At 40.9% G+C, this 72089-nt stretch overlaps 2 protein-coding genes across 32 annotated transcripts; one reads left to right on the forward strand and one right to left on the reverse strand.

Moving 5' to 3' along the window:
• Positions 1 to 316: 316 nt before the first annotated feature.
• Positions 317 to 41330, reverse strand: CEP63 (centrosomal protein 63). Of its 30 annotated transcripts, none has more exons than XM_081160087.1 (16): positions 40883 to 41010; positions 38440 to 38477; positions 32494 to 32562; positions 31450 to 31627; positions 23121 to 23216; positions 22195 to 22317; positions 19534 to 19647; positions 14775 to 15008; positions 14387 to 14526; positions 13416 to 13550; positions 10527 to 10641; positions 9449 to 9646; positions 7998 to 8084; positions 4047 to 4252; positions 2743 to 3022; positions 317 to 688 (listed from the first exon to the last, which is right to left on the reverse strand). In XM_081160087.1, the coding sequence occupies exons 2-16, from the start codon at positions 38466 to 38468 to the stop codon at positions 530 to 532; spliced, it is 2163 nt and encodes a 720-aa protein (XP_081016213.1). In that variant the 5' UTR covers positions 38469 to 38477; positions 40883 to 41010; the 3' UTR covers positions 317 to 529. The 30 variants fall into 30 exon arrangements, 24 of the variants coding, with proteins under 24 accessions (XP_081016213.1, XP_081016198.1, XP_081016194.1 ...); XM_081160072.1 differs by having other exon boundaries at positions 23121 to 23269; positions 40883 to 40939; XM_081160068.1 differs by lacking the exon at positions 40883 to 41010 and adding an exon at positions 40587 to 40847.
• On the forward strand, positions 41048 to 49571 carry ANAPC13 (anaphase promoting complex subunit 13). 2 transcript variants are annotated; one of them, XM_081160092.1, is made up of 3 exons: positions 41048 to 41114; positions 43845 to 43970; positions 48067 to 49571. In XM_081160092.1, the coding sequence occupies exons 2-3, from the start codon at positions 43872 to 43874 to the stop codon at positions 48190 to 48192; spliced, it is 225 nt and encodes a 74-aa protein (XP_081016218.1). In that variant the 5' UTR covers positions 41048 to 41114; positions 43845 to 43871; the 3' UTR covers positions 48193 to 49571. The 2 variants fall into 2 exon arrangements, with proteins under 2 accessions (XP_081016218.1, XP_081016219.1); XM_081160093.1 differs by lacking the exon at positions 41048 to 41114 and adding an exon at positions 41675 to 41711.
• The last annotated feature ends 22518 nt before the right edge of the window (positions 49572 to 72089 follow it).

The raw sequence follows: 72089 nt of genomic DNA on the forward strand, positions 1-72089 counted from the left end.
TCCCTCCACCTCTCTCTCATACCTGTGCTCTGAGCCAAGAGGCCTTCCTTCAAAGTTCTTTAACCCCTTTCTATACCTCCAGCCTGGCTCTGCCACATTACCAGCCCAATTGGCTAGTAAGCAACAAAACCAACACATCAATCAGAGCAGTGTGACTCTGAATCCAGACTCCTACATACCTCCCTTAAAGAGGGTCCTGTGGTTACTTCATTTTCAACATGTACCATAAAGTCTTTATGTTAGCCTACAGCTAGTCACATTGAAGTCAGCAAGAGAAAGTATCATCTTATGATAATAAATACCGATGAGAAAGAAGTCTAGCAAAGTGGTTTATTCTTACAAGTTATTGCTGGGAAAGGTCCTTCAAACAGACCAGTGCAGTAGAAATGCCTTGGAGAAGGATCAGCTTTTCAGATTTCTTCACAACAGCTCTATGATTTTTGTATCTCCGTGTCTTTAAAGGGCCACTACTTCAGATGACAGTAACTCTTTGGTGTTTATTTCCAAATTTGTGATTTTTCTGAAGAGGCTACTTTGGGGCTGTGAATTGTTTCACTGTCTTTTCACTCTCTCTTTTCAGTTCCTCAATATGGGCATCCAGGCGTTCTAGAATATGATGAGACCTCAGTTCCTCCTCTTCCAAAAATCGTGTAGCTATTGAACCAAGGGGAGATACAGGCGAGGGACTCTAGAACAGAAACAGATTGGCATATGTAAGTTGAATATTCTGTTTCTAACACATGTTATGCATGATATTTTCTATCTAGTACTATTGAAAGGTGATTTTTAAAAATACCTTTTCCTCTGAAGGGATTGTTTTTGTTTTTATCCTAATGACAAGAATAGTTCATTTAAAAAGTTCTGCAAAAATTAACACAGATCTCCTTCTTTCTGACCCAAGTTGTGTAAGTGTAAAGCGTCATATAAGACATTAATTACTGGTCTGAAAAATGTCTCATTTTAGACTTGTATATCCTTCTATACCCCAGAAGAAAATAACACTTAATGCCTGTTATTCAAACATGGTTTTAAACTCTAAATATGTTACTTTTACTTTAAAACACAGAATATCTACCTATAACATATTAGACACCAGTTAAAATCAATTACTCTTTCCTTCTCCAAAATTTCCATCTGAAGTCCCCTATTTGACACCCTTGGGCTCAGTGGTAGTTCAGAGCTCAGACTTTAGAAAAGTGACACAAGACACATATCACATGTAGTCGAGCCTCATCCGCAGCAGTTGTTTTCTATCAAGTCACCTCAAACACTGAATTAGTGAATACAGAATCACTGCCCCTAGGGAAATACACATACATATCTCATACAGATTATCATGCTAAAAACAACTCATCCTAGTAGATTAAGAGAAAATGAGGGCAGGCTGGTGTTGCTAAGTGGTTGAGCGTTGTCATATGAACCAGGAGGTCATGGTTCGATTCCCAGTCAGGGCACATGCTGATGTTGGGGCTTGATCCCCAGTAGGGGTCATGCAGGAGGCAGCCAATTAATGACTCTCTCATCATTGATGTTTCTATCTCTCTCCCTCTCCCTAACCCTTTCTCTCTCTGAAATCAATAAAAACACATTTTTTTTAAAAAAAGAGGGACCAAGGTTCAGAAGTGGTTAGTGACTTGCCTAAGGCTGGCCCACTAAGGATGCCAGAGCTGGGATTGAAACCCTGTTCAAGGTGCCCAGAGTCTGAGCTTCTTGCTAAACTGCGCTGCCCATCCCACTCCAGCCTCTGGTCCTCCAGGTACGAGAGCTGAAACAGGAGGGCAGGGCCATGTGGCCACCTCAGCTGGGACTGTGCAAGACTGGTCGCTCAGATTTTTCACAGCTCTGCCCCTGTCCACAAATGATGTGGCAGAGCTGCAAGTACTGACTGGGGGTTACAAATACTTTTAGCAAGGAGGCAAATTCACAAACACCGAATCCTTGATTAATGAGGTTACATTCTGTAATCAAACACACTAATATTTCTGAAGTCAAATGCTGAGTGGGATAAAGTCTACACATATTATCACATTAGTTCAGGGCAGGGCAGGTTTCAGTGCCAAATAAGTGCTGCTGCCAAACTTGGGAAGAAAGTTAGATTTCGGGACTTTTTTGGACTTCAGAATTATGCATAAGTGGGGACTTATTTTAAAACTGATGATGGAAATGAGTGGCCCAAGACAAGTGCTTCAGTACAGAAAGCAAAAATGATGGTGGAGTTTGCACAAGAACAAGGGGCCAGCACAGTGTCAAAGAGCAGCCTCTGCCGTCAGGGCCAACATTGCACGACTTCGAGTCCGTGTTGTGGACACGTGGAATGCAATCCTTCCTCCACCTCCGCCCACCCCTTTCCCTTTTCCAACAGTTCCTTTTTTCCTTCTTCACTGTCTATGTCTCAGGACTATCCTGCCAGCCAGAGATATTCCTTGAACCAACCTTTCCAATACAAAATGGACCCTCTCTAAAAAACAAAGGAAGGGTGTTTCCAATTAGGGATAAAAACAAAGGAATATCTTATGCTATATTTCAGAACTAAGATGTATTCAGAAAAGTAATCATGGCTGAATGTGTCTTCATAAGCAAAACCATAAGACAGAAACACATGAGAATAATAATAAAGGGTACTTAAGATAGGAACCAGTGAGAAACAAAATAGAACAAAAACATATCACACCCCTCACCCTTAAAAGTTAAAATCAAACTAAATAAACTTAATAAACTAGGAAGATCAGAAAGTTTCCATACCGAAGACATTAACTCTTCTTGGTCATTTATACTCTCAGAGATAGTATCAGAAAAAATGGCTTCATTTGGATCTAGCACTGAAGGCAAAGAGTGGGCTTTATACAGAAAGTTGGGAGGCAGAGAGATGCAGGAGCTGGAAGGGCTGAAATGAGAACTCAGGGGGCTGAGGACCGTGGCTACGGGCCCCACCCTCTCCGGCGCCTGTCCTCGTGGAGGACAGAGACCTGCTTGGCGGCGCTCCGTCTTTACTCCATCGCGTCTGTGCTGGCCAAGGGATGGCCTGGAGAGTGGGTGAGGGAACAAAAACAAGAATTGTAGTAATTTTTCCCCTTCAAAACAGAAATGTTGTAGGAAGATCACTTAATAAATGAAAAGGCTAACTAGCTAAAGCTGTAATTTATAAAATAAGCAGTCCACTCAGACCAGGTGTTCTCGTTCACTCAGGCTCCAGATGTGCCATCCCCGCTGCCAGGCCACCCTCACGCACTTACAGTACGGCAAGGAAGGCAGACAAGCTGCCAGAGAACTAGCGTGGTTAGTGCCTGGATAAGGGGAAGTGCTGCGCTCACAAGGGCATCTAGCCCTGGCCGGGCAGCTCAGCTGGTTGAAGCATCACCCTGTACAACAAAAGGTTGTGGGTTTGATTCCCAGTCAGGGCACATACCTAAGCTGCAGGTTCGATCCCCAGTCAGGGTATATGTAAAAGGCTACCAATTGATGTTTCTCTCCCCACCCCCTTTATCTCCCTTCCTCTCTCTAAAAAAAAAATCAATAAACATATCCTTGGGTGAAGACTGAAAAAAAAAAAGAAGGGCACCTACCCTTATCTCAGGGTTGAGAAAGGTTAGAGCAGTGAGAGTGTCAGCAAAGGCTTTTGGGAGGAAAACATGTAAATCACATAGAAAGACCTGAAGCCAGGTGGTTTTTCACTTAATGCTGATTTATGGTAACAGCCTATAATTAACTAACCAAAAATACAAAGCAAGCTTTTTCTAAAAAGCCAACTTCTTACGGGGCAAGTGGGGTTGGGGTGGTGGCAGGCAGCAGGAAAAGGCTCAGGGGAATAAGGACATTGTTTATACGGACATCCAGAGTGTCTAAAACCAAAGCTTGAATGAAAGTGCTCTACAACCCCCTCCGTGTTTTAACCTGACAGGAGCCTTACTTGTGCACATTGTACTTCAGAATTAAACATACAGCCCTTTGATGAAGATTTAATATCTAAACATCAGAAATAATTCTCAAAGAAATGAGAATTATATTACAAAGATACATATTTTAAATAAACTGTGAAGAAATGTTACTTGAACTCTGTATTCTTGAACTCAGGTGCTCTGCTGTATGTCGGTTTTAAGAGCATGTCATGGTTTTTTTTGCACATCTGAGTAGAAATCTCCAGCTTAGATTGGGTGTCCATCAAATCTTTCTGTAGTTGTTGATTTTCAGACACTAATTTATTTAATGCCTCAATATAATTCTCCTGGAGGTCTGCTAGTGAAATCTCTTTTGCCTAATAAAAAAGAATACTAGAGTCACTTAATCTGTATAAAATACTTGCTATCTGTGATATCGCGGCTCGTGGAAAAGTACTTTCTTTTTAGTTGTAACTAGTTCATCTATAGCTTTACTTTGGAAAAAGTGAAGATTTGCTTTTGGCTAAGACTAAGAGAGAAAAGGGGTTCTGTCTCTTGCAGTAAGCGGGGTGAAAAGTTAGAGCACAATGGGCTTTAACATGCACCTGGCAGGAGGAAGGCTCAGAACTAGCAGGGAAGAGAGCTCCAAGTGAGAATCAGAAACAGAAAAAGCAAGAGAGCAGCCATGGGTTCTTCAAGAAACAGAAGGTTCAATAGCCTGGAATACCTGTGGAAGAAAATCGAGAGACCAAAAAGAAAGAAATTGAACACAAGTTTCCAAAAAGGAATTCTGGCTAGCAGGGGCAACTTTTAAATACTCTGGCCTTAGACAGTTTTCCATAACGTTGGCACCTATTTGTGTGTGTGAAATACATTTGGACATGATAAAGCAGCACTCAACTATAAAGTGGGACTGACTGCTCTGATATGGTCTGAATTTTGTGATCATAAACTTTACTGCTCTTCAATTCTAGGTGTTGCCTGGTAATATAGTACCTGGGGGGGTGGAAAGTGGTCTGTACCATTTTTTTCTAATGACAAAATACTTTCATTAGCGGTCTAAAAATTATGGTAATCTTTGGAGTTTAATACAATGTTTACCTTGGTCTTTTCTGTAAATAATTTTCTGAAAATAAACCGATCAAGAGTGGTTTGACATACAGAATTTACCTAACAAAAACATAAACTTTAAAATACAACCTTTTAACTATCTGCGTACACTAGTGACAGTAAGTTACAAAATCTTTCAATAAGTCACCAATGCCAATTAAAATCCACCCCACCCCAAAAGAATTTGCAGAACATAGGATTTAAACTGCAAACTAATGTCAATTTTTAAATGTGGTAAATAATTTATTTTACCAGAGCTATTGTTTTCATTAAGATAACATTTATTAAAATAGTTATTTAACCCTGGCCAGTGTGGCTCAGTTGTTTCCATTCCCAATCAAGGCACATGCCCAGGTTTTGGGTTTGATCCCAAGAAGGGTTTATATGGTAGGCAACCAATGGATGTTTCTTTCTCACATCGATGTTTCTCTCTCACCCTTCCCCTCTCTCTAAAATCAATAAAAACATATCCTAGGGTAAGGATTTGGAAAAAATAGTTATTTAACCCAAACATTCATTTGTAAAAGCAATTCTACCTTCGTAGGTGGTAAAATACAAAAAGAAACTTTGTAATAACTATTCTTAATATGTACAACATATTCGCACTGAGTGTAGCTTCAAAACCAGAGAGAGTTTAAACTGCTGACAGGATTTTCACCAGCCAGAGTTTAATGTCTGGTGTCATTAAATATACTTTTTTTAAAAAGATAATGCTTGCCTTTGCCAGGCATCTTTTAAGTTTTCTCAAGTGTTATTTTATTAACAATTGCAGATAAATGAGTGTAAAAAGGTAATATAAAAACTCAGCAAGCACACACCTGGCTGTATAAAGAAAGGACAGCACTACCACTGTTTGATGAGGTTTCAGGAGAAACAGAGCTGAATAGAATCTCTGGTCATGGTCAGGCTTAAGTGCCCCTGAGAGTTCCCAACTCATATGTGAACAGGTCCTCACTGCATAAGAGAAGATTCTATCAATCAGTTATTGCCAAATCCAGGGTCTTCTGAAGATTCTGTTATAAACCGGTTATTCTTGGCTTTCTCCACTGCTAGCTTGGTACTGGCTTTATCTGGACATATAAAGTCATTTCCACCCCTCCCTCCATCTCCCCCCCTCACAAGATGTTTAGCTGTTGTCTCCTTTCCTATTTTTATCATCCTTGTAAGTTTGTGCTTTAAAAAAATTCCTTTCATTATAGTTTTAGAGGTCCAGGGGGAGGGAGCAAGATTAGAGGCATATTTTCATCTGCCACCTTAAGTGACGGCGTAATATTTCATAGAATAGAGAGCCACAAATTAGCCATCCCTCTATAGATTAACATTTAGTTTATTTCACATTTTTGGATATTGCAAACAATACTGAAATGCCCATTTCTGCATATTTGCTCCTCTAGGATGGGTTCTTTGGGAATGCAGACTGATACGACCTTTCTGGAGAATTATTCAGCAATGACTATCAAATTCAGAAATGCACGAGACTCAGTTTATAGGTTATATATATTTCAAGTTTGATGAATGTTACTAAATTCCCGCTAGAAAGGCTCTATCAATTCACTTTCTCATTTACAGAGCATGAGAGGGCCTATTTCCCTATATTTTTGCCAGCACTGGCTATATTAGTTTTTAAATATCAGTGTCAATCCAATGAGCAATAAAATATTTATTTTGTTTTGATTATTAGGGAGGTTGAGCAGCTCTTCTTGTTTACTGGATTCTTGTATTACATCTATGAATTATCTATTTATGTCCTTTGACCATTTTTCTACTGAATGGTCTTTTATCATCTTTGTAAGAAATCCTTACATATTAATATTTTATGTTAACCTTCGGTCTGTTTATAGATTGTCTCCCCCAGTCCATTAGTCTTTTTTTACAGGATCTTTTGCTGCCCAGAAATTTTACATGTTTAAGTTGTAAAATTCCTTACATTGTACATTCTTCATGGTTTCATGATGTTAGTGCTGACTGTCACAAGTATACACGTGTTTCTGTGTCCGACCATTGCTGACTATTCACGAGATAACTCGTGGCTGCACTTACATTAATTTAAGTAATTTTAAACACCTTGCTGACCGGTCATGACAGAAAAGTTGCCAGGCACACGGGCAAGTTCTGGCTCGAAACAGCCGGTCAGCAAGGTGAGAATCTTACCTTCCCCAAAGATTATAAAAATAGTTCCCCATATTTTCTTTTAGCTGAAATAAAGTGGTCATCTAGTGTTTTGCACTTCCTCCAACCCAGCTTCCATAATCCCTAACTGTGAAATTAGAACTACATGGGAGCAAATAGGGGCACTGAGTAAACTATGCATCTTTGGAGGCCCATGTTCTCTTGGAAGTACAGAAAAGAAGAATTCTACAGTCCTTGAGCATTTGCCCTATATCAAAAAAAGATGGGTTAGAATAGATGGGTCATTCTGCAAGTTATAAGAACTTATAGCAAAACAGCATCACCACTTTATAACTCACTGTTAGCTAATCAAGTTCTCTGATTTCACAGGAGCTGGTACACACTTCTTATCCTCCCTACTAGACTATTCTCATCTCTTAAAGGGAAGAACCCTCTCATTCATCCTTGTGCCATCACCTACTAAAATGCTCCAAACATAAAGACTTCAGAATATTTGAGGGAGTTAATTCAACCTTATAGAAATATAATTAAAACTAAATTATTTAAAAGGTGATATACTTTATAATGAAAAGATATTGTGAACATCATAACTGTAACAATAACAGCACCTAACACTTTTTGTGTGCTTACTAAATGACAAGCATTATGCTAATTCCTTTATATACATACATGTATTTTATCACATACATAATATAAAAGATATCTTCCAGTTGCTAGAGTGGAGAGTCATGTTTTGCTCGCTTCCATCACTATATTTGAGAAAGTTTCTGCAGAAGGATCATTCCATATTTGACCTTAAGTCTCTCTTTACGGTATCAATATTCACAAAGTGATCTTTTTAAGGCTTAGGTAGCAGAAAAACTTAAGTTTCTATTTATGTACCTCATGTAAACCCACTTCCAGTTTCATCACGATTTCAGAAAGATGACGATTTTCTAACTTGAGTGACTCCAACTGATCCAAAATCTCCTGAGAAGGGAAAAGCAGGAAAAACAAATACACAGAAATAACAAATAAATCAAATATATCCTACACAATGTTTTCACATGTAATTTTCATTAGGCAAAGTTACATTCTTCATTGATAGACATAAATATTTTCTAAAAAGATTTTTTTTAAAAAGTGTTTCAAAGTGAATTAACATACATGTAATTAAAATGTTATTCTAAGAAGATGAATCAGTTCATTGGCAAATCCCTAACCACTCTCCTGTGTTAGCCTCCTGATTGGGCTTCTACCTTCAACATCATCACATGGACTGCACAAAATAATACCTTATTTTCACAAAACAACACCTTATTTTCAGTCCTCATTCTACTCAGCTTTTCTTGACCAAAAAGTCCTGCCTTCCTGCTTCCTTAGTGAAAACTGTTTCCTTCCTTAGTGCTACCATTTTTATTTTTTTTTAGCTCCATGCCAACTCCTTTTTTACCCTAAATGAGTAATGTCCTCAGTTTGGTCCAAGTCTCTGCCCTTCATACTCTACGCTTTCTCATTATAATCTCCAAATCTCTCAGGATGTTTCAAATGCCAACTTCATGCAAAGACTTCCACAGCTAAATGTCTCATCCTGATTTTAATCTTGAACTCCAGGCCCTCTGTGGAACTGACTATTAGATATTTCCATATGAAAGTTCAGCCTTCACCAGAAGCCAAACCAATGTCCCCTCTCTCGGTTCCCCTGTTTTGTACCTTTCATGCAAATTCATTACCCTCCACAAAACTGCTCCCTATCTTTTTCTCTTTTTCACTAAAGAGCATCACTTTCCACTCAGCTGCCCAGGCTGGAATCGAGTGATATCTTTCTTTAACTCTGTCTAACTCACCTGCCTTGTCCAATCAAATACAAAGCCCCATTGATTTTACCAGCCAAGTATCTCCAGAATTCATCCATTTCCCTCAGCACCTGGGTGGTCTCTTTGCTCCTTGCTCCTTCCATATGATAACCACAGAGATCTTTCATCCTGCTTAAAGCCATTCTCCACTGACAACACTCAAGGTAACACTCAAACTCTTAAGCATGACTGATAGGACCCTTCAGGAGCTAGCCCCTGCTTTCCAGTCTCCTCCACTATCACCTGCCCCACTTTTACTCTAGCTTGTCACACTCTCACCACACACCACAGCAACAGTCTCTTTCCTTGTATGTGTCTACTCGCACCTCCCCACCAATCCTCACTAGAATGCTTGTTATCAGCATACTCTCTGCTCAAAGCAGGTGTCTAACAAAAACTTACTGAATTAAATGCTATTATTATTTTATTATTTATCTTTAATAAATTCAATCTTCAAAAATAAACTTCAAGTAAAAAGAGGTTTTATTCTAGTGTTACCTTGTGCTCTACGGCTTTTTCTTCTGCCTTTTGTATCTCTGCTTTGAGTCGCTTTTCCATGTCAGAGGAAGAACTTTTGGCAGAAGCAATAGTGACATCTCGCTGATGTAACTCCCGAGTCAACTGGGAAATTTCCATCTTCATTCCTTCTAGTGCAGAACTGTAACTCTGGTCAGTCTGTAAAATCTGTTCTTTCAACTACAAAGAAACAGAAAGGAAAGGATGAAAAATTAAGAGAAAGTATGTAGATAGAAAAATATATTAATAGTTAAAATAATATGGTAATTTTTACCGTACCTTCAAGACATGAATTGTTTCCTAGATTCAATTGGCAGAAAATTAGCAATTTACCAAATTGTATTTCTGTACTGAAGGTCATATAGTTATACCCACAATCACTACTAAATAGCAAAACGGGACAGAGGTGATTCAAACATTGAGAACCAGTATCAAAGCCCATGCACACATTATTTAGAGGACAGCACCTGGGACCTTCACTTTTTTTTTAGCTACAAATCTAAAAATTTTGTTTACATGGTTTCCTGGTCCACAGAAGATAACAGAAAGACAAGAAGAAGAAAGGGGCTAGAAGTCATCTCAAAGAAGTAATAAAAAATATGAGTCAACAAACAGGCCAGAGCCCATTAGTGCAGAGACAAACAGCTCTGTATACCTCAGCAGCCAGCAAGAAAATTAACTACACCACAGCACAGAGAGAAGACATATCCATAACCACCTTTAGTCGGTAAGACAATATTAAGTGCTAGCTCATATAATATCTCTTTGCAAGCAGGAAAGTGTGTACCTTTTACAAATATTTTCATAAAAATGGATTTAAAAGTTTTAGAGTACAAAGAGGGAAGGCCTCAATTCCCTTGAAAATATTTGTGTGGCATCCCTGAGGATGACAAAAAAGATACTTTTCCTAAGCACATTCCAAGTGCTCATCTACTCCTGAATATCAAGTGGCCCTTTGGACTACATTTTCTTCCATTAAAAATAATTCCTGCGACCTTCCAACCTATAGTTCCATTCATAAGCACAAACAATTTTGCGAGCCCAGCATGCAGATGTTTACCTTCTTAACCTCTGCCCTGTACTCATTGTTATGTCCTTCCATCTTCTTCAGTTCTTCATACTTTTCCATTAGTTCCTGGCTCAACTGTTTACATGTTGTACTTACAGATTCCAAGCTGTATGAAAAAAATAGGATCACATGTTTAAAATAGAACCCTAAAACCCACAAACTGAATTATCTAACTTACCTTTTTGATGTCCAAGACATCAAAAACATCACCTCAAATTAAAACTCATTTCCAATTTCCTTATCACCAGAGGCAGCTAAATCCAACTCAAACTCTTAGAGATACTTTTGATTTCTGTGTTTACCTATAGTCTTTCCTTCTGCTTAAAATTTAACTGGTTACAAAATGCTAAAGATTACAGCTAATTTTCCCTCTCTAGTTGTACAGGATTTGCTATCATAATCTAAATCCTCACTGCACTTAATTGCAATCCCAGCCTACACACAGCTGCCAGAAAACTCTTCTCTAAAGAGTTCCCAACTTGTCGCCCTTACTTAAGAATCAATCCCTTATCAGATATAGGAACCTCAGGGGCACCATACCTCTCTTATCTCACTGCACATTTCTACTAATAAAATCATTTGCTTCTAAGTCAACAGGCTTTACTGTTTGTCGTGTGCCATTTGTCACACCTGACTTTCTGTCTCTGCACACATCGTCTCCTTGACCACAAAGTACCTTCCTCTCCCACCTGCAATGGATGGTGAGCATCCTTTCAAGAATCAGATCAGCATTTACCTGATAGAGCTGCCCCAACCCTCATTCCCCTAATCATCTTAAATACAATTTATTTTCCATTTTTTATAGCTTGAATGTACAAATTTTCTAGAATTTTCTATCTTAAATCTCTACTTTAAATTGCTCAGGTCCAAAACATGTATATTTTGTCTACCGAACTACAAATTCTATAATTAAAATAATGTCTTTTACTTCTTGTTTCCCTCCGGCTTTGCCCACCATCCCCCCTCAGCCCCTGGATCATTTGTTCTAAACTGTTCAATAAATGCTTAATAGCTACCTAGAGTATTTCAGCAACACAGTCAACTTACCAGATAAGCTATCATTCAAAAATACCATCTTTACAATACAGCAACACACTAACAATTATTTAAATCCCTCCAGTTAAAGAATATTTTATTCAAACTGAACATCACAAATAAATTATCTAAAAGGGTTCCTCTTCCAGTTGCCTTTCGATACAAAAAAAGAATTTTTTAAAGCCACTGTTTTAGTACTGAACACTGATGTTTGTATTCGTTCATTCCAATTTTACCTATCTCTAAAAATCCCAGAGTGCTCTTTTGTTTGGTACTTGGTATGTCAAACACTGAGTTAGAAAGATGAGAGATAACCTTGTCCTATCTACAGTGGAAAAATTGGGGCCTACAGAGGCTAAGTGCCCAAGGTCACACTGCAGGTCAGAGCAAGAGGCAAGTCTCCAGGCCTGAGGAGAGCCCAGTAAAATACCGATACATGTTACAGATTACTCAGAAGCCAATCAATGGAAAATCTATGGCAAAAATGTTAAATCAGTACTACTGTCAAAAAGAATAATGAGATTTTATCTTATTTTATTCAGTCTAAAGTGTGCACATATACCTCAACGATGATAACCAGGAATATCTTAAGTATTCCAAGGTGAAAAAGAAATAAAGCAAGAACTATATGCATGTGTGTAGGCATGTATATTTAACATGTAAAGAAAATACTTGGTGGTTTCCAAAAACAAAAATTAAAAACAAAAAAGGTATTACTTAAAGATAAACTTAAAAGGGTAAAAACAGCAATTTTATTTTTTTTAAAAAAAACATATTTATTGATTTCAGAAAGAGGAAAGGGGGGTGAGAGAGAGAGATAGAAACATCAACAATGGGAGAGTCACTGATCGGCTGCCTAGCCCGCAACCCGAGCATGTGCCCTGACCGGGAATCGAACCCCGATCTCCTGGATCCTAGGTCGATGCTCAACCGCTGAACCATGCCAGCCAGGTAAAAAACAGCAATTTTTTGTTGTTTGTTTGCCTAAAGGCTAATAGTTTATATTTTTTATCTTTTAGATACAGAAACTGTTAGTGTATCAACAGTCATGATTCGTGTTTAAATAAAATATCAAACTCTCCCCAGTCAAAAAATTTAGAGGTATGACAAACAAAGTTCACAAGTATGACAACAATACAAGTGAGCTCGGCGTGGTATAGCACAAATCAGGATTAAATTAATACCAGGGAAATACCGAAAGCATTTCAGAACAGAGGGAGGGAGCGCCTCATATCCAGTGTGACTTGCCAAGGGCGGGTCCAGCGAGGTGGCTGGTGGAAAGGAAAGCATAACTGAAAGGAAAGCGTACTGAAGGGGTAGCACACAGGTGGAAGGTGAAGAGAAACTGACAGCACAGACAACTCTTTTGAATAATTTGGTTTTGAGGGAGAGCAGAAAAATATGGAAGTAACTTGATGGGGATATAGGATTAAAGAAAGGTTTAAGTATCTTCCCCAAGATGGGAAACATTAAAGCATATTTTATACAACTGGAAAAGTTATTTATCAGAAAGGAAGAACTTTATGATGCAAAAGAGAAGAGAAAAAACTGTGGGAACAGTACACAAGTGGAGTTTTAGGAGCACGGACATGTCACCCATCAATTAATCCACTGTAACAGATTATGGGCACAGATGTAGGCAGACTGATAGATTTGGTGGCAGAAAGATGAGGAAGTTTTCCTTTAATTGCTCCTGTTTTCTCAAAGAAATAAGAAGTTAGGCCATTTGTGGATGCTAGAAGAAAAAAAACTTTGTTTTTTCACTATTAGTTTATCAATATAATGATCAACATCATTTTTAACAACTTGACCACTTTTGAAATGTGTATATGAGTATCTATCTACCTGCTTTCCAGATGAGTCACCTCTGCCTGCAGAAGTTCCTCACTCGTGTGGGTAAAATCCAGCTGGGAGAGCACGCTGTCTAAGTCCTGCTCTTGTGAGGTGTACCGCCTTTCTGTCTGAGACTCCTCTAGTGACCTGTGAGAGGATACAGGGAACTACTAAAGGCCCTTTATCTTTGCATACAAAAACAACATGCAACACGTTCAAATTTCCCAACCGTTTTTTTGTTAACGAAACTCTCTGGGACTCTTCAGTTTGTCTCCTGCTCTAGGAAAAGAACACTGGGGTAGTAAAGAGGAAAGAGATGATGCTTCTAAAAAATGTCAGCAGCAGTGTACCCTTTCCCAACTTGAACTTGGCCTCATTTTCAACGGGAAAAAACAAAATGATGAAAATCACTTTGTTGTCACTTTATACCCTGAGTCAGAGAAACTGGAAAATTATCAGAGTTCTGGCAACAATAGAAATGCACACCAGAGTTTAATCAAGCAAAAAGAGCACAGCTCCTTCTATTTCTTTCCACTACAAACCTCACAGCAGCAACTCATATCAGAAATAAAGTCAGTTTTAGAAACTTTTTTAAAAGGGCCATCTCAAAGCTGGCCTATCTATGATATTGATGATAAACAGCTGATAATCATGGCCTAATCTACCAAGGAAGGGAGGCCTTCCAGGAGATGTGAGCTATAATTCCTTTCACATTTGGAGTTTGGCCAAGGGTACAGATTGACCAAGTGGTTCCTAACTTTCTAAACATCAGTCTCTAGGCTAGGGACCCAAATTGGAGGCAAAAAAACAACAACAAACCACACAAAATTTTATATCACTATAAAAATTTAACTCAGAAATTAAAACTGAATAAGAAAACCCATAATATGGTCAAACACAAAATTAAAAATATGAAACATTAAAACTGGTGCTTGATGTCAAAACACCAAGTGGCTAAGATTAATATTTAAGATGAAATATACCTTATGGCCTCTGTTGTGTGTTGAGTGTCAGATGCCTTTAATTTTGCTCGTAGTTTCTCCTTTCGCACTTTTGCCTCATGGATGAAATTTTCTTGAGACTGAAGAGTTGCCTTTAATTGTCTCTTTTCTTCCTGCAAGACCTAAAAATTACTCAAAAAAAAGTCAGATATTATTACAATTTTCCTATTTCAAAAGAAAAGTAAACCAGGGAATCAGACTGTAAGTTATATAATAGGCACTACATTAATAAGACTACAAGTATCTGACCCACCAGATACATAATAGGAAAGAAACCATAGATTTTGGAAATGGTTCCAGATTAATTACTCTCTCTTGAAACATACATACATACATACATTTCCCCAATTATAGTAATTTTAAAACACACCTCTAACAGTTTTTCAGATTCCCTCAATTTTTCTTCTTTTTGCCGCTGCTCTTGCATAACAGTCATATTGGTTCCAACCAAGTCATTGACCCTCATGTTGAGGCGCTCTATTTCCAACTCATTGGCACAGATAGTGTCATTGGCCCGCTCCAGCTTACCACTCAGGTGCTGAATTTCTGACTGGCGGGACAGCTCTACAGACTCTAATTTCTGTTTCCGGTTGGCAAGCTGAGCCTAGAAAAACACAGATTACCAATAGGTAAAAGTGAAATGATAAAAGAATAATCAATGAATAAGGAAAACTAAAATGAAACTGAGCTTTACTTCCGTAAAAAACATAAAACATTAGCTCATTAAAAATATAACCCATTCATGGTAAAAAAAAAAAAAAGAAAACTCTCATGATAAAAACTAGGCATAGAAGGGAACCTTCTCAACTTGATAAAGACTATCTATAAAAACCATACAGCTACAGCATAGGGAATAACGTCAATAACACTGTAATAACTATGTATGGTATCAGGTGGGTACTAGACTTATCAGGGGGGTTACTTCATAAATTATATAAATGTCTAACCATTATGATATACATCTGAAACTAATATAAAATTGTTATTATATTTTATATGTGTTATATTTTATTTTTCAGCTGTAATTGAAAAATAAAAAAAGAATTTAAAAACAAACAAAGAAAAACCATACAGCTAACATTATACTTAATGGAGAAACATGAAGCTTTCTCACTAAGGTCAGGTATACAGCAAAGTTGTTCCCTCTCACCACTCATTTTCAACATCACACTGGATGTCCTTGCTAATGCAATAAGGCAAAAAAGGAAAGCAAAAGGTATGGGAGACATACAATTGTCTTTGTTCACAGATAACATGATCATCTATGTAGAAAATCTGAAAGAATCAACAAAAAGAACTCCTAAAATTAATAAGCAATTATAGCAAGATTGCAGATACAGGTTAACATACAAAAGTCAATCACTTTCCTATATACCAACAACGAACATGTGAAATTTAAATTAAAAATAATTAAATACTAAGTATAAATATAACAAAATATGTACAAGGTCTGTATGAGGGAAACTACAAAACTCTGATGAATGAAATCAAAGAACTAAATAAATGGGGATATATTCCATGTTCACGGGCAGGAAGACTCAATATTATATGGATGTCAGTTCTTCTCAATGTGAACTATGAATTCAACACAAAAGCAATCAAATCCCTTCAACTAACTTTATGAATATCAACAAACTGATTCTAAAGTTTACATAAAGAGATAAAAGACTAAGACAATAGAAATACCCTAAAAGAAAAATGAGCAAAGGACACAAACAATTTACAAAAGAATGGAAATGGTCATAAGTAGATGAAATAATGCTCAACCTCATTCATAACTGAAATACAAATTAAAAGGAATAATCAGATGCCACTTTTTTCACCCACCAGATTAGCGAACACAAGCCTAAAAGTAGGGAAAATTAAAAGAAGTAATAGTGTCCAATACTGGAAAACTGTGAGAAAATGGACATTCCCAAATATTGCTAGTAAGTCTGTATCAACACATCTTTGGAGAGCACTTAAACAATATACGTTAAAATCTTAAAGCATGTACAGCTACTCTGATGCAACAATTGCACTTCTAGGGCCATATCCTAAGAAAATAAATAAACATATATTCCTAAATGTTCATATAAGGGTGTTCTCCCAAGCACTCACTATTTATAAGAGTGAAAAAGTAAAAAACTAAATGTTCTACCATAAAGGACTGGTTACATAAATTATGGTGCATTTAATGGTAGACTGAACTTCTATGCAATCATTATGACCACATATTTGTTGACATGTCATATTTAAAAAAGAAAACTTTTCAACTTGTGAAAATTAAATATTGTATTGTAAAGTGCTTAGCATAGAGCCTGTCACAGAGTAAGCACTCTATGTTTTAAAGTTATGTTTTATAGAAAATTTCAAATATACACAAATATAGAGAGAATAAGACGATGAACCCCTATATATTTTCATCACCTAGCTCCAACAATTAACAACTTGCCATTCTTGGTAATTTTTAAAGTTTGCAACTATCCCTCCCTTATGATGTGTTTTTCTACCAAATGTATATGAATGCAATGTACACTGCATATAAGCACAGAAAAGGGTGGGAGAAATTTACTCCAAAATATTAATCATGGTAAATCTCTAAAGGATAGGATTATAGGTAACTTCATTTAATTCTCACTTCATCTACATTTTCTCCTATTTCTAAAATGGGCATGTGTTATGTCATTTCAATGGCTGACTGAAAGAAAAGAACTCAAGCAAATACATAACTCAAAGGGTTAGAAGTTATTCTGAGCCTCATTTTTGAATGTTAAGAAATATGTAAGAAAAACATTTACATCAAGAATTTTTTAAAATTGGGGGAAAGCATCAATGTTGATATCCACTTATCCAATCTCCCCGTCTTCTACCTTTATTGTTCAAAGTGACTCATATATGAACAAAATGCAATGTACTTTTATTGGATTCAATTTGAGCATCAAACTGTAAAATGACATTATTTCAGACAACTGGGGAAATTTGAACACACTGGATATTAAATTACGTAAGAAGTTATCTATTCTGCTAACGTGACACTGGTATACTAAAAGTATGTTTTTTAAGTTCTTATTGCTGGGAAAGAGACAATGTGTGTCACATGCTTTGTAATACTCCAGCCCAATAAGAAGCAAGGAAGGCTGAAACAAGATTAGCAGATGAGTTTTCAATGGGCACAGTCTTAGATTTTGCACTTTGAAAGGTACTCAACAATCTGCATACAGTTAACATTACTGTGCTATATATACTCTTCAAAGTGGTTAAGATGGCAAATTACAGTTTTAAAAAACGATTGGCAAAATGATAACTATTAATGCTGGGTAACGGTACAGAAAAGTTTATTAAAAAGTTTTTGTGGTTTTTAATGAGGCCCATGCAACTCAGCTACAGAGTGAATCACAGAAAGACTTTCTTTGGTTAGTTTGCTGAGGGAGAGAGAGAAATGTGAGTAACGTTTTCTTTAGCTAAACAGCAGCTTTAACTAAAACAAAACCACCAGAAGAATAATTCAAACGCCCTAGAAGGGAAACAAACATTAGCTTTCTAAAGGCTTTTCACTCCAGCCCGAGCTGAAGTGTGGTAAATAAAACCTCACTTTACAGCCAAGTTTCAATTATGCAGCGTAATCACAGTAGTAAGTTGAAAATAAAGGATCTGCAATCAACAGTAAGTACTCGCCATAGATGAATAATTGAAAACTATTAAAAGCTCAATTTTCTTTTTTTGCCAACCTGAAGGCTACGATTAGAATATAATGATACCTTATGGGTATTTATGTTTACTTAGTGCTTAGTTCAGGTAAAAAATCTCAAGTCTAGACATTCAGAATTTTATTGGCCCATTCTGGTTATGTAGCTTACTGTAGCTTTGAAAATAAGTTTACTCCCTGAGGCCGCTGTGAGTCCTCCTGCCATTCTCAGTGGAGTCACTCACAGCAGAGCCATTAGTGGTGTTTATCAGCCAGCTGATATTTCAGGGGCATGGTCAAAAGCCAATACATTGCCCTCGCTGGTGTGGCTCAGTTGGTTACACGTCCTCCCAGGCACCAGCAGGTTGCTAGTTGATTCCTAGTCAGGGAACATGTCTGGGTTGTGGGCTAGATCCCCAGTAGGGGGCATGCAGGAGGCAGCAGACTGATGTTGCACTCTCACATTGATGTTTCTCTCTCTCTCTCCCTCTCCCTTCCTCTCTTTCTAAAAGTCAATAAACTACTCTTTAAAAAAAAAAGCCAATACATTACAGAGACTTGAAGCAAAAAATAAGCAGATTATTTTCTTTTTTAAATAAAAAGCTTCCCTCCAGCTCTCTTAACTTATTCAGTCTATTCCTTCCTTCTATAAAACTGGTAACTACCAATCTCAACAGATTATCATATAAAACAGATAACATATAACTATATATTCTAGAGAATTGTATCTAGAAGCAGCATTGATTGAGACAGTGTCTAGCACATAATAGATAGTCACAAATATTCATTTCCCTCCATGTTTCCCATTATTTTCTTGGTTCTTAATTGAAAAAGCAAACAAACTGAATGTGTCACAAAAAGAAATATTCCTAAATTGGTGGCTATATTTTGGTTTTGCTTAAGCCATTAGTTCTTCATTAAAAAACAGTTTGTACTAGTGTTCTAAAAAGTGTTTCTGTTGCCACAAAGATACTGCTTTTAATTAGTGTGCACACTAATGCAGTGTGAATCTCTCAGCATTTGTGTCCAAACAGGGAGACTTGCTGAAGCTCCCGCTGAAGCACCTCAGCCAGTGTATGCCAGATACCACAGTCAGAGCAAGACACAGCCAGAAACAGCCAGAACAGGTAAGCCAGAGACACAAAGAAAGGGAAAAGACAGAGAGAACAGGGGTAGAAAAACAGAAGTGGAGGGAGAGGGGGAGAGAACAAGATTGGGAGAATGAACATGAATGTGAGCGTAGGGCGAGCACCAGAATTAGAGACACCGACAGAGTAAGAGCAAGAGAGCAAGCATGAGTGAGGGAGAAAGGAAACCAGGGAGGAAAGCAAGCAAGCAAAGGAACAAGTGGGCATGAGGACACACGTGGATATGAGTAAGCACATGTCCACTGCATCAAGCTAGTTCAAATTTAATCAAAACCTCTCTGCCTTGAATTCTTTTAAAACGTCTTAAGTCCTACCTGAATGATCTCTGATTGTTCAGCCAGAGCTTTCCTTTGGGCCTCCAGAGAGGATACCTGTTGCTGATAAATCAAACGTTGCTTCTCCCAGTCCAGTGATTTCTGACGAAATTCCTGAAGAGGCAATTAAGGCACTTAACTTCTAAGTACTTCCCTTGCTGTCATACTCCCAGATTCACTTTTACTTTAATTTTCCCCATGTCCCTGGGTACACACACACCATTCTCCACAGCAGGAGCCCCATTACTCACTTAGCTGATAGACTGTAGAGTAATACTGAATTCCTTACATACTGTGTATCTGGGTATCTGTCTTTCTAAATTTAACGCCCTAATGGTGAAGAGTAGGAAACAGAGGGGCTAATACTGGGTTCATGACCATTTTCACTGATTTGCTGCCACCTAAGGGTTATTGTAATTTTAGTTATTTTAGTAATTTTTCAGAAAACTGATGCTAAGATAGTTAACTAAAATTTCAAAATATGATTACAGATATCCCTCGCTAGCCAAATTCTTTTTTTTTTTTTTCAATCCTCTCCCAAGGATATGTTTTCATTGATTTTTAGAGACAGAGGAAGGGAAAGAGAGAGAGAAACATCGATGTGAGAGAGAAGGGGGAGAGCATGGACAGTTCCTCCAGCAGGAAGTCAGAGCACATGGGCACAGCTGCAAATAGGTGGATAGAAAGTATTGGAAGTTTGTGAGAATTCTCTTCTCATTGCTTCTACTTTCTCAGTGAAACAGAAAGTGAGATCATCACCCAAAGGTGAGGATGTGGGGAAAAGTGTTGAAAGTTTGAGAAAAGAGAAAAGTATGAAACAGTCACGGAAAGCAGGAGAGTGGAAATACAGTATGATTCTGGGTAGCATTGGTACCCAATTGAGGTGAGCAACCACAAACTTAAAATGAGGTCAGCCAGCATGATTACGTTCTCCAGCCATGTTCTGCCACTCACAGCAAGTACGGAGTGGGCAGAAAGCAGGACTTAACCAGAGTTATGGTTTTGCCAAGCAAATATAATGAAGCAAAAGGAACACAGGCACTGAAGGGGGGTGTAAGTAATGTAACCATGGAATTTACACTGAGTAAGGACTGGTAAGTGAGGACACGAGGTAGATATGGAACAGTGAAGAGAGGTGGCCGAATTCATTCACTTTAAGGGAGGGGGTCAAGTATTACTGAAAGGCCAGGGACTAGAGGGAGAGTGAGCTGAAAAGACAGGGATGGTAGTCAGAGAATGAGATGCTTCAAATGTGATTCTAGGAGGGCTGCAAGTATTGGTAATGACAACACCTAAGGAATGGTGATGGGAATAGATGGATGAGTCAGGGAGGAGATCAGAATATCTAAGGAGAAAAGAACACCAAGGAATTTGAAGACCAAGGGTACTATAAAACTGAACACTAAAACCCTCAAGAATTATGATAAGAGAGTGGCAATGAACTAGGAGCTGAAATCTTTGAACCAGGGGAATAATCCAGGGATCAGAAAGTGACTACTTTGGTTGTATGTACATTGGTTGGTGATATAGGCTGATGACATGAAAATCAAAGATGGGGTTTCTGAGGTAGAAAGAAAAGAGATTGGTCAGGAAATAGTAATGAGGAATTTGCGGGGGAAAGTCCAGGTATCACTGAAGAGGGTGAGAGAGGAAGCAGTATCTCTGCAGTCCTCAGTTTCTAAGCTCTTCAAATGTATAAAAATATTGAGATGCACAAGAATATTCAACAGAAATTGCAATTCTAGGTAGTAATAATATATTGGCATTTAACAGATTGCTCTGAGTAGAAACATTGTAAGTAATCATAAAAGGATGTTGAACGATGTTTCTCAAATTAGAATCAGCTACGGGAGTTGGATAAAATGCAGATTCCTGGGTCCCATGCCATACTACTGGATCAGCATCTCTGGGAACCTGAAGAGGACTCTGGGTGGTTCCTAGGTGCACTGGAGAACCAACGGCAGAGACAGAGGAGGGGAGCGGCAGATTCCTGGAGAAAAGTGTCAGCCCTGTGCTGCTGCTCCATCTACTCTTGGCAATGTTAACTCAACGCTCCCTCAAGGTCTTCAGGGACTCCATATAGTACACAATAATCAAAGTCAGCAAAGAGGGAGGTAAATGGCTCACTATATCTGAATGGGCACTGAGGACAAACAATCTGATATGCAGAGTGCTCTGTACAGAAGAGCCCTGTGCTTTCAATATTTACTAGGCCCCTACTCTGATAAGTAAGACAAGGACACTGCCACCAAAGATTGCTAGTAACTGGTGGTCAATGTTTCTCAATATTAGCATTCTGGGTACAATAATCCTTTCTGTGTGGATCAGTCCCCAGCATGTTTAGTGTCCCAGGTCCCTGTCCCCTAAATACCAGTTTCACTCCCAGTCATTTTGACAACCAAAACAATGTCTCCATATAGTCTCAAATGCCCTTGAAAGGTGGTACTGCTCTGTTGAGAATTACTGATAACTAGTAACCCCGTCAACGAAAGGGAATCATAAGATGATAGGATGTATAGATCACCCTTGACCTTTGAAATAGCTTGGTGGCAGTCCTCGAGATGGGAGAAAATTGATTTCAGAAACGAACACTACCAGAAACAGCACTGTCCTCTAAGAAGGCTGACAATCACTATGAAGAAATTATTACTATGAACGTACCTCTATTTTTCCGGTTAACCTCTCAATTTCAGACCGATCTTCCCTGTGGTTTTTGGAGTTTCCTCTGAAGTCCCTTATTTGCTTTTTCTGTAGTTTTTCATAGCTTCTCTTCAGTCTGCCTAACTGTAGACACAGTTATTTCTAGACTTAAAATTTAAGAATATGTAAACAGTGGTGGTGGAGCAAATTGGTATTGTGAAAGCAAGAGCAGTGCGAAATAGTACTACCAAAAATAGATTAAGAGCATCTTTGATTTGCAAATTAAAATACAAAACAACTCAAACTATATATAAAACATAAACACTAGAGAAGAAATACATTGAGTCAAAGATAGTATAAAGGGAAAATATTTTTAACAAAACTTTGTTATTACAAAAGCCCTGGGCTTAGGATCCCCGCAGTTCCTCCCACCCCCATAAAAGCAGCAAGGCTGTGGTTCTGAGCCATTCTCCTGCGGAACCCTGAGAGTCAGGGGAGAAGTATTTTGGAATGAAATTAAAAGTAATTTTCCCAATCTTAACAACAAAATTGAGTTGACAAATTGTCTTACTTATTTATCCCAAAATGCTTCTGAAACCTTTGGATCCTCCATTACTTAAAATCTAGTAACTGACTTAACTCAAAAATAATATTTAATATAAGTTTTTGGTATCAATAGGTCACAGTATTATACAAAAATAGCTTTATTTCTTTCAGGTACTCAACCAAGAAACACATTTTAGAACCTCTGTTCTAGGTAGCATCAAATGTATAATTAGGTCAAGATTCTTTGCCTGGACTTAAGAACAGAGAAATCAGTTCCCACCCCTGTTCCTCCCAGGGAACATGTACTTCCCACTTTACAAAGCAGAAACTGGCCCATTAACAAAATTCTCAAGGATTAAAGAGACAAAATAATACAACACATAACAGAATTAAAATCTCACTTCTTCATGTAGTTTCTTTAACTCCTGCTTATATTCCATGGCTATCTCCTGCTTGGCTTTTTCATGTTCTTCCACCTGCTGACGCAACATTCCAACCTACAAGTAGACAGGTGGTAGCAGTGTTCATTATTAGCATTGAAACAATATCCCTGAAACATAAAAACAGAAAATAACCTTTGTACTTATCTGTAAACACAAGTTCTCAATTGTATATGGTATTACCCCACTTCTCATTTAAGTCAAATATCTAATTATTTAATGGTCTACAGCATTGCCATAAATGAGAAACAAACAACTGTTCTATTTCTACGTTTAGATGAAAACTTGTTCTCACTCTCTGATTTAGTCTCCATAACCCTTTCTATAAAAAAAAATTTTTTTAATACAACACATGAAAAAATTAAGAGATATACAGTTATAAGAACCTTGGAAACTAAGAATATTGAACAAAACTCTGAGATGGCAAGAATAAGTTCTATAAATCAAAATGCAAAATAGTAATGTCAGACAGAAAAGACAGTGGGAGACTTACACCTGCCTTACCATTTATCCCAATTCAGAGAAATCAGTTCCACCAACCAGAGCAAGGACATTATCCTAACCCATTTCACAATGGTTTGATACTAGCCACAGGCAGTTCAGGCCCAGCCCTCACCTCCATCAATATCCATCAGTATTTCTCGGCCTCTCTCCCAGTTAGAACTGCATCTGTTAGTAAGTGAGGAGGGAGCGGGGTGAGGAGGATCAGGAGGTACAATACAATATAGAATACAATATAGAATGGTAATTTTAAAAATAAAGCAAAAAATAGATCTTAAAAGTTCTCATCACAGGAAAAAAATTTGTAACTATGTATGACGATGATATTAAGCAGACTTATTGCAATAGTCATTTTGCAATTTATAAAAATATTGAATCATTATACTGTACACATGAAACTAATATAATGTTATAGCTCAATTATACTTCAGTGTAAAAAACAGGAAAAAATTCTTATAAGAACAAAGAGTTAACACAATTCCAATGAAAAATTCTAGTAGGATTTTTTTTTTTGAACTTGAAAAAGTGATTCTGAAGTTTAAACTGGAAGAATGATTAAATGTAGCTAATAAAATGGAAAAGAGAAAAACTACTCTTTAAAAAAGATTTAGTGAATATTTACTGGATTTCTGGGTAGGAGGAAACTTTCTAAGCTTAAAACTGAGTCATTTCAAAATAATAAGATTTGACTGAGAAAACCATTTATAAAAATGTTTTAAAGAATTTTTAATTTTTAGGTATCTTCTCACTTGTTTCCACTATGTTCAGAGATCATTCTCTATGATTTCAAGCCTTTGAATTGTGTTGAGATTTACCTTCTGGCCCAGCAAATGGTCAATTTTGGAAAGAGTTCTGTTTGTGTTAGAAAAGAACGTGTACTCCAACTCCCCTTGTGCAGAGTTCTGTATGTATAACTTAGGTCAAGTGTTGATCACGATGCTCAAATCTATATCCTTACTGATATTTGTCTCTTGTTCCATCAGTTACTAAGAAAAGCAGGTTACAGGTTGTGGGCTCAATCCCCAGCAGGGGGCCTGCAGGAGGCAGCTGATCAATGACTGTCATCATTGGTGTTTCTATCTCTCTCTGAAATCAATAAAGATACATTTTTTTAAAAAGGGGGGGGTTAAAATTCCCCTATACTATTATGACTTATTCTATTTCTCTTTGTAGTTCTGCCTCTTTTTGCACACAGATAAGGGAGAACGGGAGAGAAATTTCTTTTTAAACTATTTTATTAGATATTTACAAATTTCAATTTTTTGGGGGTTTGTTTTAGTTTGAGTTCTCCCAAAAGTGTAGCCTGAGGCATGGACTTCAGAGCACATAATTGGAAGTGATCCCAGGTAGCACAGTGAGGAAATGGGAAGGGAGACCCAAACAAGGAAGAAAAGCCAATAAAAGGGTGTGTGATTATTTCTTCAGTTAAGCAGCTGGGGCTAAATGACACTGGGAACTCACCAAGGAACCAGACAGAATGTGTTTCAGAATTGTCCCTCCAGGATGAGAAGCTGCAGAATATGCACCAGTTCCAGTTCCCCCACTGCTTAAGGCCTGCCTGCCCCATGAGTGTTAACATCCCCACACTTCTAGGTTTCACCTGAGCAGCCTTCTAAGACTCCAGGAAGAGAAGCATAGGTAGTGAGATGCTGGCAGTGCACAGGAGCCGTTGCACAGCCAAGATGAAATCAGGAGGCACAGGCCACAAAAAATGTCTGCTACAGTTACGTGCACTGAAATTTCATATTTTATCATTATGAAGTGTTTCTCTTCACCTGAGTAATGTTCATTGCTTCTGCCTCAAGTTCACTTTTTCTAATATGAATATACCTATACAATATTTCTACTCAAAGTGTTTTACATGATACACAGTTTTAGTTTTATTTCAACTTTGCTGTACTTCACAAACACCAAATAATTGAGTTTAATTACTTTTACCCAGCTGGAAAATTTTTGTCTTTTAATTGAGCCACTTAGTGTATTTACATTGAATGGACTTCTTTGGATTTAAATCTATCATCTTATTGAGTGCTATTTGTACTTAATAAGCTTTATGTTCCTTTTTCTCTCCTTTTTTGCCTTCTTTGGAACTGGTAACTTATCATTTCATTTCTTTCCTATTAGCTTGGGAGATATATACTCTATTAATATGTTAATATATACTTCTAATGGTTCTCTCAAGATTAAAACATGGGTCTGTGATTGAACAAATCTAATGTTAATTAGTTGTTTTACCAATTCCCAGGCAACCCAAGGACTATAGAAATACTTTGATTCCATTTACACCCCCAAATCTGACTTAAATGAGATCATAATCCTACACATGTGTTAAACTGAAAGGTTATTGTTGTTACTGACAGTCAATCTTCATTTAAATTTACCCACATATTTACTATTTCATTTCTTCCTTAATCTCTTAAGCTTCCATCTGGGATAACTTTCCTTCTTCTTCTATTTTATTTCATTTCATTTCATTTCACTATTATTTCATCATTATTTCATTTCATTTCATTAATTTTTTCCATCATCATCACTTTCCTTCTTCCTGAAGAAAATTCCTTAGTATTTCCTTGGTGCAGGTCTGTCAATGACAAGTTCTCTCAAGTTTTGTTGATTTGATCTTTATTCTGGGTATAGATTTCTGGTTTGGCAGGGGAAAAAGTCATTTCTTTGTAGATATTCTAGTCTTCTGGCTTTCACTGTTTTAGCTATCAAGTCAACTGTTAAGAACTGTTTGTAGATAATCTGTCTTTTATCTTGGTAGATAATCTTTCTGGTTTTGTTTGTTTCTTTGACTGTTTTTCAGATTTCTATTTTGTCTATAGTTTTCAACCTAGGTAAATATTTCTTTTTATTCATCTTGCTTGAGATTCTTGGATTTCTTAAACGCATTGTCTTTCTTGCTTTGGGCAAAAACCTCAGCCAATTTACCTCCCAATACTGCTTCGCCCATTCTCTCTTTTCTCTTTCAGGGATCCCAAAGTGCTCCCTGTGTCCTCTTTCTCTTCTGTATTTGCTTTCATTTTGTCTATGCTTTATTCTAAACATTTTCTTTTGTGCCATCTTCCAGTTTACTAATTACCTCAATCTTTAAGACCTTGATTTCAATTATTCTATTTCTCAATACTCTAATGTCCACTCATTTTGGAGTTTTTTTATAGTTTCCAATTCTTTCTTGAATTGCACAATCTTATCTTTAGTCTCTCTGAACACAGTAAATGTAACTACTGGAAAGTCTAAGCATGATAATACCACCATCTAGATTTGCCTTGGGTCTGCTTCTATCGTCTATTGCCTCTGTTTTTTATAATTTTTTTGTCTTGCTCCTTATGTGTCTGATGTTGCCTCCTCAGTGGTTATCAAGCATTATATTTGCAAACTTATTTGAAGAAATAATTTGAGAGCCAGAATGGTGATTTTTTTCCCCTTTGGAGAGAAAATGTAAGTTTGCTTTTTTCTAGGTTCCTGGAAGCCCTAGCACTCTGGAGCTGCCTAGCACTCTGGAGCTACTCTAGATCACCTTAAACTAATTCAGAGATTTAAATGTCTGCAGCTTAATAGCAGTTTGAAGAGGGCCTACTCTACATCTGGCCCATCCTTACTCCTTTCAGGTTCCCAACCCAAAACGAGGAGGGATTCAGGCCCACGTTGGACATCAAATCCTTTATTCTCTTAACCCCTTGAAGTTATCAAAAGCCCTATTCAGTCTCTACCTGCTCTCAGCTGCCATCTCTAGTTTCAGCTAATAATTGCCCCAAACCCTGAGCTCACTTCTGTGGACCTAGATAGCTCAGTGCAGACCCTGGCCTGGTAATTCTTCACTGTCCTGTTAGCACTCTACTTCAAGCGGACTTTTTTTTTTTAAGTCTAACTTATCTACTTGTCCTCAGTAGGTGAACTGGCGCAAATTACCTAGTCTGCCATTACCAAATGTTAAAGTCTGAAAGATCACATTTAACTAAAAACATCCTGAGTGAAATTTACTTCTAAAGCAGGATTCCACAGCCAATCAAACTTTCAATCAGATGCGAAGAGAGAATAAAGGTATTTTTTGATGCATAAAATTATGTTCTACCAAAATGAAGAAGTAAATGTATAAAAGCTCCAGAATAATGGTGAAATGAGTTCCCAAGATGAAACTCTCCTGCATGCCTATATACTGTATCCATATTTGAGAATGGCAAGCTCCAAAAAAAAAAAGAAGAAAATAGGTACAGTACCTGGCATGTCTGAAAACAGTAAGAAAACTTACATTTGTGTCAGAGTTTGGGAAGTATCACTGGTAGGTATGCTTTTAAAAAGCAAATGAAAACAAGACAATTATTCAATCCCAAGAAAATAAAAATTACACAAGAAATAAGTTTGATTATCATTATACTATCTGACTAAGCTGTGAATAATATTTAACATCTTAATGATGTAAATACTAAAAACCTAGCTAACCAAAAATTAAGATATGTAATCCTGGCAGGATGAGGGAATGGAAATAGTATGGAAGAGAGCAAAATCCTTAATTTCCATAGTAGAAAATCATTAGATATATAGCTAAACCTGAAAAGTAGGATATGTAAGTATAAAATGTTACTTAGAAACATGGGGAAAATACCAAAAGAAAGAGAAAGGCATCGAAATGAGTGCTTCAGAGAAGCAGGAATCCTAGGTTCAGGGGGGTGGGACAGACAATCACTGTTTTTCTTTATGAGCCTGTAGGACCATTTTTCTTTGTGCTTATTATATATGGCAAACATAAATATTAAATGTGAAGGAAAGATTGTTTCATTTTATGTACCAGGATCTGGCTCATAATGGGCACTCAAAATATTTAACTGTCTTAAACAAAAGGAGGGGAAAAAAGAGGTTAAACCTGAGAGTGAGCGATGGCAGGAGGCAGAGAGACGGGGGCCAAGGTTTGAAACAGTTAGTGTGGGTGACAGAAGGGCTGAAATCACTGATTCTAAATGCAATTTATAGTTTTCAAAGTGCTTTCTTAAACAGTAACTCAATCTTCACAACAACACTGTGACTTAGGGTTTTTAATCCTAATTTTACACATGATGAAACAGCCTCAGAGAAGTTAAATTATTTGTTCAAGGCCAGTCAGTTGAGAAGAGGCAGAGCCAGGACTCCAAATTCCTTACTCGTTTCATTAAGTCTACCTGCTCTGTAGGGTGTGACAAGGTAACAGCAGCAGAAATGTCCATTAAAACCAACCCAGTCCCAACAGTGTAATCAGAAAACATATAAAGCATTCGCTTAAAAAATGGGCTGTTTATACGTACAACCTATGAATGGGCAGGCGCTGGCCACAACAGCAGGTATGAGGAGCTTGAGGCAGGATGTAAATCAACTGTGTCACGAAACACACTGTTCAGTGTAGCTGACATTTTTATACAGCAAAACCTTCTATGAAGTGAAGGACACAATGCACTGATTTACATTCTGCTGTAAGATTTTTAACTCATTGTGGGCCCATCACCTGAGCAGCTCTGGTTTATACCACAGGACTAACTGCTTCTAGGCTGACAAATAAGAATGAAAAAAATTTACAGCCCTATTTTCTAGTTCTCATGTCATTTACTGTTCAAAGTAGAATATAAACATAGTATTACCAATACAATTTCTTTTCTTTCTTTTTTTTAATCCTCACCCAAGGCTATGTTTCTAGAGATTTTTAGAGAGGGAGGGAGGGAGGGAGATAAACATCAATGTGAGAAAAACATCAATCGGTTGCCTCCCATACACGCCCCGACTAGGGATCGAACCAGCAACCTAGGTATGTGCCCTGACCAGGAATCAAACCTGCCACCTTTTGGTGTATGGGACGATGCTCCAACTAACTGAACCACCAGCCAGGACCCAACACAATTTCACAGACAATCTCTACGGAACAGATTCCATTACTAGTGTTTGGTAAAAGTGCTTTAGTTCTAAAAAGTTAATCAACTTTCAGCAGCCCATTCAATGAAGCAGCAAATTGGCCAGACAGCTACAATTCTAAATTTCTTTTATGTGCCAGTTCAACCCTGTAATCTTCAAATCCTTAACATGGAACCTATAATTTCTCTTTAAGGTATTAAGTAATAGCAATAACGCTCTTGACATCCAAACTAAGCTACAAAAATAAGTTCAAACAGCCTCAAAGTGACTAAATACTCTCATAATCACACACACAAGAATTACTCTAACAGGTTTATACCAAAATACATGACTTGGAGACATATATATAATGTTTTCCTTAACTGGAAAATCACTATCACTTTAACTTACTAAACTGAACTACTTTTGTTTTGCCTTAAGAGAAATAAAGAAGTGGTAGTGAAAGCAGCTTACCAGATAAGGAGCACTGACTCTACCTAAGTCACAAGTTTTAAAATTAAATATGATTCCATGCACTTCACCACCTATCTTTGCATGAGTTGTAATTTTAAAATAAATTCTCAAGTTCTATCCAAATTTTGAAATAAATTCCAGTTTAGCAAGGGGCACTCACAGAAACTGAATTTGGCATGGCCAATATTACTATGTACTGTTTTGACCCAAAGTGCCAATGGCCAACCAATGAGAGCCACTTGACAAACATAATACACTTTCATCAAGCCTCGCTCCTTCCTTGCTAAATGAAATAGTCTAAAATAGTCTTGATAAGTCATCAATAGAATCACAATTTCAGTGTGCCACTCACAGAAGTGTACCTGAATAAAGTGAACAGCAGCACTAATGAGTGGGGATCCTATGGAAGGAAGTCCATCAGAGTAGGACTTGGGACCAGTGTTTCCCTACGACTCTTCTAATACTTCTGAGATTGACATTCATGCCAGAAATTTAGAGGCAATTCTTGCACTTACAAATGCTTTCTGCTTCCCTTCCAATATTCCAGGTACTTCTACTGTACCAGCTAAGTTATAAGAAATCAATCAGCAAATATTAAACTTTTCCCCCAAATCACCAAAATCTGTGAGTGGCAGGATTGCAGGTAATTTTTATTTTCCTCTTTTTTCTTTTCCCCTAATTTTGAACAACAGCAATTATAAATTTTTTAAAAGGGATTTTTGGAATTTTGTTTTAAATCTAACCAGAAGAGGTAAATTATTGAATTCTGGGCTTAACTTTTTCATACTAGGCATACAGTGAGGCCAAAAACAATGCTGACTAACCTCAGTGAATGTTAATATGGATATATAGGACAGAGGTTATACAAAGATCATGTGACAAAATTCACATTTTTATAAAGAAGTTATGTATGTATTATATGTGACCAAAGCAACATGCTCATTGAAATAAATATTTATATTCTTAGGCATTTTCACAATAGATTTTTCTTCTAAAAGAAACCATGGATGGACCTGGAGAACATTATGGTAAGTGAAGGAAGCCAGTCAGAGAAAGACAAATAGCATATGATTTCACTCATATGTGGAACTTAATGAACAAACTGAACTACCAAGCAAAATAGAGACAGACTCATAGATAGAGAGCTGGCAGACACCTTGGTGGAGGGGTGGGGATTGTTGGAAGGAGAGAGGGATGGAGCAAAAAAAGAGAGAGAGAGAGGGAGGGAACTCATGGACATGGAAAACAGTGTGGTAATGACTGGGTGGGAGCAGAGGTGGAAGAGGGCAGAGGGAATAAACAGTGTTGGAAAAAAATAAAATAATAAAAGAAACCATTAGAATTAAAAGACAACATAGAAACTAAAGACACAAAAATACTTTGTTCAACAAATATTTAAGAAATATATTTAATATAAAAGGTCGAAATATCAAAAAGAGGAATAAACCAACTGCTTTACCTCTCTGTGTTTCATATCCAACTGACTCCTAAGAGACTTAAGTTCCTGTTCACGGATGTCCAAGCAAGCCTCTAAAGCATGTGTCTGCCCTTCCCATTCAGATTTTTTATGAGCCACCATTATGTCGATCTGTTTCATGAGCTCCTGCAGTTCTGCTTCACAGGATGTCAAAAATCCCCTATAAATAAGAACACAGAACATGTCAAAGTGGGTTTTCATCTTTCAGATGCAAAAATACAGCAGATATAAACCTACCTGAGGGGGCAAAATGTCAATAAATAAATTATCAGAAGCAAAGAACTGGACTCCAGAGCTTTTCCTTTTGATGTTCATATTAGGGTGATGACTTTTCCCAAAAATATTTTGTCTCCCTCTAACAGCCAACCTAAAGCCTAAGTCATTTGGTCAAACACAAAATTGATGTTTTAAGTCTGGCCTGTGAGTGAGACTTCGACAGCCAACAACTAGTGCTTTTCTAATATTCTAGGGAAGCTTTCAGGAAGAATCCAGGATGGCTTATTTCACAATCTCAGTCAAAATAAAAAGCCTTGGAAACAAGTAGGCTATTGGGAAAATACAATTTTAAGAGCTGTTTCAAGAAATTCATCCTTGAGTCAGATTTATTTCAACTATTCTTTCCCATCTTATTAGCAGAAACTTACTGCAACCTATCTGATTATTGTAAACTTACTGGTGTCCTTCAAAGTTCTGGGAGATGCTAGATATGCCAGAGTGGGAAACAGCAAAGAACGCTCACAGACAGCTATAACTACTGAGGCTTAAACACTTTCTTAAGACATTGTTCTCAGTGTCACAGAAGCTCTTTACTTCTATGCTTGCTTGTTAAGAGTAGAAAATTTAAAGAGGGATGAAGGGAAGCTGAGATGAGGCCAACAACAGAGAGAGATGCTATCCACAACATGAATCAGCTTAGCTTTGGCTCAACACTTTTGCTTCTATACCCAAAGCACAAAATGGTCAGAGGCATAGCTCACATACACTGTTTAAACTGAGGGAGAAGCTTAAGGTCAAAAGCAAACTTACCCATCACGTCCCCGATTTTGTATTCCTTCCAACAAAGCCTCCATCGCCAAATCCCCTTTGCTTTGGCAACTGGAAAAGCAAAAATATCAGTCAGGAGAAAATCCATTTTTTAAGTTCTAACATTCCAACTGACAAACTTAAGAATGTGAACGAAAGTATACAAGTAATAACGAGAAAATGCTGCGCTTCTCAGGATGACTGAAGGAGCAGTCAAGGAATATCACTTCCAAAAATATTAGGGCCAAATACATTTCAGACTAAAACAAAATGACTTAAAGGGATCTGAGCTGCTGTTGACTCTCTCCTAGCATGACTGAAATCAATACCTCATTGTTGTATCCCTACTCCCTAATATAAGGGTGGAGGGACACTGACATAGACCCCCATACAGAAGAAATTAGGGGTCACACACATCAGAGAAAAAGTGTAGCTTTTTTTTTTTTTTAAGAGATACTATAAACAGATTCAATGCCCTGAGCTTGCCCTCCTTGGTCCATCACAGGAGATCCTACTCACCCTCAATGTGACAAACCCTTGAAGCTTCCTAGAACACCCTCCCTCCTCTCAAAGGAGCTATGTGGGCCCTCCCTCCTCTACACTTCATCCTTCCTAGTCCTTAGGTTCTTTCACAGGAGTTACACCCAGTGGAACATTCTTTCTCCTTACTGTCCATCCCTCCAGGGCAAAAAACCAATGTTATTCATCCCTGCAGCTCCAGAGCTTAGTGTAGCATTTCAACAGGGCATGTGCTGGATGCTTTCGGCTGAGCTTAATGTCAATTCCTCTCCCTTTTACCTATCCCCCTATGCAAGCTGGTCACAGCTGGAGAAACACAGGAAGGGTCTGGCAGAGAAAGAGAAGAGAAGGGACACAGAAGAGACTGTTGTAGAAAGGGAAAGACACCATAAAGAAAGGAAGGTGAGCCCAGCCAGTGTGGCTCAGTGGTTAAGCGTCGAACTATGAACCTGAGGATCATGGTTCGATTCCTGGCCAGGGCCCAGGCCCAGGTTGCAGGCTCCATCCCCAGTAGGGGGCGTGCAGGAGGCGGCCTATGGATGGGATGATTCGATGATTCTCTCTCATCATTGATGTTTCTATCTCTCTCTCCCTTCCTCTCTCTGAAATAAAAAAAAAAATGTTATAAAAAAAAAAAGACGAATAAGAAAGGAAGGTGAGGAGGAAAGGCCACCCTTATATTCAGAAGTACCAATGAGTAATAATAGCTACTGTTTCTCACCTATTATTGCAAATCTTCAAAACCTGAGTCAATGTCAAACCACTTCTCACTCCTGAGAGAACGCTTTTTTCCTAAAACCTTCAAAGGCTCAATCCTAAGTTAGTCTCTTAGGTGATTCCCAAATACCATGTTGTGGAGGTTCTGCCCCTCTGTCCTAACGTCTTGTCTAAAAATTGTATTTCTCTGAGGATTCTTTCATTCAACAAAGAATTCAGTGTTGTACTCACCACTAGATATATAGTGATGAAAGACATTGCCCTTTCCAAGGAGTTAATAGTCCGGTATGGGAAAGAAAAAAAATAACCCAAACAGTTCTCCCAGAGGGAAACTGTAGAGACAGGCAGTCTCCTGGAAACAGGGGAGAGTGAGAAAGCTGGAGAATACAGCTGCTGAGAGTTATCTGTACCTATCTCCAAAGTTCTAACAGGAGTAACAGACTACTCAAGCATAAATATGGCAGAGAGGGTTCTTTCCAGTCAGTTTGTCCTTCATTAGACAAAATAAAAACCTAAAGAAAAAGGTTTTTATGTCCTACTCCACTTTCTTTCAAAGCATGATACGGTCAATTATAACACAGCCCAGACTCCAAGTTTGGTCCACTCTAGAGAACTCAGAGGCAGTACAGGGTTCACCCAGTTCCATGCAGGTGGAGACCCAGGATACAGCTCTGCTCTGCAACTAACTAGCTTTGTATCCCCGGACTTCAGTTTTTGCATCTGTAAAATAAGGAGTATGTACTATAATCTCCAAGATTTCTTCCAGCTTTTTCATGGGATTCTAGTAGCCAGTTAAATATCCACTGTAACCAGCATGCTCCTGACAACTATACATGGATATTTATTAAATATGTAGGAAAGTGCAATTATTCAAAATTATCATTAGCAAAATTATATTTTTTAGGCCATGTTATTCTTAAATATTAACATACTTAGTATTATATATTATTAATACACACTTAGTAATATATAATACATTGATACATTTTCTGGATGGCATTATTTAATAATTAGCAATATTTATAATAGAAGCTAAAAATCATTGAGTGCTCAACTGCTCTGCCATGTATATATTAACTAATTCATTCTTCATGACACTCACAAAAGATCAATGCTATTACTCTGAGGAAACAGACCTAAATAACTTGACTGTGATAAACTACAAATTATTATCCTAGGATTCAAATGTAGGCAGTGTGACTTACAAGTTATAGCCAATGTACAATCTTATATATTTTACAGTATTCCATATCTTAAAATATGTCTTCTTCAACAGAGTCTTCTTGGCAATAAAATCAAACCAAATCAAAAGTGGGAATACAGGAAAAAATAAAAACTAAAGTATAACATCACTACCATAGCCACCAGGTGGCAGTAGCACAATAGTGAAATAGTCCACATGAGGAAAATTACCATTTCAGAAATCAAAATAATTGTCTAAAACAAAGATATCCCTGTTTTTAAAGAGGGGCTGGGGGGAGCAGCAGCATTCTCTGTGTAAAATGAAGTAAGCTTATTAATGTGTAATGTGTTTCTTTAATAATACCCTCACCATCTGCTTGAGTAGCTGTCAAACACCATCAATTCTCGTTCCTTAGGATCAGGTAAATAGCAAGGACTCAGATTTTCTGTGGACTTTTCTCATTTCAGTTTCTCATAGCCATATCATTAATTCCTTTCCTAACCAGCCTGACCCTCACTCAACTCTATGCACTATGTCACTTTGCTTTCTTCTTTGCCTGTGCCATGTGATAATTATGAAAAGTTAAGTATCTTTGTTCATAAGATTAAATACAAGGTTTAAGTAATTACTCTTTGGTAATCTGCCACTCCTGGCCACTAACACTTTTATAAAACGCTGATGTGGTTCAATGGAAACTGTGTAGCTCTACAATTGTTAGAGGGCAACCTTAGTCATTTCTGCATTTAGACCAAGACATCAACAAACAAAAGTTATTAATTAAAACTCTCCTTTGAAATGAAAGCTGTTTTAAATCAGTGAAATCTGGAATAAGATGATTAAAGGAAATACAAGCTTTTTCATCAAGTCTGGGAAGCAGGGAAACACACTTTATTGTGTGTTCTGTTTGTTTTTAATCCTCACCCAAGGATAGTTTTTCCACTGCTTTTCAGAGAGAGTGGGAGAGAAACATCAATGATGTGAGAGAGACACATCAACTGGTTGCCTCCCTCATGGGCCCCCGCCCCAAATGGGCCAGGGATGGAGCCTACAATCGATGTGCATGCCCTTGGCCTGAATTGAACCTGGGACCCTTCAGTCTGCAGGCCAACGCTCCAACCACTGAGCCAAACCGGCCAAAACAGAAACACACTTTAAATCTTAGGGGAAAAAATAATCCAAAAAGGACATCTGATAATGGGCAAATGCTTGAAATTCATTAGCATATTTCTAGGAATTTAAGAGCTAGAAAGAACACGAAGACCTCCAAGTTAATCTCTTCGTTTCACAGATCAGGAAAAATATCTAAAGTATGCGGCCAAGATAAAATTACTCACAAAATGGGACACAGGAAGAAAAAACTCTGGATAGAATTACAAATAAATGTGTACTAATAGAAGAGATGGATATGCCTACCCATCAAATCTCATTTAAAGGATACAATGCTCTGTCCCTTACTTGCCTTGGCATTACTATGATTACAAAGATCGACGGCTCTGTCAGATATACTAGGGCTGCTCCAATAAACAATCAATATAATTTACCATTGCCCAGAAAGGTCCCTACTTAAACTTAAGGGGGAAAAATCAGCAGATAAAGTATCAAAGAAATTTTCCAAAATAAAAATAAAATTGTAAAACACTGTCTAAACTGTGATTCAAAATCCAGAAAGAATAAGGGGAAAGACTAAGAAATCTGAGTAAATAAAAATACATTTTTACATGGGAAAAATGTCATAAGCCAAGTTAAAAGACAACTGACAACAGTACTTGAAAGTTTTATCACAAAGGCTTAATTCTCCAAATATACAGAGAACCTAAAAATTGAGGGGGAGGGAATCTATAGAACAAGGAGCAGAAGACATGAACAAGTAGCTCATAGAAAAAGAAATGCGCCCGGCCGGGCGTGGCTCAGTGGTTGAGAGTCAACCTGGGATCCAGGAGATCAGGGTTTGATTCCCCGTCAGGGCACATGCCCGGGTTGTGGGTTGCAGCTTATCAATGACTCTCTCATCATTGATGTTTCTATCTCTCTCTCTCCCTCTCCTTTCCTCTCTCTGAAACCAATAAAGATAAGTTTTTAAAAAAAAAGAAAAAGAAATGCAAATAACCTTAAACATATGAAAAGATGTTCAAACCTTGCTCATCAAATTTAAACTACACTGAGTTACCCTTCCTGCTGTATTAGTTTAACCAAAAATTAAAACTCAGATTAACCAAAAATTAAATATATACTCATGAAGCATGGGAAGCAGGTACCCATATACATTGCACAAGGAATACTAAATGGCACAACTACTATAGAGGAGATTTCAGCAATACCTAACAACTGATATATATGCATTTATTACCTTTTAATCCAAAAATGTCACTTCTAGGAAACTATCCCAAAGATACAATGGCAAAAATATGAAATCACATATGCACAAGGATATACACTGTACAACTATTTGCAATAATAGAAAAAACACAAATGCTTGTCAATAGGGAACTATTTGAATATTCATCCACCAATGAAATACTATGAAGCTGTAAAAAGGGATAACAATCCGTACATACTTCTGTGGAGGGATCTACAAGGGCATATATTATCAGGTAAGAAAAGCAAGCTACAGAATAGTATATGGGAATACTACCTTTTATCTAAGGGGAAAGTGTGTGTGTGTATGTATGATGCATCTGTTTTTGGGAACAAACCCCAACCCCAAACTAGTAAATATAATACCTACAAGAGAGGGAATAGGGTGGAGAAAACAGGGATGAAAGCTCAACTTATCTGGATGTACTTTGCTTTACAGGTACTTGTTTTATGGAATCTATGCTAATGTTTTATAGATAATAAAACAAATCCAAATTGTTTCATGTCTTTAAAATGCAATAATTGTACTATACATATCCAAGTGGAATATATATTAAGAATAAAAAAGAACTGCAAAGAAATCCTGTACACTATTCAGGAATCATATTGTTGATAATAAAATAAGTATTGTTAATTTGAAATAGTTACATACAATATAGGATAAGAAAAAAGTAATTATGTTAATAACATTAACTACCAATATTTTCAGAAAGAGAAAAAGATACAAATATAAAATCAAATACGCAAAGAACCCTATAAAATTAAATTATAAACATCAGTGTGAATTCTGTATATTTCTCTTTAAAAAAATGTATTTCCTAACCCTGGCTACTGTAAATCCTAGAACTAATGACCAACCTAGCAACAAGAGTACCTCTAGTACCCAGAATGTGGTCTCTAAATACCATCTTCCACTCAAAGGAACCAGGCTTCTTGGTGGCCAGAAATGTATAAGTGGGCCAGGAACATGTTTTACCAGAAAATGAGGAAATTATCAAAGACTACTGGTCTTATCAAAGTGGACAGGAGCTAACTTAAAGGGGCCACCACTGGCCAATGACAGGACAATCTGAGTATCCAAAAATAATGACTGCAATAGGTTGAAACAACTTAAATATATTTAAGTCAGTAAGTTCATGATGTTTTTTTAAAAAGGTAAAAACCCTCATGGTTACCTTTGGAGGTTGTTAGGCCACCAACTCATTACTGTAGTCTGAAAATAGAGGGAAAGAATTAAGCATTTTTCTTGCCTTTCTTGTACAAATTCTATCTCAAACAACTGATGGTAGTCAAATAACTGGTGGGAAAAAGTTCTTCATGAAAGACTTCCAGTTAATAAATACTGAAGGAATAACAGAATTAGAAAATCACCATATTGCAACTCCTAATGCAATAATAGATACAGGCAATTTAAACCCATGAAAAGACTGCACCATTAAGTGAAAGGCTCCTGGGGAATTTCTTAATGGATGGATGGGGCTGAAAACACCTGAACCCACTATGCTGCTCAATCTTAACATCACAAAAAGAGGTACAATTCATTGTGTGAGTCTCTGATAATTAATGCAACAGGAAGTGTATTGCACCACCTAGGAAATCTTGCCTCTACCCCAACCAAAAAAAATAAAATCAAGGTTGAATCTGATCAAGCTTCTATATCAGTGCTGTTCAACAGAACTTTCTGCAATTGTGGAAATATTTTATATCTATACCAAACGGTAGCCACGAGGCACCTGTGACTACTGGGCACTTGAAATGTGGCTAATGTGACTAGGGAACTTAATTTTTAGTTTTATTTCACTTTAATTCATTTAAATAGTCACAGCTGGCAAGTGATTACTATAGTAAACAGTGTAATCCTAATTCTAACTACTGGTTTAAAGAAAATATAAGAAATAAATGTACATGTTAAAGGATATGGAAGCAAAGGCAATTAGCTAAATCTAGAATATTAAGGGGGAAAGGGAGGCAAGGGAACTACTATATTTAAAAGATTTAAAAGATGTATCAACCAAATGCAACATGTGGATCTCTACAGGATTTTGATCCAAACAAGTTAATCATAAAAAGACATTTAAGGGACAATGGGGAAATCTGAACTCAGACTACTGAATGCTGAGATCAAGGAATTTTTGTTGATTTTCATAGGTGAATGATAGTACTCTGGTTTTGTAAAACTAACAACATAAAAATAAAAAAATTCAGTTCCTGAAACCTATGTCAATGCTGCCTTCAGCTGATTTCAAATCAAGTTGACCTTTTTTTAAAAGTTGGAGGCTCTGAGAGTGGACTACTGATGCTGTCACTATCCGCCACCTCTACTACAGAAAACAGGAGGGACCAAGCAAAGGTCTTCCTTTTAATGGGAGAAAACTGAATCAGTACAATTGACACACACAATTACTACAAATAATTTTTAAAACCTGAATCTACACACATTTAAAGGGCAGTGTGACAATGTTTATAAATCTTTAACACATTTTACATTGTCCTTTTTACTTGGTTATATTGATCACTGGTAATACACAATCAAAGGGCAAGAAGGTCAGGATAAAAATCAATCCAATGAAGGTACTACATTTCAAATAAGGCAATTATAATACACTTCATTATATAATTAAGCTACAGCTATAAATCTAAACATAAGTATCTGAAGGTGACTTGCACCTGCTAATCCTTATGATTTCCTTTTCATATCTATAAAGTTAAGTGCAAGCATGTTGGGGTACCTATAGGGTACCTACCCTACAACATGATTTATTAAAGGAATAAAATAACACTTAAGGTTTCAGGAATCGGATGTAAGGTTCCAGAAACAGTACTTTGCGCAAACAGGTGTACTGTAACTACAAATGAAGACTAGTCATTGACATCAGACTCATCTTCACTCTATTCTGTTGTAAGGGACCGAAGAAAAACCTCATGAGCCTAGATTTACCGTCTCAGTATCTTCATTATTAAAGTGTCCCTAGGGAACCATCCCTTTCATACCCTCGCTCTGTCATTTACTTCCCATCCGTGAGTTGCATGGAGCAACCCCTAGTCCACGGTTCCCCAACTTCAGTCCCTAACGATTTCCACATTTCCGTCCCTCCTGTACTAACAGTAACATTTTTTAATGAAGTCACTTTTTTCAAATGGCTAAACTTCCCACCATGAATGACCCGGCATCGCCTGCCGTCGATTACCTAAATCGCAACGACTAGCAAGCTAACCAGACAGGGCAGGCTGGGCAGGAAGGCTAAGAGCGGGGGACCCGGGGCGCCGAGGGCTCGGGAGCAGCTCGCCCCCGCCGGCCCGGCCTCCGGGAAGGGCTGACCACCTGGCTGGCCCGGACGGCGCGGCCCGCAGGGCCATGTCCTCCTTCGCGGGTCCGCAGGGCGTACGCGGCGAGTCCGAGGGGCGGGGCGCCAGGGCGAGCCCGGGGCGGTGGCGGGGGGCCTGGCGGCCGGCGGGCTGCAGCGGAGGCCAGCCCCGGGCCATACAGCCGCGCGGTCGGCCGCACCGCCGCGGTGTGCGCCGCCTCCGGACTGGGACACGCCCGCCCCTCGCCTGTCCTCCGTGCGCACATGCGGTTAGGGCGCCGCCGCGCGCGCGCCCGAGCCTTCCCGCCGTTACCTCCGGCCGGGGGCGCGCGTGCGTCACCGCCAACCTGACGTCCAGCCTCCGCCATCGGCACGTTTGTTCCGCCCCCTACCCCCTCAATTTTAATGGGAACAACCTCCTCCTGACCTCCCCTCCGCGCGGGCGAGTGGGCTCGTCCACATCCGGGAATCGGAGGAAGAGGCGTGCCCACGGTCACGTGGTGCGGAGGGCGGGCTCCGGCGGCGGCGGGCGCGTCCCTGAGTCGGTAAGGGTTTCCCGCGCCCCGAGCCTAGGCTTTGGAGGGCGGGAAAGAGTTCGTTCCTCAGCGTGACGCTTTCCCCGTCCTTGCTAGGCCGAGGCGGAGGCCTTCACTGCATCCTCGTCGCTGCCCTTACCGCACGCCAGGTCGTGTAGAAAGGGACTTGCGTCGCGGGCCTGCCCCGGTACCTCCCGGCTCTTGCACGTTTGGTATATCAACCGGAAGTCGGTGCTGTGGGCGGCCTCGCCCACCTGTGCAGATGGTGGTGGCCTGCGAGGGTCATTTCTAGAAAGGGCAAAGGCCTCCTTGCTTTGATCTTGTAACTAAGTACTTACGAAACTCTAAAACAGAGGTGTGGATAAAACGTGCCCCTGCTCCGGGGGACGCACGCCCGCGTGTCTGGAAAAAGCATGAAACGAGCAGTGTGACAAGCGCCCAGTCGGGGTCACTCAGTGCGCCCGGGGGGTTGGGACCCGCGGAGGGGCGGGTGCCGCCCTCTGCCTGGGGCTTGAAGAAGAAACCTAGTTTTTTATACCTGCTGGGGTGTTAGCTGGGGAGAAAAGGAAGAGGAAAGGGCATTCCAGGATCGGGACTATCACACGTGTAAGGAGAGCTTGTTCGGGAAACTGGTAATGGTTGATTCTGTCGAGTGTAGCAAGTGCTTGGGACGGTGGCTGCGTCCTGGGCTGTGACTCTCTCGATGCTTTCCAGCCCCTTCAGAGTGAAAACGCCTTAGCGCCTAACTCTGGAAATGGGATGTTGACCCTGATGCTCTAACGCGCACCTTTAGTTTGAAAGGAAAAGTACAGGTTAGTGATGGGCAGAAGAGGCTTTCTAGTGCAAAGGGCGGAAAGTGTGATAGGGTTAGAGGTGTTTGAAAGAGTGACAGGTGAAAAAAGATCGAGGCCAAATTGGGGAAAGATGTGTTGAGTCACTGATACAGAATTTACACGTAACAATTAGAGATGATAATACCTGAGCAATCAGTCACACAGCCGACCAGATATGTTTAGTGGGTCATAAGAACAGGAAGGAAGTATTCAAGGGCAGAATGCTGCTGAAGCTGGAGTGATTTGAGAAAACTTGACCAAAAAAGGTGGAATCTCTGTGGGCCTGGGAAAATCAGCAGTTTTTGATCAGCAGAGAAAAGGGAGGAGGGTATCCCAGAGGACAGGGCATCAAGAACAAAGGAGTGACAGCAGGAAAAAGGAGGGCTCTTGTAGGACAGGGACTCCAGAAGTATAACTGGAACTGAGGGTAAGGAACCTCCTGTGAGTAAATTTCTTAAAGACAGGCTCCTTGTGCGTTATTTACGGGGTAGTACTGGATTAATTCTTGTGTGAAACATTAAGACCTCATCTGGTTCACTGATTGCAGAAGTAGCTGGGCACCTTTTGCTTCAGTTTTACCTAGATCCTTATCTTGGGTAAAAACTCTCCCCCATTCCAACCTGTATAATTATTACCCAAGTATTAAGGCAATCTTGCAATCATACTATTGGGGGCAAACACAGGCCTGTGTGGAGTTGGATTCCACTCCCAAAGATTGTTTCTTGTATGAGTCTTCATACTCTTAGAAGTGGGAATGACAGTATCTTTGGTGCCACAGACTTCCAGGATGGCTTTTTTGTAACAGGGATCACAGTAGGGTGATACCTGTGATGAAGAAGAGCCCACACTTGGAAAGAAGGAACCCAGAGGTACCTTCCAAGCTGGCTACAGCTGTTTAGGGGGGGATAAAAGAGGGTGGGGAATCAGTGTTGATAAGTAAGCATCTTGACCAGGCATTTCATTAAAGGGTATCCAGCATTAAGAATCAGAGGAACCCCAAAGACAAGAAGAAACAAGTAGCATGAGGTCCTACCACTATTGCCCACTTGAAGATACTGCCTTCAGGGCCCAGAGTGGGTGTCATCTTAAAGGAGGCCATGGCCCGGCTGGGCATGGCTCAGTGCTTGAGCATCGACCTAGGATCCAGGAGATCTCGGTTTGATTCCCGGTCAGGGCACATGCCCAAGTTTCGGGCTCAATCTCCAGTCAGGGGCATTCAGGAGGCAGCCAATCAATGACAACTCTTTCATCATTGATGTTTCTATCTCTCCCTCTCTCTGAAATCAATAAAGATATATTTAGAAAAAAAGAAAGGAGGCCATGTCCTTTACAGACTCAGCTGAGGATTTCTGTCAGGTCTGTGGTTGGTCACTTTGTATAACCCAGTTCAGTGTTATCTCCGTATGTTCATTTGGCTTCTTAGCCTAAGAATGCCAATATTTGAGCCAAGGCAGGTGGTGACTCTTGTAAAATGGTGCAGGGAAGGCTAGAGGGACCAGAGAGGAGACTTCGTTATGAGTCAAGGACTCATCAAAGGAATCCTGAACAGGGAAAGGTGAATGTGCAAGTCAGGAGAGCAAAACTACATTCTAGATGTACTGTGGCCTCGGAACAGAGGCCCTCAAATACATTGCCTTCCTGTCACACTGACACTGATCTGCCAGCTAGGCTATGTCTGATATCCAGTGTACACTAGAAAGCATCCATTGGCTGGAGGATGGGGGGATAGAGGAGGGACTGTGATAATACAAGTAAGTTGTCACCTGACCCAGATGTGAAAATGAGTCTTTCCCAGGGTAATATTATGCCAAAAGGTACATCCAGGCTAAGAAGCCTGAGGAATCCTAGTCCTGGATTACATCACCTCCTGAGTCTATGTTTTAGAAATAACCTCTTTGGCTTACAGATTTGACAAGATCAAAGCTGCAGGAGAATGGACAGTGAAGTACAGAGAGATGGAAGGATCTTGGATCTGATTGACGATGCTTGGCGAGAAGATAAGCTGCCCTATGAGGATGTTGCAATCCCACTGGTAGGCTGTCATTTGTGCTGAGGGTGATGGGTTAAAGGTATGACCTGGTGGGCCCTAGGACGGGTAGAATATCAATGGGCAAGTAAACTAGTAAGGCAAAGAAGTCAAGGCTGTGGACTCCACTAACTTTAGAAGCTTCCGGAGAGCATCTAGACTTTTTATTTGAAGAGAAATGTGGTTCAGAGAGCTGATATGACCAGCTCAGTTAGGGGTCATTCCAGGACTGGAACCCAGGTCTTCTGAGCCATTTCCTGTCAACTACACCAAAGCCAGTAAAGCAGACGAGAGTTTAATGCATAAGATGGGGAAGAATACAAAGCCATGGCATATAAGCTTACTTCCCTACCTGTGGCTTGTCAGTCTATTAACATTTTTAAAAACTCACATTTTTGGAGCACACACCTATCCTAAAAGACATCTGACTTTTCTTCTTTTCCCTTTAGACCAGCAAGCTCCTCTTGGAATATACTTTTTTGCTCTCTGGGAAACTGTCCTGCAAGCAGTTTGTTAAACCTTATGTAGTAAATGATCTAAAAATTTTGCTTGTATAAATGCATATTAAATATCCTGTTTATGTCATAGAGGCCTATGAAGGACAAAGATATCAGGGACCAGGGGGACTGGTTTTCCTTAGAGTATACAGCTGTCCTGAGAAGAGCTGTTTATAAGATAAAGCTTACAGATAGACTGCTGCTGCTGTTACAGAGAAAGAAAATTCAGCTCACTCACGTTTTCATTTAAGAATAAGAGATGATAGGTAATATGTTCAATGACAAATACACATATCAAATAATAAGTCACAGCTTTATCCAAGTTTAGAAAAATAGTCGAAAAAGAGTGTAATGAGAATTAGAGTTGCCACGTAGTGAATACCAGTTTTATGCCATGGACCAAGATTGAAATTAGACATACGTTAGCTCTAATCTTGAAACAGCCTTTCAAGGATGGTGGCGTTATCCCCATTTTATGGGAAGAAATAGGATCAGAGAGGGATACTTGCCCAGGGTTGGGTATCTGATGAGTTGGACTGTGAGACTCCAGATCCTGCCCTGTAAACTTTGGTTTCTTTCATTCCACAAACATTTCTTTGGAAGCTGCCTGTGTGCCAGATTATATGAACATAAGATGCGGTTTCCTCCCCTGGGGGTCTAGAGAGGTAACACATAAATAACTAATTATAATAACAAAGGTTCTAAGTGGGGGGGTCACAAACAGCCACCATGGTATAGGAAGTAGCTCTTTGCCTGGTGGGCATCAAGAAAGGCCAAATAGAGAATGTAATGTTTAAGCTGGCCATAAGGGAGGACCAGTAGTTTAGTGGGGGTGGACAAGGGCACTCCAGCAATGGGGACACGTGTGCAGAGGCTAAGAGCTTTTAAAGTCTTTGAGATAGAGTGAAGTATTCAGTGGGGATGGAGAATCTATCATTCAAGGTAGGCAAAAAGTTGGGCTTGGACCAGGTTTCAAGAGGAATATTTCGTACCATGCTAGCCCTCATCCTGGGGATATTCAGGAATGAATGGTCTTCAAAAATAGAAGTCTATCATGCTCAAATTTAGGTTTTGGATAATCAGCGTAGCAGCACTGTCAGAGAGTGTCTGCCATGGAGAAAGGGGCAAGTGACAGGACAGAGAGACCGGAGAGGCCATGGTCTAGGCAAGGGAGGAGGGCCTGAACATTGGCAAAAAAATGGAGGGGAATAGGCAAATTCTGGACCTGCTTATGGCAGGATTCAGGGACCATTTGTGTGGTAGGGGACAAGGGAGAGGGAAATGTCCATGCTGACTTCCACGTTCTAGCCTAATCTGGTTGCTAATCCATGTTTTTCCCCAGGTCTTGTGATTCTAAGGCATCATGTATATCAGTTAGCTTTTGGTGCTGCCCAACAAGTCACCCTAAAACATAGTAGCTTAAAACAGTAGCTACTTGTCTCGTGATTTTGTAGCTCAGCTGAGAGGGTCTTCTGGTCTTCACCAGCTCAGCTCATCCCTGCTGGAGTTGCTTGTGTTCTGCAGTCATGCAGCAGGCGAGCTGGAGGCTGGGTAATTCAAGACACATTCTCATGTCTGGCAGTTAAGCAGGCTACGAACTGGGATAATGAAATGACTAGGCCACGCTCTCTCATTATCTAGGAGACTCGCCCAGACTTCATATGGCCCTCTCAGGGTGCCAAGAGCACCATCAGAGCAAACTGCAAGTTGCATGGAGCTTAGGCCAAGAGCTGACCATCTGGCACTGCAGCTGCTTTCTGTTGACCAGAATAAGACACCTGGTCAGTCCCAGTCCAAGACTGGGGAACTAAGACTGCCTCTTTATAAGAGTAGCTGCAAAGAATTATGGTCATTTTTACAGTGTGCCATAATAGATGGTTGTGTTTATGATATTTTGTTTTCCAGGTACATATGCAATTTTACATGTTGGCATTCATTGCCAAGAGACAATAGTGACCAAATGAAAGACATTATTTTAGAAAGCATACCACAGATGGGATGAAATTAAGCAAAGTTGCCTGCCTCTGAATTAAATAATTCATTAAGCAAGGACTTGTTTATGCTTTGTCAGCTATTACTAATTACTGGAACCAAACTTTCTCTTTAAGTTCTTTTCCATTTGTACAAGTATGTTTGAATTTCAGTCTTAACATTTGTAGAGCAAGATGTATGGGATTCAGATATGCTTGTCATATTATAAATAAATCATTTTATATATACTAACATAATTCTCAAGGAGAAAAGCATTATATTCATATATTACAAATTGGAACCCATTGGGAAATCATAAGTCTGGATAGTGAGTAACGGTTTGCTGACGCTAAAAAAAGTATAAATTCAGATAATTAAAAAGAAATATATTGGTATCAGTGAACTCTGTTACAAAGCAGAGTCCTGGTAGTAATACATTTAAGTTTAAAATATAAGGAAACTTCCTTAAAAGTTCTCACCACACATAAAAATGGTAACTATGTGAGGTGAGGGGTATACTAACTGACCTTATTGTGGTGATCATTCCACAATGTATATGTGTATCAAATCATATTTTACACCATAAACTTACAGAATATCATATGTAAATTAAATCTCAATAAACCTAGGAAAAAATATATATATATTTACATATATATATATTTATATATATATAAATAAGTAAGAAAGGAAATTATTCCAGATTCTACACTAAGTGTGGCCTGTGCTTACCATTTTAAGAAAATGCTGGCAGGATCTGAATTGATTATTTGCCATGTTTTATGCTGCCCAACTCCACCACTAGGTGGCGGTCTCATGTTACATTTTCACTGCTCCCCGCTTAGCTCATTATGATCTAGGTATGTTGGGTACAGGATAGTTTATTAATACATTTCTTGTGCTTAAAGAATATGCCACCAATTGTGATATTCTATTAAGGCAGCCCTCCCCCCAAAGACACAGTATTGGCCCTTTTCCGTTTTCTAACAATAGCAACCAGTCACTAACAATAATAGCAAATATTCCTTGAGCATGGATGCCCTGACTAGTGCTGAGCACTTGATCTAAATCACCATGTTTAGTCTCACAGCAGTCCTGTGAGGTGATGGCTATATTTCTCTCTTATTTTCAAAGAGGAAACAAAGGTTCCAAGCGCTTAAATACCTTGCCTGAGTAACCCAGCAAGCAGTGGAGTCATGGGCTTGGATCCCAGTGGCTTCCAGAAGCTCATGCCCTTAGCCTTCTGCCACATTGCCTCCTGCACAAGTGCTAGAGCCATGAGGCCATCGTTCCCTTCTGCAGAGGACCTAAGTGATACTTCTTTTTTTCCCCCCCTCACCAGAGGATATTTTTCCATTGCTTTTCAGAGAGAGAGAGAGAGAGAGACATCGATGTGAGAGAGACATATCGATTGCCTCCCTCACACACCCTGACCAGGGCCAGCTAGGGCCTGAGTGATACTTCTGATACTTGCTCACATCTTTTTATTCTAGCTCACTCTTTAGGATACACTTTACAAATTATGCTGCCTGTTTTTAGGAACTCAGGTTTGAATTCTATGTGCTCTTAAGGTTTTAAGGGGTTTGTTAATGTATAGTTTACTGTCATTCTGAATATCCACTGTACCTTTTCAGAATGAGCTTCCTGAACCTGAGCAGGACAATGGTGGCACCACAGAATCTGTTAAAGAGCAGGAGATGAAGTGGACCGACTTGGCTTTACAGTACCTGCATGAAAATGTGCCTCCAGTAGGAAACTGACCCTGGCTCCATTCTCATGGACAGATTTTTTTAAATATAGAAATACAAAATGTTTTCTTTCAGTCTCCTAATTCAGATCTTTCAGCGATAGATCAACACTCAAAAATGTACAGCCACTTAGTTTGTGGCAGCAAAGTGCAATGTGGAAATACCAGAATGAGAAACAGCTGGAGATTTCTCAGGAGCACAGAATATTTGGCTCTTTGAACCTAAAGTTCTTCATTTACTAGCTTGTGTTTAAACGTGTTCTGTTAAACATTTGCCTTTAACTCTATAATTTTGCTTTACTGTCAGAGTTTAACACTTCCCAACTACTTCTGTGTGTCCTGTGACAGAGGTGGTTGAAGATATGAGAGGAAAAGACTAAGAGAGGAAGCCAGCATAGGGAGAATTACTAACTTCTTATGTGCCCTCTTGGGGAAGCAGTCTGAGTGTGTGTATATGAAGGCTGGAGATATAATAGATATTCAGAAGCCCATTCACTGACTGCTGGGATTCCTGAGACTCCCCATGATGTTTTCAAACTGTGGATACATTTATAAATAAAAGACTGTCTGACAGTTCCTCTGTTCTCCCTACCACTTCTTTTGATGCCTTTGGAAAGGATTATTGGCTAGATGCACCACTAGTTTTATCCAATAATGGTATTTATTTTCTCAAAGCCATTTGAGATATAACTGAAACACCATGGAGTCCATATTACTTACACGTTTATATGAGAACTTTTATTTTGCAAAACATGTATTTATCTCCTGGAATTATTTGCCTCCATTAAGTGGTGTCTGTCTTGTTCTCTATCCAGACTGTAAACTCTGGGACGAGGCCCTGGTTTATACTTCTGTATCCATTATTGGAAAACTGGAAACAATAATTGAAATCTCTTTTCTCATCCCATTTTTACTGGGTCTTTCTGTTTACCTAGCTTTTAGGACGACGAAATAAATCACAAAACAAGTGAGCTGATTTTAGGAATTCAGTAGAAACCTTGTGTAGCAACTCTCCTGTGAGCCGAACACATCCAGGCTGATCTCCCTGTTCATCAAGTGTCCTGCTGAGAAGTCATTCAACTCAGAATAAAGACCCCAAGGCACCAGCCCCACAAATAACCAAAGAAAAACAACCTAGTAGAAAAGAGAATTACAATTTTTAGAAAAAAAATTATGCTAAGAGAAAGCTTTTCAAAAAATTAAAGAACCTATAATGTTCTTCCACATTCTGTTTAAATGAGGGTTTTACTACAACTGTATTTGTGATGTGTAATATCTGAGACACTGACATCCAGCTAGGAACTTAGCAGGTGTTCATGTGAATCCAGCGTTGCTCGTGGGCCCAGCCTTCCCAGGAATATTGGTAGACCAATAAAATATTAAAGTTTTTTTTATTTCAACAGAATCAGTATGATTGATACCTGTAAGGTAGACAGCTGTTGGTATATGTGCTTAGCTTATTACCCTCATCTGAGAACCTCTCCTTCACCAAGTTTCTGAACTGTGAGATGGTGGCAGAATCAGCTCATTGTATTAGGAATTGGGTAACCAAGCCTGGTCCAGTCGAGTTGTCAGCTGGGGCTTTAAAGTCTGCTCGTCTAGGACTCGCTTGAGGATGGTGAGCACAAGAGATTCAAGGCTGCTGTAGGGTGGCTTTCAACCATATATATTGACGCACCCAAGGAAGAAAGTGCAAAAGGAGGCTAGAGGATCTGTTGCACCTTGGTTCCTGCAGCTTCCCAGGTGAAAGCATGAGTGTTGTCCTCTGGAAACAGAAACTGTGTGCAGGAGCTGCCACCCCTTGAAGCCCAAGTTAGACCCACTTCTAAAGAATATGGTAACAATAACAGTTAACTGAATGCTTCTGTGTGCTTTAGACACACCTCTAGCCCTCATGGCCCTTTTGAAGGTGGATATTTTTATCAATAGGAGATGGCGACTTAAAATTAAATGACATGTTCCAAGTTAAAAGACTTATTCCAGGTCACTCAAACTGCAAATGAATTCCAGCGTAGGCAGTGTGATCCCAAAACCAGTGTCCTTCCTAGACCACATGACCTCCCCGGAAAGCTTTCTGTGACCACTCCTTTCTAAAATGGGAAAAAAATTCTACCGGAATACTTAGAACTTCAAAATGTTAACCTTGTTTTTATAATTGAGCTAAAGAACTGAAAGAATAATTTTATTAGAAACCTGGGAGTCATGAAACATTTAAAAATTTAACCTATTACCAAATCCATATATAACTCATAACTTGAGCAGCATGAGTCATGTTGTTTTCACTGGTTTTTATTCAAAGTTAAATCCCAAGGGTATATTTTCCAATGTTGGTACATTGAGAGTGAACAGTTTAGTATCAGTGCTAGTTAGTAGCATACCAGCAAGGGGCATCAATTCCTATAAATCAATCGCTGGCTGACCTTTTAGAAAACTTGAAACAAGATACTGAATAAATGTGGTATTTTGTTTGGAAGTGATTATATGTGAAGCCCTGGGATTCAGGCCACCCACTCTTGGGCTGGGCAGCTCACCTAGTGGGCTCCTTGCTCGTGCTTTGTAGGAGGCCAAGTGAGGGCATCTGGAAGGGGAGGGCATTTCAGAACTTTGCCTGCCTGTGACCCCAACTTATACTCTTAGTCAAGGCCTGGGGATTCTTTCATTAAGCTTTTCCCCCATGTCTTTGTGTTAAATCATTTGGATAATTTAGGTATCATCCTGGAATAATTGGTTTCCAAAGCTTCCTTTCTTGATTTGGCCCTGCCTTACCCACAGTTAAATTCTTTCCCCAGTTCTTTTCCACTCCATATATCATGAGTGAGCTACTGAGGAAAGCAGTGGGGGGCTAGGGGCTGGCATGGAAAGGCAAATTGGTAGTCTTGAGGAAGCTTCATATCCTGTGGCCTTCCTGGCCCCAGGTGATGACCTTGGCCTTTGACCCTTAGCCAACAAGGACTCGCTTCGTGGGCGTGCAACCTGTGCAGTTGCACAGGGTCCCACACTCAGAGGACCTGATGTGGCTGTCTTGAACACTAAATTTTTGACCAAGGGACCCATGTTTTCATTTTGTACCAGGCCCCATAAATTATGTAGCTGGTCCTTAAATCTATGGTAGCCATCTGTAGAGGTTCGCTGTTGGACAGTGACTAACTTGACCCAGCAAATGCTCTCACCTTGGGGTTGAGAATTTGAGACACTATGAAAGTAATCCTTTGGGGTGACAGAAAATCAGGCAGGTCCAGGAGAAGTGGCTGGAGAGAAGCCGGGGCAGACCTTCGAACTCGCTGTGACATCCCATAAACTGTTGCAGCTGCTGAAACTGTTTCCTGAGCTCTACTGAGTCCTGTGTCATTCCTTCCACCTGAAAGCTAGCCTAGCTGACCCATGGGGTAGAGAGAGGTATAGAAATGCTGGAAGCACAGCAAGACAGGTTTGTGGACAGCTAAGAGAACTTGAAGCAAGGTTATCGCCTGATCCCAGGGCACGTCCCTGCCCGAATTTCATTTGGCTCTTAGTCAACTGCTGTATGAACTTGCACTCTATCGCCTTGGGTATAGCAATGAAGTTGTCTCAGAACAGAGCCTGACTGAAATGAGATACCGGAAGCACAATTACAGAGCTGGGAACAGTGGTCAACACTTTGGTTTGTGAAGGGTTTCTACCTGGGTATTTAATTTACCCTATCACGTTGAACCGTATGAAAAAAAAACATTTATAAAGATCAAAAAGTGTCAGTCACAACTTCCTACGTTTTTAGCTCATTTTATTCTTACCTAAAGCAAGCTGAGCACATATACACACAAACACACATCCACACACAACACACGAGAACCGGATTTGACGGGTAGAGGTGGGGAGCCGGCAAAGGGTGGAGAATTTGAAAACAACCAAATGACTCGAGAGGAAGTGAGGGAGGTGGGTGTATAGACCCATCCCAGTTATTCCATGCCTTCGCTGGTGACTCAGATCCCCTTTACCGTGATGCCACCGCCCGAGGGCAAAAGGGGTTTTCCTCCACCCATGCCAGGATCTTGCCTCCACTCTCAGCATCCCTGCCATTCTCCCTCCCGCCCTCAGTCTCCAGCAGTTCCCCGCCCCACCACCCTGCTCGCAGATTGGCAGTCGCGCTAGCTGCCATAGAACCTAACTGTGTGGCACTTCCTGAGGGGGAGACGCGGCGGCACCCCTGCCTCTTTGCCAGGGGGGCGCCCTAACATCTGTCATCCACTAAGACCCCACGTGGCCCCCGGCTCAGCCCAGACAGAAAGGCCCGTGGGCCGGTCTGGCGAGGCGCTTCCCTCCCCGCCACCTTCTGGCCCTTGGGTCCCCAGCTGCTCCGCCAGCCTCCCTGGGGGCTGTGCAGATGCTGAGACATCCCGCCTCCCCTGCTCACCCGGGGCTGCCCTGGGGGGGGGGGGTTAGGTGCTCACGTGTCCCGGTTCCTAGCCCAGGAGGACAGGCAACACTGGCTTCAGGAGTACCCGAAAAATGAGCATCCAGCTGGGTTGGAGAGTCCCAGGTGGACAGGACCCTCAGCAACGGGTCCCCTCTCCTCCCACCCGCTGCTTCGGACCCGGTGGCCCAGTTTCTCGCTCCCTCTCAGCCCAGCGATGATCGGCCTTCACCTCTGTGTGTTCCCACTTCATCCCTTCCCGCTGCTGGTCTCCCTCCAAACGCTTATCTAGGTATCTCACGCCAAGCCCTAGACTCATCTTCTTTTCACGTTGCAAATACTCTTAAAGCACAACTCACATCAAGTTTGCCCTTGTTTTATTTTATCTAATAGCTACTAATTTAAAATTACGTATAAGTAAAATTCTATAGCCTGCTGCAAAGTGTAACAGCTAAGAGTACAGAGGCTGGAGACAGAAAGCCCTGGATTCGAAACCCAGTGCAGCGTCCCCAAACCAGGTACTCGCCTTCCTGGACCTGGGACTCCTCGTTGGAAACAGGGCTGATAATGCTGCTCACGTGCCAGACTTACTGAGGATAAGAGGGGACAGTGCAAGTGAAGTGGGTGGGAAAGTTTCTGGCACGTGGTTAGCACCTGGTAAACATCAGCTGTTGTTTGTTTTCAGTACAATAAAATAAACTTTCCAATGAATTCCATGTTGATGCTTTGAAGTCAAACAAAGAATAATTCCATTATGTAAACAATCATTCCCAAATAACCCTCAGGGATTCTGTTGCTTAGTAGAAACAGAATGAATTAGGAGGCAGAAGATCTGGGTTCAAGTTTTAGCTCCACGACCTTCTGGCTGTGTGACCAGAAGTTTGCCTGTCAACCTCTCTGAGCCTACATCACAGGGCTGGGGAGTAAAATGAGTACAATGTATTCAAAACCATTTTGTAGTTATAAAGAACTATATACACTTAAGTTAAACACCATAATTTATTTACTTTGTAAATTCATAATTTATTCTCAAATTCATGTTTTATATAGCTCTTAATATGTGTGCTAAGTTAAACACAATAAATGCACACAGAGGCACAGCTGTATGTGAAAGCATAAAAATGTTTTGAAAAGTCTGGAAGAAAAGACAGCAAACTATTGGCAGTCATTGCCTCTAAGGATAAGATTAGACTGACTGAGGAAGGAAATTGTCACATCTTTATTTCCTTCTGAAAGTGGTGGGGTTATGGGAAATTTTCAAAAATAATAATGTAGACATTGCAAAAATCAGAATAGCATTGTTTTGCAAAATATTCTCACTGCCTTTGAATAAAGATTTGGAATGTATGTTCCAACTTGTGTCAGCATTCAGCAATTTTCATGCCGTGGACATTCAGCAGGAGCACCAGCTCTGTGCAAAGCATTCTGGGAGATGCAACTGTGGATCAGACATGGGATTATACCTGAGGTTATAATGTGTTAGACCAGATAAAACACTTATGCAAAAAGCCATAATCTAAGAAGAAAGTGGTCACTGTGCCTAGTGAACTATAAGTGCTCAATAAGTACTTACTGGAAAAATGGATGGATGGATGGATGGATGGATGGATGGATGGATGGATGGATGGACGGACGGACGGACAGACGGACGGATGGATGGAGACACGGAGATAATATCATGGGAGAGGGGAATCAGAAGAGGAGTAGATCTACAGTGGAGGGATTTTAGAAAAGCCTTGTGAAACCTTTGAGAGACAGGCTTGATTTGATTATCTAGAGATTAGAAGGGAAGCTGGGAAGGTGCCTATGGTGATGATATCCTGTCATTTCTAATTCCATACCAGTTCTTCCCTCCCTCTCTCCCTTCCTTCCAACTAAGGGGAGGAGCTGGTGTGTTTGGAAACATGTGGGAAATTTTTTTGGTTGTAGGGAAGGGAGCGTGTCAGGAATCCTGCTGCATCTAGTGGTCGGTTGGCCAGGGCTTTTAAATATACTGCAATAAAGAACCATTCTATCCAAAATACTGACAGTGACCACATTGAGAAATACCGGTAGGTGAGAGAAGCATCATAAACAGATCATTACAAGGTCATAAAGAAACTGTTGACATACATATCTGCACATGTTTTCTGCTTTTGTAGCCAAATCAAATGGTGTGACCTCCCTTCTAGACAAAGGAACAGGGAAATAAGATTGGAAAGGCCCAAAGGGGATGCTGAGTAGACAGAGGGGTAGTCAACATAGATTAAACGTTGGTCTTGAGGAAAGGGGAGATTAGGGGAATGATCTTGTCATATCTGTGCTTTAGGAAATACCAAACCCCTACTCATTAAAGGCTTTTAGAGAGCCCAAATGTGAAGTGATAAGTTCAATTTTTTTAAAGCTTTCCCTGCCTCTGCATCAGGAAAGTGAAGAAGTCATTCTATATTTTAAAAACTTCTCCAAATTTAAAGTATAATAAAAACAAATTCACTCAGCAAATTATTCTAGGATAATTGGCTTTCTATTTAAGAAAAAACGTAAAACTAAATTAGCTCCCTACTTCATGCCACATATTCAAGATGGTTTGAAAAATTAAACATAAAAAAATTATGAAGATGTTAGGAGAAAATGTAGTTGAATACTTTAGGAACCTTGAGGTCAGGGAGGCCTTCTTAAGTAAGTTACAAAACCTGGGAACATAAAAGTATAAAAATAGATTAATTTGGCCCTGACAAGGTAGCATAGTTGGTTATAGCGTTGTCCTGATATGCCAAGGTTGCAGGTTCGATCCCTGGTCAGGGCACATACAAGAATCAACCAATGAATGCAAAAATAAGTGGAACAATGGATAGATGTTTCTCTCTCTCTCTCCCTCTCTCTCTCCCTTCCTGTCTCTCTCAAACCAATACATAAATTTTTTTAAAAAATAGATAAACTTAAGATTTCTACGTGACATTAGATACAATGTTAAAAGAATAGAAGTGCTCATAACAGATACAACAGATGAAAGATTATTTGCTGGATACCCATAAAGCTTCTATAAATTAATAAGTAAAAGATAACCCAAATAGGAAAATGGACAATAGGTATAACTGGGAAATTCACAGAAAAAAAGACACAAAACATGAAAATGTGATCACGGCAGATGTTTTAGACTGACTCATTCAGCTCCATGCCTACCACTTTGTAGCTTGCCCTGCTGCATGCTGGAGCTTGAAAAGCTAATGCCCCACAATTGCCAGGCTCCCTTAGGGCTGAGCCTCTGCATGTGACGTGGCTTCCCCTGGGCAGATGTACCCTTGAGAGATCTACTGACTCTGGTGGGGTTGAGAAGCCCTTGTTTTTTATGTTGGTTGGTTTGGGTTCTCCCTTCATCAACATGGAGCTCTCAGTGTCTAGATGCAGCCTCTAGATGCTTCTTGAGTGTTGTAGATGGATGCAGGGCATCCATCATGTGACTGAGGCTGTGTAATCCTGGAATCAGGTGCAGCTGAGGCTTTCTGGTTTCCAGATTGCCGAGTCAGCAGCTGGGGCACAGTTTGGGGAACCCCCAGCCTTCTGGTCATGGCAGAAGGGGAGCCTCCTTTGGTGGGTCGGTTCTGAGCTGAAGTTCTGGGAGTCAGTCCTAGAAGCTCAACCAAAGACCTGCTCTTCCACCTGATCTGACAGAATTGTAAGCACCCAGTGTCCTACATTAACTCATGCAGTTTCCCTACCCCGTGTCTATTTACCTTTCTATATAAACTGTCATCTGTCGCTGAACTCTGACACAGTGGTCAACTTTGCTAATAATGAAAGAAATACAAATTAAGCCAACAACGAAGTAATTTCTCATTCATCAGAATGTGAACACTTAAGAAGTGATAAAATTCAACGTTGGTGAGGGTGAGGGGAAACGAGCTCTCTCGGAGGCTGTGTGGATTGGAGCAGGCGCCTCGTAGAGCACTTTGGCGGTATCCATTCAAGGGTAAAATGTGCATCGAATCCAGCCCAGCGTTCCGCCTCTAGACATCTGTCAAAGAAAAATACTGCCGCATGGCCTTAAGGAAACATTTGCCATGGATATTAGTCACATCATTGTAAGAAATGGAAAAACAACAATAAATAGCTGAAATATTCGTCAAGATGGAATAGTTAAGAAAATTACTGTACAACCGAATACTTTGCAGTTGGCAAAGTGTGAGGCAGAGCTACAAGTACTAATATGGAAAGATCTCAGACATATTTTCAAGTGAAGAATGAATTGCAAAACAAATGTATAGTATGACCTCAGTTATGTCTTAAAACATATGCAACAAACGTATACATTTCTATTTTAACTTGCACCTGTCTGCAGAAACACAGACAAAGGTCAGGAAGGGCACAGAGCAAACTACCCCGCAGACTGGGGCAGGTGAGCTGAGGAGGGGCTCGTGCGGGATTTTTGCTTCCATTTTCTAACTTCTGTTTCGACATTTGAATATTTTACAAGAAGAATGTTATGTTTTATATAATTACATTAATACATAAATTAAAAGGTTATAAAACATTATATAGATGAGATTTCAACTTACAAATGTCGAAGCAAAAGCCATATAGAGACTGATTGTTCAATCTATCATATCTAGAAAGAGAGAAAGAAAGCAAATATGACAAAATATAACACGTTGAATCTAGGTGGAAGAATATAAGTAGGTATTCATTGTCCTAGCCTCTCAACTTTCCTGTATTTTTAACATTTTTCATAATATAAAGATGGAAATGAAAACAAATACACATCCTTGGACACACACACACTTTTCCTGTGCAAGCAGATTTTTCCAGATGTGGAAGCCTGTGGCTCGGTCAGCTGCAATTATGGCAAAAGGCATTGGCAATCTTTCTTAACCGTTTCTTAGAGCAAGCATCTCTCCCTCCTGTGGCCAGTGTCCTGAGGAGCCTGCAAATGCCTCAGTGCAGACAGACTGAGGTGGACACCAGCCCTCTCCCCAGTCCCTCTGGGGGCACAGTCAGGGCCAGGGCCTTTTGGGGAGCAGGGACCTTGCTGTTCCTCCTTTCTTCTCCCTACTGAAGCAGAGAGCCCATGACTAAGGACACCTTTAACATCAACTATGCCCCCACCCCAGGCGCATATTTAAACCAGCCCATAACGGGGGAGGGGACCACTGGAAAGGAGAGGAGCTGGAGGCTCCGTCCTGGCCACAACGAGGGCTCTGAAAAGATTCCACTCATTGGGGCTGGCATACTCTGGGCGCCTCATTCAGTTTTGAGATAGCCGTTTGTGGATAACAGGGTGGGGGGAGGAAATAGCAAAAAAAAAAAAAAGGAATTGGAATTTTAATGAGAACCATCTGGAGGGCTTGCCAAGGGTGTAATGTTTTTAGTACAAGAAAGTAATTCCTCAGCTTCAATGAGGAAAAGAGCAATGGAGAAAATGGTTATATTGTGCTTCCCCCAAAACTGGTGTGGAACAGAACCACCTAGAACAGGCACAGGGTGCGCAGGACCCGGGCGGAGCTCCGCAGGGAGCAGGAATGTCACCCCTCTGCCAAGGAGACTTTGAGGGATGGGTTGTGGAGGGCCCTGGGCCAGAGCCTGGAATCTGGGTAACCATGGAAACGGGCCCGAAGGGTGACAACAAACACGGGATGGAATTTCAGCGTTTGCAGCCAGGCCGCAGAGGCAGAGGAATGGGAAAGTTCAGGAAAGTTTTGTTTGTTTTTAACCCAAGGGTCGGGGGAGCCACAGGAGGGAGCAACAGTGTTCCGAATAAGGGCTCCCTGCCCTGCACCTCAACATAGTCACAGGGAGCCGGATTCCGGACTCTCGATTCTGCATGATCAGTGTGCAAATGCCAACTAGCCTTGTGGCTGAAGAACAGTGGGCCTTGATCGAATGAGAAAAGATGTATGTGATGGAGGGAAAATTTAACAGAGTCACTAGGTAGAAAAATTTTTGAAAAGAGCCTATGGACTCTAGAATTTTCTTTTCTGAGGCCTTTAGAAATAGAATGGCTAGCATGGTGCCTGGGCAGAATCAGGGCCTGGGATGGAGGAACCATAAAGACATCTGCTGCAGGCTCTTTGCTTTGCAGACGGGGGAAAGCAGGGCAGAATGGGGGACTCGCTCCCTGTCCTGGCTCCTGATACAAGATTCCTTTCTTGACAGCATGTCAAGGAGCCCAAAACAAGCCCATAGTAAACCGTTGGAGTCCGCAAATGGGTTTAGATGAAATAGTATAAATTGGCAGTGGTAAAATAAGTAACAATTGCTACAGGGCCTAGGATTGTTAACCCTGGGATCAAAAAGGGGGAGGGGGTAATGCATAATGGATGGGCATTCTTAGAAATTGAAATTAATATGGTGTAAAGTCCACTCCAGTTTCACTCTTACAACCATCAGTAGTTGAGAAGGAGCCTCTGTTCTGAAAAGAGAGACTCAACAGTTAAGAATTCAGCGAAGAAGATCGTTTTAAATAAGCAAGTTACATAACTTTATAACTGTTTCAAGAAATCATCTTGAAACTTCATTAGCAAAAAATGCCCCTGAATCAGCCAACAGGAAATAAGAAGTCCAAGGAATTTCTGGAAATAGGAGGGTGTTTTTTTGTTTGTTTTTCAAGTGGAAAAAAAGTTTTTAGGGAAAAAGGAAGCCCTGACCCACATAAAGATAGGGTTTCAGTAAAACTAATTTGAGAGCAAGAGGGAAAATGTAAGCCTCAGCAATGGAGGGAGTACCCAGGACCTGGACACTTCGGGTGGGATGCTAAAAACAACTACAGCCCCCCAAAGTGGGTGCAAGAAAGAGCCAGTTTTACACTAAAGATGAAATTCCATTCCCTGAAAACACCAAATCTGCATGAGACTGTCCATAGCCCTGTTGACATTTACAGAGCAACTTAAAAATTGTTTCCACTTAATCCAGAAATATTTGCTATTTATTCATAAGTCACTGATTCTCCTTAAAGCTCTGCTTTGTAACTTTTTATCCTGAAAACCCTTTTTTCCCTTATTCAGATGTTAAAAATGGGGGGAAGTGTTGCTCACTTTCTCAGCAAATATTTTTGACAATTTACTCTATGCCAGGCCCCGAGTATAATGCTGTGATCCTATCTGATTATTATTGCCTTTTTGGCTTAATACCATATCTGAGTTTTTAATATTAAAATGCAGAGTCTGCTGGGAATCCTTGAGCCTCTCATAAAATGCTGAGAGTTGTTCACCTTCAAATACTTAAGTACTACGCAAGCTTAAAGAGGCCACTGCCCATTCCTAATGAGAATCTTCTGTTTATGATTCATGGATTAAGCCTTTATAAATGGCTTTATATACATGCTCAAAATATGTGGATCCACAAGCGGTCTAAGAGTATTCATGTAAGTATGTATTTGCTCGTGAGAAAGTGTGTGTGGGAGGGAAGGAAGGAAGGAGCAGAAACTATTTTCATTTTAAAAAGCTAGGAGGGCAAGCAAAAACTATTCCTACCCATCATTAAAGAAATGAGGTATAGGGCATAACGCTGGGAGAAGCCAGTGCATTTCCAAACCGCCTTCCCTTTAGCCCTTGCAAAGATCACTCTTTCCAGGGAAACCACGGGCTGGTGTTTGTTTTCCCCAGTCATTATTACACTGTTGTGGGGTTTTTTAATCTCAGTGATTTTCAAAAGGTGAAAAACCTTTTATCCTTCCGTGAAAATCTTTATTTAAAAAATCTCAATCACTCAGGTTTTCATTCTCAGTGATAATTGTTACAGGGAGGGAAAGAACCCCCTGCTATTGGCATGGTGGTCTCTGCACCGTGGCATTGACATCACGCAGTGCTAGCCTGACCTAGTGGAAAGGGCCTTAGACGAGATCGTCTCAGCTCAGGGGGCCCAAATTACTGTCATGAGAAAGTGTCCTCCAGGCAAGGTGTCCCTTTCTGACCAACTCCAGACTGTACCCACTGGATGAGCAGAAGTCTAAGTACTGGAGCACAGACTCTTCCTGTCCCCTCCCTGGCCTGTCCCCACAACTTGCTTCTACACTCCATGGAAAGAAGCAACCAGAAACACTGCAACTATTACTCAGATGTTCTACATATGTTGTGTGAAACTGAAGAGTATAACTTCCTGTTTTTGTCAAAATGCCTATGTGAAACTGGATTTTTCAAAAATAAATCTAATGAACCAGAATATGTTGAGCTCTAGCTTGTATTATATTGTCAAATATAGAAGCCCAACAAACAAACTGTATCCAGTGATGTCCTGTATCCAACTAGGAAACCTGCAGTATCATTTAGGAAGCTTTGGGTTGCAAGTAATATGAAACTCAACTAATAGAAGCTTAGGCAAGAACACATTTATTATTTCATATAACCAACCCAGACCAGGATTGGTTAATTTTACAACTAAACAACATCACCCAGAACCCAGGTGCTTGTCTATCCTTAAGGTTCTTGTGTCTTCCTCAGCTGTCACCTTGCTCCCTTGATGGTTACAAGGTGGTGGCCACAACTCTGGGCAACACAAGCTCACATCAGAAGTAGAAAAGGGATTATCTTTGCTTTCTGGTTCAAGGATGGGAAGATGGCAGAACTAGAACACTGAGGGCTTAGTTGGGAAGGTGGAAGGCGCACACACACACACTGGATGCACATAGCCATGTGGGCTGCTGGCAGCAGTCATGTAACTATGGGTGAGTGCATGTCTGAGAATGACCTGACTGTTCAGAGGAGAGAAGAACCGAGCCAAGAACAGGGCAGAACTGGTTACAAATGCCATTCTGAAGCCACGTATGCCCTTGGCCTTTTTAGTTACACGCACCAATAAACTCCCTGTTTGATAGGACACTTGCCACAAAGAGACCTCACTCATATACCTTACTTGTCTAACTTTTCTAGCCCTACACTAGATCTCCAATTTTGTTTTGCTTTTTAAACATACTACTGGTTGGGACATTCTACAATATACTTGGCCAGTATTCCTTAAAACTGACAAGGTCATGATAAACAAAGAACGACTGAGAAATGGTCACAGATTGTAGGAAACTAAGGAGACATGGCAAGTAAAGGCAGCCTGGTTTCCCGGATTGGGTCCTGAAGGAGATAAAGGATATTAATGAAAAAACTGGGAAATACAGTCTGCAGCTTACCCCACAGTATTGCACCTATGTCAATGTCTTAGTTTTGACAACTGTGCTGTGTTATGTAAGATGTTAACATTAAGGAAGCCGGGTGAAAGGCATATACGAGAACTACCTTATCTTTGCAGCTTCTCTGTCAATCTAAAATTGTTCCAAAATAACAACTTCAAAAAATATATAATTGGTCACTAATATTCCAAAGTCTAGTAAATACTGAACAAGACTGACTTCTTCAAGTCATGGATAATAATGTTAAGTCCCAAAAAGGCTAAGGGACTTGCCAATGGCACCTGGCAACTAATGTCCGAGATGAGCCTGGAACCCAGGCCGTATCACCTGGACACACACTACAGCCCAGGGGTCCTGAGGCCTTGCTCAAAGGATTCAGTTTCCATGGAAACAGCTCTTCTCTGAGTACACTAAATTCCCTTGCTGCTGTCCACATTAGCTCTGGACTATTACATTTCATAGTCCATTTTTCACATTGATAAATTACGCTATTACAGCGGTCCAGGAATGAGCTATAACAGCATGCGAAAGGAATTTGTACCAGAAATTTAAACTACCATATGGTCAATGGATTAACATTAACCATAAATAGAAACCATCACATTCTCTGGTGCCTGCCAATGGCGTTCATATGAATTAAGTGTGTTCTGAAAAGCAATACACGAAAAATGTTAATGCAAAGTCAGCCCAAGCCACACCATTTCCAAAGACAGGTTTTAAAGGGGCTGCATCTCAAATGACTTAGGTGGGAATGAACATGGCATTCTGGAAAAGACGAAGTTAGGTGACTCAAAACGTGGATCTAGTGATGATGGACACTGATGTCAAAGATTCATTTTGGATAATGGTAAACTTTGGTGAAATTTGGATAAAATGTGTTCCATAAAATGTGAAGAAAGGAAAATGCAGAGGAAACTCCAGCCCCTCAAGAGTAATCTCTTGTGTCATGGTGAATTCCTCCATCTGGAATATGTTAATACAGCCTCAGGTGAGTTTGAGTGAAAGAGATATACCCTTGATCACATACTTTCCCCCCAAAATACCAATCTCATCCTCCAGGACCCCTTCCTGTAATGCTTCTGTTACCCACAGCCTGGCACGCAGACCTGGGCACAGAGTCGGCCACAAATGTAAGTTCCCCCTCTCCTCTTTTCCCTACCCAATAATCATTCCTCTTCCATCTTGTGAGCCCTGGCCTTAGGCAGAGCTCAGGCATCCGCTGGAATGCTGATCACAGAAGGTCAGAACCCAGGGGATCCCTGAGAAACATGGACTGAAGTATGCTAATTAGCACCCTCCTCTATAATTGCTGGTGACTATTGGAATTATCTGATAAAAGCTCTGACAATAATTCCCTTTCGTTGGCACAGAGATGATTTAGGAAGCACATCTTGATAGAGGAACAAACCACAATTTCTGATGTTGGCTACAGTGTCCCTCATTAGCTAATGGTTATATGACAGAAGATAAAAATGATCTTGACAGGCAGGAATAATGGGCCCCAAATTACAAAATGTAATTTAGAAGGAATGTAGGCAGTGCCCTACAGTTAGGTTCCAAAAAGTGCCTTGCAGAGGCCCAGGAGGCAGCATGTGACTACAGCAAGAGCAGAGGCCCGGGCCTGGGAGTGCCAGGTCCTCGCTGAGCCTCTGACCAGCTGGCCAGCCTTAGACAAATGACTAGCTTCAAAGAATGCAGTCTTCTCATCTGGAAAATAAGAAACCCAAATGGGATGATCTCTCATGGATTTCTCAGACTGGAAGCAATTCTTTGCCAACAATAGGAGGAGGATTCAATGAATTTGCTGCGTTTCCATGACAGAGTGTCATGCAGCTGTTACAAGCCCTGTGTTTCCCAAGAATATTTGATAACATGAGAAAGTACTTGTGACAATGTTAAGTTAAAATTAAAAGTAAAAATGGGTTCTGGTTCTGATTTTGCAAAGAGAAATAAATGAATGTTACCGGAAGATAAATGTCCATTCAATAGGTATATGAGTTTTCTAATAATTAAAGTTGTCCATCAAAGGGACCAATTCCTTCCGAAGGAGGTGACCTCCCCATTAAAGGAACAATCCAGTCAAGGATGGATGGCCGCCTGACAAGTATGATGGCCCTGAGATTCCTTCAGTGGATAGGAAGATGAATCTCAAATGACTTTTCTGACACTAACATGACAGTCAACAGAGAGCAGAAGAGACAATTACTAGGGGAAATGAACGGAGTTGCTACAAAACTCTGCGAAGCCCTGGCTTGATCAGAGAGAAGCTTTGGTGTTAATTCTTTGAATCGGATTTGGTGTGTAGCCCGATGCTGCCCGGTGCGGCATAGCAAAAGAGTTAACATGGAAGTCAGAGGCATCGCTGGAAAGCATGGAGAGGAACCACTTCCCCCTGATACTGCACAAATTATTTAAGTGGGAATTCTGTGGTTGGTTTGGAATGCTGAGTTTGCATAGCCACTTCTGTTGACTTGGCCAAGATGAGAGTAAAATGTGTTAGAGATCTGCCAGAAGCTTGGTGGGAATGAAGGATTCTACATACACCTACATATATGTGTGACAGTGGAAGTGACCAAAGTCAGCCCAGGTCCCACATCCTATTACCAATCAGTGATCCCTGCACCAATAGGCACCTCTTATTAGGTACTTAGAGATTGAGATGGGCATGGACTAGTTGAAGTTTCCCTTCAACTAGTATGACAGGTTGATTATTTTTACCACATAATTTATATCTCTGACCTCTTCCCCTCCCCCTAGTTCATTGCACTTCAGCTACTTGGACTTTCTTTTGATTTCTCAAACACACCAAGCTCATTCCCATCTTAATGCCTTGGCCCTTGCTCTTCCATCTACCCAGAAAGCTCTACCTCTAGGTCTTTGTATGCCTGGCTTCTTGCTGTTGTTTAGGTACGAGCTCAGATGGCACCTCCTAGGTGAGTTCTTTCCTGACCACCAACCCAAATTAGCAACTCTGTCCACAACAAATGCCCAGCCCAAAGAGAGTCCATTCTCTCCATCACATTATGTTTGTCTTTCTGGAACTCATTACTATTGGAAATTGTCTTGCTTATTTATTTTCTGCATATTTATGGAGCTCCGTGAGAGTAGAGACCTTCTCTGTTTTGTTCACTGCCACATCCTCCGCTTCTAGAACAGTTGCTGGCACATGGCACACAGGTCATGAACAAATGATGAATGAATAATGATTAAATGAACATAATCTTTCCCACCTTGATTTTGGATAAATTTACTCTTATATAATGTAATGTTTTCTGGAAGACAGAGCAAGTGAGTGATTGAGACTCAGGTAGGAAGAGACTCACTCTTTTGTTGAAAGGACTTGTCCCTGGCAACTTGCCCTTTAATTGGCTTAGTGTCCTGAAGTGACCAAGGAGGAAAGGAACACAGAAATTTTTCCAGAGCCCACCTGCTAGCGTACTCAGTGCTTGAGACGATTGATAGAGGATGGCTTTGAAAGTCTGAGTGCATATGACCAAAGCTGAGCTTGGATCACCCGGGAGGGCCTTTACCACTTGGGAACTTCTCTCAGGACCTCAGGAAGAAGAGACCTGTAATTACTTAAAGGAAAGAAGATGGGAGGAGTCCTCTTTGGAATGTCATCTCACAGGCTTTCCTGAGTTAGGAGTAATCTCAGGGCACCCTGAACAGGTTGGCCAACACAGATAGAGCTGCTTTAGCCTCTTGGGGAAGTCCAGGTGCAGGGATTGTACAAGGCTTTGTACAAGGAATTAAAAAAACAAAAAACATTTCAAATACAGTAATGTCATCTCCAGCATAGGAACAGATACTCAGGGAGAAAGGATTGTTCAGTGATGAGGTGAGAGGGTAAAGAAACAAACCACAGGGACCATGCCCATGGGAAGGTAGCCATGAGGGGTATATTTTTGGCTAAAATAGTAAACTGTTGGGGTGCCTTTTGTTTCTTGGTTTGTGTATTGCTGCTGGGAGCATAAAAAGTGAATATTCTTCACTTACTTATTCATCAACCAGTATTATTGACTAACTATTATGTTTCAGATGCCAGTTTTGGTTTTAGGGAATCAGCCCTGAACAGGACGGACAAGGTCCCTTTGCTCATAGGCTTATATTCTAGAGCTATAGACAGATATTTAAGAGATATTTGCATATGTAATTAACAACAGATATGAATTTATACATAGACAAGTTAGCCAAATGAAAAGAGGGCTTCACTGCTAGTTTCTTCTCTATTGCACTCCATCTGTTGAAAGACCCTCTCCCCCTCCCCATGTGTAACCCCCACTCCCTCCTCCCCAAGTGTGCCTTCACCCCTCCCACTGTACCCATTCAAAGAGCTGCAGCCTTTCCTTGGAACCTCTCCCGCTCTCTTACACCTAAACATCCCATGCTGAGATCCGCCACCAGGCAGCCTGCCAAGCATTCACTCCCAGCCGTCCCTGGAGGTGGGTGGGACCTGTCCACAGACCGTGGGGCCAGATGTGTTTCAGAATCCAGAACATTTTGGATTTTAGAAAGTTAACATATTGCCTAGTCCCTGTATTATGTAAAATCCCCGTGGGGTCAGGTGCAGTACTCAATAGTCAAATGTATCAATATTCCTGCACCAGCATTCACACTCCATAGGATAGAGGTGACGAAGAGCTTCAGGTCAATTCAGGTCACGCTGAGCTGCCAAGTGAGTTGTGTGTTTTTTTAAGTGTAGTTTTTAGAGCTGTTTTACCCTTTGGAATTGCAGATAAGGGATGGTGGGCCTGCCTGGCCTGGCCTTTCTCTTCTTTTTATTGTCTGAGTTATTTCTCAAACTAATCTGCCATAAAGAGATCCCTATGGCTTTTGTGGGCAAAGTTTGAAAGGCGGTTAATAAATAGTGATGAAATCCTTGTGCTCAGCCCAACTTTAAACACACACACACAAAAATTCACCTGGGCAAACCCCTTTCACAATAACCTAACATCTGCCCATCTGTCATCTTCTGTGTTTCCCTAATTTGTCTTCAAAGAACCAAACCATCTGGCACCTTCCAGCGTAGTCACCTTGCACCTGCACCATCCAGATGGCCACCTTTTCTTCAAAAGCGCCTGATCCCTGCCTTAATCCCACCTGGCATGCAGAGTCGGTGTGCGTTAATCACAGAGCTGTGGGGTGGCTTCTTCCCCGAAAGAAAGTTGATAGGAACTAATTATCCCAGGGCCACTCATAGGCTCCTCTTAAGTATAATCAGTATGGGATCGCAGGAAATCTGCTGGGAAATTGCAGAGAAAGTTCCTGAGGACCTCCCTCGAGACATTACCGGCCCTGATTTCAAGTTGACCACGGTGCAGCTTTTCCTCTGCCCCCCACACACTTTGCACAGAGCCTTCTCTTACTAAACCCACACAATTCCCACACGCTCCTTCCAGCCTTCATTAGCAGGTGGGGATATTGTTTTAGAGAGAATTGGACATACCTGCCCCTATTTCTGCTCTGTTTAGAATCTAAAAGTTGGCCACCTGGATGGTCCCACACCCTCCAGCCCTTGCAAAGGCTCAGGTGTGCTATCCTTCAGTGGTCTCAGGCCTCTTCCCTTTCTCCTGGTCAGCTTGCTCTCATTTCCTGCCCCCACTGAATTCCACATCTCCTGTCTTTTGTCTCTGAGTGTGGCCAAACTCAGACAACACATCCCCCTTTCTTTGTTCATCTCCAAACACCTGTCATGTCAGGTGCTGCTAGCAATATACCTTCCATTGAAAAGTTGGGGGGGGGGGGGGCGGTTATGCTTCAGGCCATTAGGTTAAAAGAGACTATCTGACCTCTCAAAAAGAGTCCCTGACCTTTCGGCCCCAGGTTCCTGACTCTCCTTACGCCCTCCCTCTCTCCTGGGCTCCCTCCATGCTCCATCTCATAGTTGTGCTCATTTGAATTTGCAGAGCAATTTCATTTTCTTTGCTGCAGTCCAGCTGAAACAGACCAAGGCCACTTCGGCCAAGGCCAAACCCTATGGCTCCACCACACTGCCACTAGTGGGGCTTCTCTTGGCTGGGCACCTGCACCCTGTGTTTGTGGTCAGACTCAGGGTGTGTGTGCCTGTGACTGATCCTGCTGGTCTGGGTGTCCTGTGTTCCCATGTCTGTGTCCTCTGAAGGTGTCTAGCTCAATACACCAGAGCTAACAAAAACTGAGTGTCTGCTCTGGGCCAGGCAGTGTTCCAAGTACCTTATGTGTAATCCTAACAACGTTTCCATTTTGTTATCCATGTTCACAGATAGGAGACCTGAGGTGTGGAAAAGTTAAATAACATTATCATGTACTCAAGTGTCTGGGGGTCTCTGGGTTTGTGTGTGTTATATAATCATGTGTTCTCATGTGTGTCCGTGCCAGTGTGTGTGTGTGTATGTGTGTTTACAGCCCTAGAAACCCCTTATCCTGGCCCCTTGCTCACCTCAGGGTTGGTCTCCCCTTCCCTGGTCCTGGAAGGTTTAGTGCCTGCAGCTATAGGTCTGGGTGTATGGCCCAAGACAGTGATGGGAGAAGGGGATGTCTGTGCCCGCATGTAACATGATTGAATCCAAGCAGCTCATCTGCTATTTCAGCAGGACCAGTGGCCCTTGTCTTCTGTGAGCTCTTTGGTGGGAACTAGGGGAGAGGTCCTGTAGGTGGCCGGGGGTCTAGGCATCTCTCTCCAGTGACAGTGCCCAGAGGTTGCCAGGCCCACTTAGGGCAAATCAAGAAAGATGGGCTCAGTTGCCATGCAGAGAGATACAAGGCAAGACTTCCTAGCAGTGACAGTTGACTGATAAAGGACCAGTGTAGGGCACTGATGGCAGGTGGGGCTTCTCCTTTCTCAGAGTGCAAGCAAAAAGCCACCTCTCTCAGGTGACCTGAACATTTTCCTGCCTCTGCCAAATACTAAAGGGCTTCTCTCACCTCCGCTGTGGTAAACATCTTACAAACACCATCTGTAATCCTTGAAACAACTGGATAAGGGTAGCTTATTGTAATTGTCCCCCAGTTACAAATTAAAACATGGGGCTCAGGGAGGTTAAGTGGCTTGCCCAAGGCCACACAGCTAGTGGCAGATCCAGACTGCAAGTCCTAGTCTTTTTGGCTACAAAACCTGGACTCCTTCCATTATATCAAAGTATCTGTGAACTACTCGATTACTTCCTTGGGATTTTTCCAATTCCTTGAGTAAGGTGCCAGCTCACGATGAAGAGGCTCCTATGTTTGTGACCCCAGGGTTCGCTGGCCTGGATGGGGGCCAGTCAGCAGCCTCTATATGGGTTTGTCTATTAACAGAGCACGAGGTTCCCCTCTAGCCACTACTATTGTTCATCCTTAGAAAATTGACCCATTTTACAGTAAGGGGAACTGAAGCACCTGCCCCCAGTCACCTGCAGTGGGTCTGGGCAGGATGACTCCTGGAAGCCAGCCTCCCAGCGCAGGACATCTGGTCCTGAGCTTCTCTCTGACTCATGGGCTCTCACCCTCATTTGGGTGTGACTGAGGATGGGGAATCAGAACACTCAGTGGGTAGAACCTCACAACTCCCCTTCAGGGCCCCCGGGGCCCCAGTCCTCCCCTCCCCTGCCTGAGAACTGTTCTTAGGATAAGAGTAAAGCCAGGGTTCTTTGGAGTGGCCTCCCAGGCTCTGCCTGACCTGAATCCTGCCCCTCCCCTGCCCTTTCACTCCCCTCTCTTAGCCCACACTGACCACCCCGTTTCTCAAAGTCATCAAGCTCTTTGTTTTCTCTGTCCCTTCTGCTTGGAATAACCTTCCCTGTAAACTTCCCATCCTTTCTGTCTCATGCTACATGTACTGTTGTAGGACCTGGCCCTCCAGGTCCTGCCAAGACCTCTGTTAGATACATTCAGAGCCCACAGGACTAGGTTTCCTTAGTGTCCTTTCCCCGCCCTAGACTATAGGATGTGAGAGAGCAGGGACCATCTGTGTCTCCTTATCGCTGTGTTCCCAGGCCACACTGCCTGGCACATAGTAGCTGTTTAACAAGATTTGAAAAATGAATATAGACATGATAGAAGGAAGGAAGGGAGGGAGAGAAGGAAGGTGGGAAGGAAGGAGGGGAGCGAGAGGGAGACGAAGGAGCAGGGAGGAAGGGTAAGAGGAAGGGGGTGGGAGGGCAGCAGGGCAGAAGAGTTAGCCTGGGAAACCCCACAGGTTCCACCCTTTGGAGCTCTGATGCACATTTGCTCATTTTGCTAAAGAAACGTTGATTGCAGAGCTGTCATTCCTTTGAAGTCACTCAGGGGAGAAAACATATTGGAACAAGGCAATAGAGGAAGCCATCCCCAGGAATGCAAAGACCTCTATTCTGTGGGTCCTTGACTCACTTTCCAGACACATCAGTGATGTTGTCCTCCCTCAAGGTGCTCATCACTCACGGGGTGACTACCCCGGACTCCGCCATCCCAAGATGACTCAGTCTGCAATCCAGCCAGACTTCCTGCTGTCTCCTGCTGGCTGTGCCAGCTGGGCTCCCAGGCCCTGACACCGCACATGCCGAGGCTGAGGTCACCATCTCCTTGACCTTCATTACCACGGTCTCAGTCACGGGGGGATGTGCATTGTCTTTTCTCCCCTCACCAAAGACGGTTAATTTGTCACCTCTTTTTAGAAGGAGGTAACTGTAGCCTGGAGAGGGACCAGAAAGGGAGGGAAGGGAACCACAGACTAACTACCTGCTCTGACAGTCCTGACTCCTAGTTCTAGAAGACAGACAAGATGTCCCTGCTGGGCACTCTGACAGGGAGTCCCACTAGGCAGGGCAGACCTGCCCCTCCACAGTACAGTCTGAGCTGCATGTGTGTCTCACTTGCACCAGGGAATCTTAGAAAAACAGGAAGAGAGTGTGAGAAAGACCAGGATGAGGCAGCCTGTCTGAGGGCGGGCAGTGAAACGCCTGCTTGCTCATGGCGATGGCTGGACCTGCTGTAACTGCCCACCTGATGGGTTTGCCCACTTAACCACCAGCCTACAAAGAAGTCAGGTCCCACTGCAGCCCCACTGGAGCGGTTCAAGGGAGGTGGGATGTGACCACAAGCCACAGGCCAGAGAGGGTGCTCAGACCCTCACATCCTAAGGATGGTATTCTCATACCCCAGGCCTCTCTGATTGGGAAAGGCCTTTAGAAACCACAGCTGACTTCCCAGAAAGCTGCTTGCAGGCGCCTGGCAGTGAAGGGCTCTGTGCCCCAGCCAGGGTAGGTGGTCTGGGCTGGATGCCATGGAACACAACTGACCTGTCACCCTCAGGCCTTTCCCAGGATGCTCCTAGAGGTGTCAGTACTATCTAAAGTACCATTGTCCCCAGTGCATCTTGTGAGACTGCTGTACGTGGATAAAATAGGGGGGAATGCTGATCTAGAAACCACTTTTCCACTTGATGTTACCTCTAAATTACCTCATGTTGCCTTTTTGTTTTGTGAGCCCTCCAGCAGCTGGGTTAGCAGATCCCTATATTAATGCCCCTCTGTTGAAATATCCAGTGTGGTTTCCCTTTTCCCAAATGAACCCTAACTGGCATCCCAGGTCTGAGCTCTACATTAGCACAAAGGGCCCAGGCTGCATACCTGGCCCATGAGGTCCACTGAGCGCCAGCCATATGCGCAGGTGGAGGAGCTGGTGAGAACCAAGGGCCAGTGAGCCCAGACTCAGGAGCCCTCGGTGCTGTTCCTCCTGATGTACCTTCAGGGGGGTGAATGAGCAGTGAGTGGTGACACACCAGGCTGGGGCCCTGGTGAGCACTGTCAGGAACGGGTCCCGCAAATGTCCATCAAATCAACTAAATGCATTATGTTCAAGCATGTTAAAAATGAAACAGAAAAGAAGAAAAGAACAGAATAAAAAGAAGAAAGTGCATTGCACATAGTAAATGTAAGTTTTATTTCATTAAACTTTTGCAAAAGGAGTGTGTGTGTGTGTGTGTGTGTGTGTGATTATACTACTTGGATTGCCATATAAAATGCTTTTTTCATTATTATTATTATAGATTGTGGCAAAAAAAGTTTGAAGAAACCACTGGTCTAGAGACCTTACTTCCTTTATTATTTTTCCTTTTCAGAGATGTGGGAAAGTCCCCACTGAGTGTAAGCATATTTTATTCTGTTGTTCAAGTTAGCAGGCACTGAGCAGCTGCTCCTGTTGGGTATTCAGAAGACTCCTAAGGAGTCTCCACGTGGGGCTGGGACAGGAACCAACAGAGCAACAAGAAGGGAAAGGTGGGGTGCCATGGGGGAGGACAAGAGTGGGCTGGATGAGAAGCTGGATGTTTTGATGTGACTACTCTGATGCCACCTTCGTGATACTTTGACAGCTTATGTCAAAGGGTAAGTCATTTTCTTAAAATCATCAATCAAGGTGCACAATAGACTCTTATAACCTTTATTCCTTTGCTTTCTCTCACCCCACTCAAGGGAGTGAGGCTCAGGAATAG

The sequence above is a fragment of the Miniopterus schreibersii genome, assembly GCF_964146895.1.
Source record: "Miniopterus schreibersii genome assembly, chromosome: 15".
Taxonomy (NCBI): Eukaryota; Metazoa; Chordata; class Mammalia; order Chiroptera; family Miniopteridae; genus Miniopterus; species Miniopterus schreibersii.

What these genes read in the sequence shown, in the direction of transcription:
- CEP63 (XM_081160068.1), bottom strand. Translation starts at nt 40,835, where the DNA reads ATGTGCGCACGGAGGACAGGCGAGGGGCGGGCGTGTCCCAGTCCGGAG. An exon ending in TAAAGAAACTACATGAAGAA is followed by an intron (nt 22,318 to 23,120) that starts GTGAGATTTTAA and finishes CTGTGTCTACAG; the next exon opens with TTAGGCAGACTGAAGAGAAG. An exon ending in AATCTGAAAAACTGTTAGAG is followed by an intron (nt 14,527 to 14,774) that starts GTGTGTTTTAAA and finishes AGTAATTTTTAG; the next exon opens with GTCTTGCAGGAAGAAAAGAG.
- ANAPC13 (XM_081160092.1), top strand. Translation starts at nt 43,872, where the DNA reads ATGGACAGTGAAGTACAGAGAGATGGAAGGATCTTGGATCTGATTGAC. An exon ending in AGGATGTTGCAATCCCACTG is followed by an intron (nt 43,971 to 48,066) that starts GTAGGCTGTCAT and finishes GTACCTTTTCAG; the next exon opens with AATGAGCTTCCTGAACCTGA.